Here is a 60,948-nt window from a genome sequence, read left to right on the forward strand (position 1 = left end):
AGGACAAAAATATTTTAAAATAAATATTCTGTGTATTGTTGGTCAATTACTCACTTAATATATGACACTATAGACTCTCACTGCTAAACACTACATAGACTCTCACTACTAAACACTACACAGACTCTCACTACTAAACACTACATAGACTCACTACTAAACACTACACAGACTCTCACTACTAAACACTACATAGACTCTCACTACTAAACACTACATAGACTCTCACTACTAAACACTATGTTAATTTGAAATATAACTATATTAAAGAAGATAATAAGCTATACTGAAGTACTTTAGAGAGGCAGCTGAAGACTTGGTGAAACTTCCTGAAGGTGAAGAGTAATATTCTAATATAACTATATTAAAGAAGATAATAAGCTATACCGAAGTACTTTAGTAGAGGCAACTGAAGACTTGGTAAAACTTCGTGAGGTTGTAGAAGCCAACTTCGAGGGACAGTACCGCATTTTCACATCTTTAAAATGGATGGGAAAAAGGTTACCTTCGTCTCCTTTGAGGAGCTGACAGACTTAGTGATGATGAGCCCAGAGTGTACATTCCTTGGCAGCGGAGTCAGCGGATCAGTCTATCTCTTCACTGTACTCGGTGAAAAACTGTGCGTCAAAAAATCCCATGAGAAAAACTACATGAGGATATTTGGCCATGAAATGAATTTGCTTCATGAAGTTGATGGTGCTGGAGGTGCCCCTCTGGTGAGATACATGGCCTATGATTACCCAGCCATGGTTATGGAATACCGTGGACACACAGATTTCAACGAATTTTTCTACACCTGTAAGTCTTCCTCAAAGCGCATCCTGGCTTTGATTAAGTTAGCTGAGAGCCTCCAGGAGGTTCATGATAAAGGATTCGTACACATGGACCTTAAAGCTGACAATGTATTGGTTCAACATGTGGAGGAGGACTCTAACTTCCATGTCAACATAATAGATTTCGGCCTGGCCCGGAAGGCAGGTGAGGATCATCGGGGCTTCAATTCTCAAAGTGAACACTATGCTCCAGAGACACGCATTAAAGGCAAGGTATCTCCAACCATGGATGTGTATTCCTTTGGAGATCTCATTAGTTTTGTTTCTGATTACTTAAAAAATAAGAAACAGTCTAAGAAGCTGAACGTCCTGGCACGAGAAATGATGGATCCTGAAGCAGGGAAGCGACCAAACTTGACCATTGTTCAGGAACGCTTGCACGAAATCATGAACATCACAACGAAATGTAAACGACTCAAAAAGAGAGTTGTCGAAGCAGTGGCAGCAGCGACCGTTATGGTGCAAAAAATATTTGTTCATCACCAATGCTGAGGCGACATCAACCAATGATGTGAGAGATGGTCAGGAGTACTTTTATAACCACAACTGTAAAAAAAAAAAAAAAAAAAAAAAAAAAAAAAATAAAAAAAAAAAAAAAGAAGAAAAAAAAAGGTGATAGTATGTGTAATGTGTAAAGGTCATAGTTTGTCTAGTGTGTAGTGGTGTTGGTTTGTCTAGTGTGTAGTGGTGTTGGTTTGTTTAGTGTGTAGTGGTGTTAGCTTGTTTACCGAGTAGTGGTGTTGGTTTGTCTAAACTATTTATTCAAATATTACTGAAGGAATATTTTGTTAATGGTGACTTTTAAGTTTGCTTATGTGACTTTATCAAATTAATTTTGAGTTTCTGACAATTCACTACTACCACCATCACCACTACTACAACTACCACCACCATCACCACTACTACAACTACTACCACCACAACAACTACTACCACCATTACTACTGCCATCACCACCACAACCACCACTACTGCTACCACGACCACTCTTCAAGTGGGGGCTCTTTGGCACAGTGATGAGGCTCTTGATCTGAGGTACTAGACATTTTAGTCTGCTTCCTCAGTTTATTTGGCATTTTGTTTATAGAAAGTATATTATAATACAATAGAAATACAGGAGGGTCTCACTTTCTGGTATTTTCCAATACAGTTGTTTTCAATTATGGACATTCTTCATTTATTCACACTTCTTACAATAAAAAATATTCACGACTCACTATAAGCTAAGGACAAAAATATTTTAAAATAAATATTCTGGGTATTGTTGGTCAATTACTCACTTAATATATGACACTACATAGACTCTCACTACTAAACACTACATAGACTCACTACTAAACACTACATAGACTCTCACTACTAAGCACTACACACACACTCACTACTAAACACTACACACACTCTCATTACTAAACACTACACACACTGCTAAACACTACACACACTCTCGCTACTAAACACTACACACACTCTCACTACTAAACACTACATAGACTCTCATTACTAAACACTACATAGACTCTCATTACTAAACACTATGTTAAATTGAAATATAACTATATTAAAAAAGACAATAATCTATACTGAAGTACTTTAGAGAGGCAGCTGAAGACTTGGTAAAACTTCCTACAGGTGAAGAGTAATATTCTAATATAACTATATTAAAGAAGATAATAAGCTATACTGAAGTACTTTAGAGAGGCAGCTGAAGACTTGGTGAAACTTCCTGAAGGTGAAGAGTAATATTCTAATATAACTATATTAAAGAAGATAATAAGCTATACTGAAGTACTTTAGAGAGGCAGCTGAAGACTTGGTAAAACTTCCTGAAGGTGAAGAGTAATATTCTAATATAACTATATTAAAGAAGATAATAAGCTATACTGAAGTACTTTAGAGAGGCAGCTGAAGACTTGGTGAAACTTCCTGAAGGTGAAGAGTAATATTCTAATATAACTATATTAAAGAAGATAATAAGCTATACTGAAGTACTTTAGTAGAGGCAACTGAAGACTTGGTAAAACTTCGTGAGGTTGTAGAAGCCAACTTCGAGGGACAGTACCGCATCTTTACATCTTCAAAATGGATGGTGAAAAGGTTACCTTCGTCTCCTTTGAGGAGCTGACAGACTTAGTGATGATGAGCCCAGAGTGTACATTCCTTGGCAGCGGAGTCAGCGGATCAGTCTATCTCTTCACTGTACTCGGTGAAAAACTGTGCGTCAAAAAATCCCATGAAAAAAACTACATGAGGATATTTGGCCATGAAATGAATTTGCTTCATGAAGTTGATGGTGCTGGAGGTGCCCCTCTGGTGAGATACATGGCCTATGATTACCCAGCCATGGTTATGGAATACCGTGGACACACAGATTTCAACGAATTTTTCTACACCTGTAAGTCTTCCTCAAAGCGCATCCTGGCTTTGATTAAGTTAGCTGAGAGCCTCCAGGAGGTTCATGATAAAGGATTCGTACACATGGACCTTAAAGCTGACAATGTATTGGTTCAACATGTGGAGGAGGACTCTAACTTCCATGTCAACATAATAGATTTCGGCCTGGCCCGGAAGGCAGGCGAGGATCATCGGGGCTTCAATTCTCAAAGTGAACACTATGCTCCAGAGACACGCATTAAAGGCAAGGTATCTCCAACCATGGATGTGTATTCCTTTGGAGATCTCATTAGTTTTGTTTCTGATTACTTAAAAAATAAGAAACAGTCTAAGAAGCTGAACGTCCTGGCACGAGAAATGATGGATCCTGAAGCAGGGAAGCGACCAAACTTGACCATTGTTCAGGAACGCTTGCACGAAATCATGAACATCACAACGAAATGTAAACGACTCAAAAAGAGAGTTGTCGAAGCAGTGGCAGCAGCGACCGTTATGGTGCAAAAAATATTTGTTCATCGCCAATGCTGAGGCGACATCAACCAATGATGTGAGAGATGGTCAGGAGTACTTTTATAACCACAACTGTAAAAAAAAAAAAAAAAAAAAAAAAAAAAAAAAAAAAAAAAAAAAAAAAAAAAAAAAAAAAAAAATTAAAGGTGATAGTATGTGTAATGTGTAAAGGTCATAGTTTGTCTAGTGTGTAGTGGTGTTGGTTTGTCTAGTGTGTAGTGGTGTTGGTTTGTCTAGTGTGTAGTGGTGTTGGTTTGTCTAGTGTGTAATGGTGTTGGTTTGTCTAGTGTGTAGTGGTGTTGGTTTGTCTAGTGTGTAGTGGTGTTGGTTTGTCTAGTGTGTAGTGGTGTTGGTTTGTCTAGTGTGTAGTGGTGTTGGTTTGTCTAGTGTGTAGTGGTGTTGGTTTGTCTAGTGTGTAGTGGTGTTGGTTTGTCTAGTGTGTAGTGGTGTCAGCTTGTTTACCGAGTAGTGGTGTTGGTTTGTCTAAACTATTTATTCAAATATTACTGAAGGAATATTTTGTTAATGGTGACTTTTAAGTTTGCATATGTGACTTTATCAAATTAATTTTGAGTTTCTGACAATTCACTACTACCACCATCACCACTACTACAACAACCACCACCATCACCACTACTACAACTACTACCACCACAACAACTACTACCACCATTACTACTGCCATCACCACCACAACCACCACTACTGCTACCACCACCACTCTTCAAGTGGGGGCTCTTTGACACAGTGATGAGGCTCTTGATCTGAGGTACTAGACATTTTAGTCTGCTTCCTCAGTTTATTTGGCATTTTGTTTATAGAAAGTATATTATAATACAATAGAAATACAGGAGGGTCTCACTTTCTGGTATTTTCCAATACAGTTGTTTTCAATTATGGACATTCTTCATTTATTCACACTTCTTACAATAAAAAATATTCACGACTCACTATAAGCTAAGGACAAAAATATTTTAAAATAAATATTCTGTGTATTATTGGTCAATTACTCACTTAATATATGACACTATAGACTCTCACTACTAAACACTACATAGACTCTCACTACTAAACACTACATAGACTCTCACTACTAAACACTACATAGACTCACTACTAAGCACTACACACACACTCACTACTAAACACTACACACACTCTCATTACTAAACACTACACACACTCACTGCTAAACACTACACACACTCTCACTATTAAACACTACATAGACTCTCATTACTAAACACTACATAGACTCTCATTACTAAACACTATGTTAAATTGAAATATAACTATATTAAAAAAGACAATAATCTATACTGAAGTACTTTAGTAGAGGCAGCTGAAGACTTGGTAAAACTTCCTACAGGTGAAGAGTAATATTCTAATATAACTATATTAAAGAAGATAATAAGCTATACTGAAGTACTTTAGAGAGGCAGCTGAAGACTTGGTGAAACTTCCTGAAGGTGAAGAGTAATATTCTAATATAACTATATTAAAGAAGATAATAAGCTATACTGAAGTACTTTAGTAGAGGCAACTGAAGACTTGGTAAAACTTCGTGAGGTTGTAGAAGCCAACTTCGAGGGACAGTACCGCATCTTCACATCTTCAAAATGGATGGTAAAAAGGTTACCTTTGTCTCCTTTGAGGAGCTGACAGACTTAGTGATGATGAGCCCAGAGTGTACATTCCTTGGCAGCGGAGTCAGCGGATCAGTCTATCTCTTCACTGTACTCGGTGAAAAACTGTGCGTCAAAAAATCCCATGAAAAAAACTACATGAGGATATTTGGCCATGAAATGAAATTGCTTCATGAAGTTGATGGTGCTGGAGGTGCCCCTCTGGTGAGATACATGGCCTATGATTACCCAGCCATGGTTATGGAATACCGTGGACACACAGATTTCAACGAATTTTTCTACACCTGTAAGTCTTCCTCAAAGCGCATCCTGGCTTTGATTAAGTTAGCTGAGAGCCTCCAGGAGGTTCATGATAAAGGATTCGTACACATGGACCTTAAAGCTGACAATGTATTGGTTCAACATGTGGAGGAGGACTCTAACTTCCATGTCAACATAATAGATTTCGGCCTGGCCCGGAAGGCAGGTGAGGATCATCGGGGCTTCAATTCTCAAAGTGAACACTATGCTCCAGAGACACGCATTAAAGGCAAGGTATCTCCAACCATGGATGTGTATTCCTTTGGAGATCTCATTAGTTTTGTTTCTGATTACTTAAAAAATAAGAAACAGTCTAAGAAGCTGAACGTCCTGGCACGAGAAATGATGGATCCTGAAGCAGGGAAGCGACCAAACTTGACCATTGTTCAGGAACGCTTGCACGAAATCATGAACATCACAACGAAATGTAAACGACTCAAAAAGAGAGTTGTCGAAGCAGTGGCAGCAGCGACCGTTATGGTGCAAAAAATATTTGTTCATCGCCAATGCTGAGGCGACATCAACCAATGATGTGAGAGATGGTCAGGAGTACTTTTATAACCACAACTGTAAAAAAAAAAAAAAAAAAAAAAAAAAAAAAAAAAAAAAAAAAAAAAAAAAAGGTGATAGTATGTGTAATGTGTAAAGGTCATAGTTTGTCTAGTGTGTAGTGGTGTTAGTTTGTCTAGTGTGTAGTGGTGTTGGTTTGTCTAGTGTGTAGTGGTGTTAGTTTGTCTAGTGTGTAGTGGTGTTAGTTTGTCTAGTGTGTAGTGGTGTTAGTTTGTCTAGTGTGTAGTGGTGTTAGTTTGTCTAGTGTGTAGTGGTGTTGGTTTGTCTAGTGTGTAGTGGTGTCAGCTTGTTTACCGAGTAGTGGTGTTGGTTTGTCTAAACTATTTATTCAAATATTACTGAAGGAATATTTTGTTAATGGTGACTTTTAAGTTTGCATATGTGACTTTATCAAATTAATTTTGAGTTTCTGACAATTCACTACTACCACCATCACCACTACTACAACTACCACCACCATCACCACTACTACAACTACTACCACCACAACAACTACTACCACCATTACTACTGCCATCACCACCACAACCACCACTACTGCTACCACGACCACTCTTCAAGTAGGGGCTCTTTGGCACAGTGATGAGGCTCTTGATCTGAGGTATTAGACATTTTAGTCTGCTTCCTCAGTTTATTTGGCATTTTGTTTATAGAAAGTATATTATAATACAATAGAAATACAGGAGGGTCTCACTTTCTGGTATTTTCCAATACAGTTGTTTTCAATTATGGACATTCTTCATTTATTCACACTTCTTACAATAAAAAATATTCACGACTCACTATAAGCTAAGGACAAAAATATTTTAAAATAAATATTCTGTGTATTGTTGGTCAATTACTCACTTAATATATGACACTATAGACTCTCACTACTAAGCACTACACACACACTCACTACTAAACACTACACACACTCTCATTACTAAACACTACACACACTCACTGCTAAACACTACACACACTCTCACTACTAAACACTACATAGACTCTCATTACTAAACACTATGTTAAATTGAAATATAACTATATTAAAAAAGACAATAATCTATACTGAAGTACTTTAGTAGAGGCAACTGAAGACTTGGTTAAACATCCTACAGGTGAAGAGTAATATTCTAATATAACTATATTAAAGAAGATAATAAGCTATACTGAAGTACTTTAGAGAGGCAGCTGAAGACTTGGTTAAACATCCTACAGGTGAAGAGTAATATTCTAATATAACTATATTAAAGAAGATAATAAGCTATACTGAAGTACTTTAGTAGAGGCAACTGAAGACTTGGTAAAACTTCGTGAGGTTGTAGAAGCCAACTTCGAGGGACAGTACCGCATCTTCACATCTTCAAAATGGATGGTAAAAAGGTTACCTTTGTCTCCTTTGAGGAGCTGACAGACTTAGTGATGATGAGCCCAGAGTGTACATTCCTTGGCAGCGGAGTCAGCGGATCAGTCTATCTCTTCACTGTACTCGGTGAAAAACTGTGCGTCAAAAAATCCCATGAGAAAAACTACATGAGGATATTTGGCCATGAAATGAATTTGCTTCATGAAGTTGATGGTGCTGGAGGTGCCCCTCTGGTGAGATACATGGCCTATGATTACCCAGCCATGGTTATGGAATACCGTGGACACACAGATTTCAACGAATTTTTCTACACCTGTAAGTCTTCCTCAAAGCGCATCCTGGCTTTGATTAAGTTAGCTGAGAGCCTCCAGGAGGTTCATGATAAAGGATTCGTACACATGGACCTTAAAGCTGACAATGTATTGGTTCAACATGTGGAGGAGGACTCTAACTTCCATGTCAACATAATAGATTTCGGCCTGGCCCGGAAGGCAGGTGAGGATCATCGGGGCTTCAATTCTCAAAGTGAACACTATGCTCCAGAGACACGCATTAAAGGCAAGGTATCTCCAACCATGGATGTGTATTCCTTTGGAGATCTCATTAGTTTTGTTTCTGATTACTTAAAAAATAAGAAACAGTCTAAGAAGCTGAACGTCCTGGCACGAGAAATGATGGATCCTGAAGCAGGGAAGCGACCAAACTTGACCATTGTTCAGGAACGCTTGCACGAAATCATGAACATCACAACGAAATGTAAACGACTCAAAAAGAGAGTTGTCGAAGCAGTGGCAGCAGCGACCGTTATGGTGCAAAAAATATTTGTTCATCGCCAATGCTGAGGCGACATCAACCAATGATGTGAGAGATGGTCAGGAGTACTTTTATAACCACAACTGTAAAAAAAAAAAAAAAAAAAAAAAAAAAAAAAAAAAAAAACAAAAACAAAAAAAAAAAAAAGGTGATAGTATGTGTAATGTGTAAAGGTCATAGTTTGTCTAGTGTGTAGTGGTGTTGGTTTGTCTAGTGTGTAGTGGTGTTGGTTTGTCTAGTGTGTAGTGGTGTTGGTTTGTCTAGTGTGTAGTGGTGTCAGCTTGTTTACCGAGTAGTGGTGTTGGTTTGTCTAGTGTGTAGTGGTGTTAGCTTGTTTACCGAGTAGTGGTGTTGGTTTGTCTAAACTATTTATTCAAATATTACTGAAGGAATATTTTGTTAATGGTGACTTTTAAGTTTGCTTATGTGACTTTATGTGACTTTACAGTTAGGCCTGAGTGGTTGAGGGGAGAGGACGTGTGTGTTGAGTGAAGTCCTAGGCCTTCTATATCAGAACTGCTTATCTCACCCGAATGATAACTCGTCATGCAACAAATATCGTTGGAGCGCAGCTGAATTGCTGCTGGAACTCTTATGTGTGAACTGTGACTAGTGACATACCTAGTGAAACACAAACATGTTGATTTGAAGTGGCTGTAGGAGGCTACACCTTCACTCCACCTCGCCTCTCTCCCCTCCTTCCTCGATTTGTCACTCAGGCATTCGCCTCTATTTACTTATGGTCCAGAGGAGGTTTTTGCCAGACCACATAAATGCTTGAGTGCCCGTGTCAGTCCTCCGTGCCGCACTCCATCTTACGAATATGTCTCCTGTGTGCCTACCTGCCTGCTACAAGCAAATATGCAAGTGGTTGACACGGGCTTAGCAAGCACATTCAAGCAGGCTTGAAAGCAGCATTCCAAGGCCCAGCATGTCTACGTATACGTTCTACAGTGCTGCTGGCATACCAGTGTTTCCTGCAGTGGCTTAGTTAAGAACAATTTAACGAGCATTGCAGTACTAACTTTTTAAGTGGGACATGCCAGAGGTTCACCTATAAAAATAGTAAGTTTGTGCTAGTAGTGTTAACTCAGTAAACTGATGTTCTAGTGCAGTTATCCTCTTCAAAACACCGTTTTCTCTTACTCAGAGACCAAAAAATGGGACATGGAGTGGAGTAACTCAATATTTATCGAAATATTCCCGATAATCTTTCGTCATATTATGGCCTATTTTATTCAGTCTAGAGTATATAACATGTTTGTATGTTATTTATAGTGTTTATTATATCATATTAGATCAATTCTGATAGACAAATAATCCGTAGAGTTGATATATAAGCGTAATAATGGGCGATTCCTGCTGGTACCTCGGGAGCAGGAACACTGCCGAGTGTTCCCATCTGGTTCCCGGTTGTCGCTAAGTCTATGTATAAGCTCCGCCTACTGTTTTATGATGCCAAATAGTCAGTTATTATATTAGAAAGAATAATGCAAGAAAAGGCGATAAAAAACAAGAAAACAACTCCAAAAAATATATGGGCCGTGAGCAGACTCGGTACCAACATCGCCGTCACCATACCTGATATAAATGACTATAATTTCTTGTAGAAACGTCGTAGAACATTCATTCTGGTACCATTGTGTTGCCAAAGAGTTGAGCTATTTTTCAGTATGTATAACTCAATTTCCATATTTTTCCGATTTTTGGGTGAGCGCGCGCGGAAAATTGCCCTACAGCCCCCTTAAGTAGTGAAAATTTGTCTGTCATTCCAAGACACGTGTGCTAAATGTGTTAAGTGCTGCGGGTTTGGAGTATTTAACAAGTAGTACAGTGTTGGTAACTCTCGAGACGACTGTGGGCCCAGTGAATGACCTTGAAAATCGCACTGCGACCCGCAGGCCACTACACCCGGTGGCCTGGTGGCTAAAGTTCCCGCTTCACACACGGAGGGCCCGGGTTCGATTCCCGGCGGGTGGAAACATTTCGACACGTTTCCTTACACCTGTTGTCCTGTTCACCTAGCAGCAAATAGGTACCTGGGTTAGTCGACTGGTGTGGGTCGCATCCTGGGGGACAAGATTAAGGACCCCAATGGAAATAAGTTAGACAGTCCTCGATGACGCACTGACTTTCTTGGGTTATCCTGGGTGGCTAACCCTCCGGGGTTAAAAATCCGAACGAAATCTTATCTTATCTTATCTTAGCCTGTGTCTAGCGAGGTGAATATTCCTTCCTTGTCCCTTCTCTCTTATGGAATAAAGGCGGTTTCGCTGACCCAAAAGTAACAGACTAACTCTTCCATCTCAAGCAGCTGAACTAAAAGTGACCTATGGATGTGAACGAAGTAAATGATGGTGAAGGCGAATTCGTACGTTTTAGAAGTAAGGGAGCTTTGAAAAAAGAAAGAGGATTTCAAAGGAGACTTGCTGCAAGAAACAACGAGAGCAACAACAACCATTGCAGAACGGTTAGGCTTGATTTCCCTGCTAACACTGAGTTTGAGGTCAAGTTTAGATGGTTTTATGAAGCTTCATTAGACAACCCAGGAAAAAACCTTCGGATTCGCTTTCGTCATGACGAGGATAATTACGTTTTTGTTACTAACGACCCAACATTCATAGAAAAACTTCTTACTCATAAATATGCTAACATCCAACTCCAAGCTGCCCCACCAATATCACCTAAAGTGCTTATTGTTATCCACAATCTCAATAAGTACATGGATCCTAAATTCCTGTTGTCAGATCAAGTTGCAAACCCTCGTCGACTTCCAAATGATCTGATATTGGCTGAGTGGATTGGCCAAGGGACTCCACCATCATATATCTACTCTCGTGCAGCGCTTAACAGGAGTTACAAAATAGCTTTGTACAAACCACCTCACCGTAGATGCTACAAGTGTCAGCGCTGGGGTCACGTTGCTTTTAAATGCTTTAGTAAGTCACACTGGTGTGTAGTGTGTGCCAAGGCCCATCCTTCTCACCAGTGCTATGATATGATCAAGAAACACCAGACCGTTGCATTAGAATGTATCAATTGCAAGACTCCAGGAGTCACAGCTGCTCATGCTGACTGCAGAGCGAAAGCTGCCCACATCGCCAGCCGCAGAGCTCCCGCCTCACCCATCACCCCCCATGATGAGGCAATAGGCCTACCAGATACTTCATGTCTGAATACTGACCCATGCCTGAACTCAGACAATATGGTTGAGCGAGTCACTCTGGGAGTACATCAACAGAGCACGATCACGTCTGCTATTAACACTAGTAATGCTGCTGGTGTTGACACCATCTGTCTGGCTGAGTCAGCTGTCAGTCAGCCACCTGACTCAGCTGACCGGGACTTCATACTTCCTGATGAAGCTAGTCTTGCTGGGGTGGTACACAACATGCAGCTGCGCATAACAGTACTGGAGAAGCAACAATGGTGTTTGAAACAACTTAAGTATCACGATGAAAAACTTACAGAGGTTGCAAATGAGTACATCAACCCACAGATTGTCAGCCATTATGAAAATGAGTGTGGTGATGATGAACAAACTGATGATTGCAGTGGTGTTAATAATTACAAAAAAAACGATGAATCTGATAGTGGTGTTTACAATCACAGTGAAGATGATAAGGGCAGTGAAGACCATGATGAGAGTAAGACACATGTGCAACATCTGGGTATCTTTATTGTAGACGTTTCGCCATCCAGTGGCTTTATCAATACAAATTCCAGGACATAACTTGAAGACAGTAGAACTATGTACAGAAGATGAGGTAATCAGTCCCTCAACCTAGGAGTAGGTGCGAACAGCACCATAGTCGTGGAGATTCTGAAGCAGAAGAAAGAATCCTGGCGCTTATATAGTAACGTCAGGTGTAGCAGACGAGGACATATTCACTGGTAGGCGGGATTCCCCAGTGGAAGTAGGTCCTTCCCAAAGAGATGGGTAGTTGTAGTAGTTGTGAAGGTTATGTACATGTCCTCAGAATTAAGATTCCATGATGTTGCAGTGTCTGACAAGTTGTGTACGAATGGTATTATATACCATTCGTGCGCAGTGAAGACCATCATGATAGTCAACCTGATGAGTGTAATGTATTGATAGATACTGAGTGTGGAGATGACCCGGTTGTTGATAATGGTGTATGTATCACTGGTCATAATGATGAGGGAAGTGATACATGTGATGATAGTGATGAGTGTAATAAAAGCGGAGAGTTGAGTGCGAGGGATAGTGTCACCTTCCATACGTTCACAGACGAAGAGCGCAGTGACCTCTGTGTACAAAGACTCCCAAGAGGTCTCACTAATGGAAGTGCACTTAGGAGACTCATGGATAAGGATAATACTGATGATATTGATATTGATTATGTCTGTTTGTTATTTAGTAAGTTTTTTTCATTTTGCTGAGAAATTGAATACTATCCCTGGACTTTTATAATGGAACCAAACTCGTATAAACTATCCATTTTAAGTTGGAATATTGCGTCACTTAGAAAAAGATTTTCTGACCTGCATCATAAAGTAACCACTGAATCCATTGATATTGTGTGTCTACAAGAGTGCAGAGTCCCTGAAAAATCCCAACCCCCTAAATTGCCATCGTTTGTTGCATATAACCTCAAATCTACTAATTCTTGTGTTCTATATATTAAAAAAATCACTTCCCCATCAACTTCTTGCACATAAGAAAACAGAGGGGCTACAGTATCACGGTGTTAGGATTTATATTGGGAACTCTGCTCTCAACATATTTAACTTGTACGCTCCTGCTGATAAGTTTAATTACTTGGAGCTCCCAACTTGTGCTCAGTCTGAACCTTCTCTCATTATTGGTGATTATAATGCAAGACACAAAAGCATTGGAAACTCTCAGTTTGGTAATCGTAATGACAATCAACTGTTGTCACTCTTAAACAGTCATGATAATATCCAAATTGTAGGTGACCTTGAACCCACACATATCTATGGAGGTGTCCTTGATCTGTGCCTGGGCTTCAACATTACTTCTGCCAGTTGTGAGTCTTCCATTGTAACAGATATAGCGTCTTTTTTTTTTTTTTATATTTTATTTAGAACAATACAATACAAGAAATAGATAAAGACAAAAACAGGTCTTACACAGAATAATCATGAACAACCACACAAACATGAACTTGAGATAACACAAATATCCCTCCTCACCCATACATGAAAACCCCTACACCTATGATAACCAATAACCGACTAATTCCAATTGCATTGTTATATGATTAACAAAACACACCATAATATGCATATATTGTCACTTTGTAAATTATAAAGTAGGACACCGTATACGTTAAATACAATTAACGTAATGTATTGAGAATAAGGTAAAAACAATATGTTCATCAAACACAGAATATATTAATAAACAAGGATCCAACACACTGACACCTCTACAAGCATCTAAAACATGCATATGAATAACATACATAGAACAATGTCCTACTGCAAAATCAAACACATATATTGAGTATACTCGTCACAAACCATGAATACACATCATACGCCCAAGTTCATACACATTCACCCGCTACATACCAGGAGGCGACCCCGTTTCCACCCCTGACAGCCCATTAACATAACACATTATACCATCCCTACCCTGCCCCACCCACCTAATTTACAAATTTAATAAAACCTCTAATGTAAGGTCTCTATATCCCTCAGAGAAATCCCGCTCCCACCTCCTCCCATAAAGTTCTCTATTACGGCACAACGTTTTATAAAACGTAACAGCCAATACCCTCCTCTTCACCTCACTTACCCCTTTCCCCCTCATTCCCCACATAATGTAGACATAATCTACCATAATGTACCCCACAGCCCTAATAATACTTTCATCCATACCCCCCACATCAAGACTCAATGCCCGCAGAACAGAGAAGTATTGACCACTTATCTTATGCAACACCCTGCTCAACCAACCCCTGACGCTCCCCAACCCCTCACAAAAATACACTACATGGAATGCAGAATCCTACCCGCCACATATTCCACATACCCCCCCCCCCCCTCAACCACCCGTCAACCACCCGTCTAGCTCGTAAGACCACTCCCGATGGTAAAATCCCATGCAAAAACCGATACATCACCTCACGTCCACGGGGTTGTAACCTTAACCTACCAAACCTTCTCCATATACATCCCCAGTCATACATGGGGAAAATCCCCTCCACCGGAGCCACAACCCTTTCCGCCGACATCCTACACAGCCTACTTATTTTTACCTTACCCAGATCCCTAACCATCACCACTGCCCTCAAAATAGTTTCACACTCCCTCAACTCCGTCCCAGAAAACATGCGTTTCAATTTATTGTGTACCTTAACCAACCCCCCCCCCCCCCCACTCACACCCTCCCTCATCACCTCCCTTTTAATAAAGATACATTTGACCCTCCTCTTTAAGTTCATTAAACCCAACCCCCCCTGACGCACAGGTAACATTACTACATCCCTTCTAAGCCAATCACAACCTGAACCCCACAAAAATTTAAAAACCCCTCTAAGTATAGTTGCAATTGCCGTCCCCGTTAAAGGGAACACGGCAGCCACATGCCAAACCTTGCTATACAATAAAACGTTAATTACAATGGCACGCTGCACAAGGGTCAAATGATAAGGCCGCAATGCTCCCAATCGACCCAGTATCCTTTCTACCAACCTGACCGAATTATTAACACGTGCAACCTCAAGATCATCTGCATAGATTAGACCACAAATTTTTAATGACATCACCCGCTTCTTTACGACTGCACTACCCCACTCGACCCGCTCCCCCCAAGTTCCTAACCCCATAACCATGGACTTCTCCGAATTTACCCTCATACCAGTTGCACATGCAAACGTGTCGACCACTCCATCTAAGGCTTTTATGGACATCCCCTCTCTAACCAATACAGTGGTATCATCTACATACCCTATGAGAACAGGCCAAACGCCCCCAGTACCCCCCCAACCCCTTCACTAACGCCCATATGGCGCTCCACCATTCTATAAAAGGGGTCCTGTATGCATGCAAATAAAAGCTGTGACATAGGACACCCCTGTCTAAGACCTCTGCCCATTACAATCCTCCCCCCTAATCTTCCATTAATCTGTACTCTCACCATTGCCCCTCTATATAACGCCTCTACCCATCCCACTATTTCTTCCCCATAGCCCTGTTTCCTAAGGATAGCTCTCAACGCCTCCCGCTCCACCCTATCATAAGCTCCTTGCCAGTCTAGTGCAACCAAACCCCCCCCCCTTCCCCCCCTTTTTCTTCCACGAAATCCCTTAAAAGACCATGTCCCACCCCCATAGACCTACCTGGCAACCCAAACTGGGTTTCCGATACAACCCTCCCTACAACACACTTGAGCCTATTTCCTAAAATTTTTGCAAATAACTTATAATCCGCGCATAACAACGATATTGTTCTATAGTCCCTGAGCGAACGCTGTTCCTTACCCTTCGGTACCAAAACAACTACAGCTGTTGCCTGTCTTCCACCCAACCTTCCCCTTACCTTCATCAAGTTCAGTAACCTCACCAAAAAACCTTTTATTAACTCCCAATGCTGTTGATAAAACTCCGCCGGCAGTCCATCGATTCCCGGTGCTTTGCCCTTTCGCATGGCACTCAAAGCTCTCCATATTTCCCCCTCAGTTATGTCCCCCCCCAAAGCTTCCCTATCACTGTGTCCTAACCTACATGGCACACTTCCACACACCCTCTCTAAATCCCCTAATCCTACCCCTTCCTCCCGCCAATACTTTTCGTACCACGTATCCGCAAACAACCCCATCCCATCCGTAGTGTGGATTACCTGACCCGCCCTATACCCTCCCACCGACTCAAGAACCTCCAAACATGGAATAGCTGTTGCCTGCTGACGTTGTTTTTGTCTGCGCAACACACACGAAGACGGCCTATCTCCCCATAACACCTCCTCCACCCCCGCCATTACTCTCACCGCTTGGAACCGCTCGTCCTGAATTTCCCGCAACCGCTCTTTAAGTATCATAATGTTGTCCATCGGATAGACACCCTCTACTGTCCCTTTTACATAACAACCTCGTAACCTGTCCTCCAAATAATTAATCAACCCAAATTTTAAAGAATTAATCCTTTTCCCCTCCCGCACATAATAATGCCGAATCCGGTCCTTAGCCACACCATCCCACCACGTCACCACGTCCTCCACACCTTGTACCTCCTCAGTTAATCTCTCCCACAGCTCCCGAAAACCCCCCAACCCCTCCTCATCTTCCAACAGACTCGTATTTAATTTCCAATATCCCCTAGAGATACAAGCTAGAGAATCCCACTCTACTTCTGCGACAACCGCCCTATGATCTGAAAAAGCTAGGTCAATAGTACGGACAGACTTTGACAATACCTTATGAGATATATACAACCTGTCTAACCTAGCCGCGTAACCTCGCCTCACGAAAGTATGCTCCACCTCCCACGCTCCCCCACCTACCACATCCCTCAACTGAACGTCCACCAATAGATTGCGTAATGCTGTCAACATATGCCCCGCCCCTCGTGGTTCCACATCCGCTCTCCTGATCACACAATTCCAGTCCCCACCTACGATGGCCACTTCAGGTAAACCACGGAAAGCAAAAACTAGATCATCACACACAAAATCCCTCTTTACTTTCATATCATTTTCAGCTGGTGCATACACACTTACAAAGGTTACCCTCTGCCCCATCCACCACCCATCCACACGCAACACCCACGGCCCCCCCCCACCCCCTTCACGTCTTTGCAACACAAACGGGCTCGCCTCCTTTATCAATAAACCCACACCACCTTTCAAACGTGCCGATGGCAGAGTCAACACCGTATACCCTTCCACCTCGAGCACTTTACCCTCCCTGAAATTATGCTCCTGTAGAAAGACTACGTCCACTCTGTATCGACGTAAGAGCATACGAAAGCATTCCCTCTTCATACCAGTACACAGTCCATTCACATTCACAGTCATGCATTTAAGGCCTTTCTAAAGCTTCCAATCCTTTCTCCTCTCACCCTTCCCAGGGCCTCTTGCCCCAGGGTCAACATGTGGTTTGTCACCATCCACCCCCCCCCCTTTTCGATGCCTCTTATCCTGGCTGTCACGAAAATATACATCCTTCCTCCCAGACCTCTGCGCGGGTGTCAGGACATCATCTGAGTCTGACGCAGCCGCCCTCTTCCTCGTGACACTCTCTACCGCCATACTGTCTTCCGAAGATTCCTCACAGTGAACATCAACCTCTACTGTGACCTGTCGCACAGAGCTCGGTGACTCCTCTCTGTGCCTGCAGTTGTCCTCCTTCCTTCTCGTGCCTGTCCCGCCACACTCTCCTTTCAACTCAGGCACCATTTCACGGACCAAGCCATTATCCTCGCCCGAAGAAGGTAAATTTTTCAATACCTCGTCGAGCTCCTCCTCCAGCTCTTGCACCTCCTGCTGAATTAGCACTTCCTCCCCCGTCACCGGCAAAGTGGCCATTTTTGGCTCCACACAACTCGTGCCTCGCCCATCATGCACCACAAGAGACTCTTCCACAATTTCACTCCACAGACGGCCATCTCCTCGGTTTCCTTTGGAATTCTCCTCCACGACATCCACACCTGTAACTGGTGCTCCACCTGTTTGCGCCGGCGCCCTCCACTGCCTCCCACACGTCGCTGCCATATGGTCATACTCCCCACACAACCTGCATGTCCGTCGCTGCCCAGCATACGCCACTAGAATCTGGGTCCTAAACTCCGGCATCACGACGTATGACGGGATCGGGTGCCTCAGTGTCATTTTGAGGGAGAATGTACCCTCCGGACGTCCCATGTACGCACCTGCCGCCCACTTGCCTTGGGTTGCCAGATGCACGGTACCATAAGCTGCAAACACCTTCCGTAAGTCCTCCTCGTCAGCCTCGAAGGGGACATTTCGCAACTTCACCCACGTATAGTGGCGAGAGACGTCTATGAGTCGCACTTTGACAGCTGGAGTTACATCAATACTCACATGCTCAAATTTCGTCACCAACGACTCGTACACAGCCGTCGAATTTAACTTGACGAATAGACGATAGGCCCCATTCAGGGCCACACCATAAACCTCATCATCCTGCACTCCGTACGTTTCCCGGATGATTGCCGGAAGTAACACCTGCGCCGTAGAGGGGGAAATCGCCCCACGAAGCAGCTCAACGCCGACAGTGTTCACCCTACGTCGGATACTCAGCGCCATATTGTTGCTATGAGAGCTCTCCTGACAAACAGCAGAGGGGTGCTGTGCACAACCGCACTCCACCGCAGTCAGGCAGCTAATATGTGACAAAGGAGTGTGTTTGTAGTAGTGTGGAGGACGTGTCAAATGTCAAGGTTGAAGCCACGTTAACACACAGTAACAAGACTGTATTAGTCCCTTAGTAATTACCAAGTGACAACCATCCCCCATCACCCTCCCACCAGTAACAACTAACTACTCACCCCCCAAACCCCTCCACCAGCAACCAACCCACAACCCTTCCCCTAACGACCTTCCCCCTCCCCACAAACAACCACTGACGTCATCCCCCCTCCTCCAGGTCAATGGCGCCATTTAGCCATGGAGGTCAACAATAGTGGCGCCACTAGTCACTTCTCTGCCATCCACCACACCATCAACACCTCCAACTCCTCCAGTTCCATCAACCTCTGGTAATTTAAACTTCAATTATTCTAATTCCATGGTAATTTTTGACAAATCAACTTTGAAATTTTTTCTTTTTTCTTTCTATAGAATGTTGAAGGAAACATTGTAAATACAGTTAAGACTCTAACTATTACTTACTGTAGTTCATGAATAATCTAGTAATGTCCGTACTTTTATCTTTGCAGACATTGTTTTGGTGTGTTGCTGCTGGTGATGACATTTCTGAAGACTTGCAGCTGCCCACAGCACGGCCTTCACCACACAGCAGCTGCCCACAGCACGGCCTTCACCACACAGCAGCTGCCCACAGCACGGCCTTCACCACACAGCAGCTGCCCACAGCACGGCCTTCACCACACAGCAGCTGCCCACAGCACGGCCTTCACCACACAGCAGCTGCCCACAGCACGGCCTTCACCACACAGCAGCTGCCCACAGCACGGTCTTCACCACACAGCAGCTGCCCACAGCACGGTCTTCACCACACAGCAGCTGCCCACAGCACGGTCTTCACCACACAGCAGCTGCCCACAGCACGGTCTTCACCACACAGCAGCTGCCCACAGCACGGTCTTCACCACACAGCAGCTGCCCACAGCACGGTCTTCACCACACAGCAGCTGCCCACAGCACGGTCTTCACCACACAGCAGCTGCCCACAGCACGGTCTTCACCACACAGCAGCTGCCCACAGCACGGTCTTCACCACACAGCAGCTGCCCACAGCACGGTCTTGACCACACAGCAGCTGCCCACAGCACGGTCTTGACCACACAGCAGCTGCCCACAGCACGGTCTTGACCACACAGCAGCTGCCCACAGCACGGTCTTGACCACACAGCAGCTGCCCACAGCACGGTCTTGACCACACAGCAGCTGCCCACAGCACGGCCTTCACCACACAGCGAATGTCTTCAACCTACAAGATTCAATAAACTTGTTAATTAAACTGTAATAAATTCCTTCTTTATCACAGTAATGTTCAATGAACACACAAAAGGTGTTCAATGAACACAAAAGAAATGTCTCAACTGCTGTATTTGTCAGCAGGAGACAACATTCACACAACTCGGGAGCTTTAAGCTCGGGGAAAAAAAAAAATATACCTACCCCAACCCTACTAACAACAGTAGTAATGAGACGAACAGCCTCAACACTGCTATTGTTGGTAGTTTGAGGTATGATACATTATTAAAGTTTCATGACCTGGTGTTCGTATAGTCAGGAAGGTAAGTGTTGCGGCACTGGGAAGTGGGCAGTCATGTACAACACGTGCACCAGGAAGTGTTTGCAGTGAAGGCAGTCTTCTAACACGGGCTATTATGATCACCTCGTCTCCAGTGTTCCGTCTTGTCAGGAGGATTCTGTGCCAATTAAACAAAAGGGTAAACTGTTACATACACATTAAAAACTAGCCAAACCTACTCCAAATATCCCTTATAGGCCTATAACTGGAAATAATCTTGACTAAAGCGTCTACTTGCACTACTCTCAATCGTGATTGACTTTCATCGACCTGTCCCCTGAGAGTTTACCCCCCCTCCATTCAATTCTATTCTCTATAAGGGTTACAATGTGGGGTTTACAAAATATTTTACGTACGTGCACGTATCCAAATAATTCTCCCATGGAAAACTAGATATAAATCAACTCCTATGCATATAAGATAAGAGATAAGATAAGATTTCGTTCGGATTTTTAACCCCGGAGGGTTAGCCACCCAGGATAACCCAAGAAAGTCAGTGCGTCATCGAGGACTGTAACTTATTTCCATTGGGGTCCTTAATCTTGTCCCCCAGGATGCGACCCACACCAGTCGACTAACACTTGGGTACCTATTTGCTGCTAGGTGAACAGGACAACAGGTGTAAGGAAACGTGTCGAATGTTTCCACCCGCCGGGAATCGAAATATTAGTTAATTTGGTTTGATCAAAGGGAGGGTACTTGCAAATGTTTGTATTAAGATGCCCTTCAAGGGGTGTGTCTGTACTAGTGAAGGTATCCAGATTTAACGTAAGGTAGTTATTGTTGTGTTAATGATCCTGTTATTTCCCCTACACTTCCACGTCCCTCATAGCACACTAGACTAACAACCAACACTATGGGTTATCTAACCAGTTGAAGCTCTGCCGTATACCAGTCACCTAACACACTACTGTGCTGGCCTGAATTCATAACCTACCTTACCTGCCAGTTATGGATGGCATCCCAGGCACAACCTGAGGACCACTACATTCAGGAACCCACAATCTTTAGGTTTCTAACCCAGCAGGGTTAATAATCCAAATTCCCACTAACTATATTCATTAGATGTTAGTGAATCCTTTCTGCCGACTAACACTTCAGATTACAGTTTTCATTCTCATCATTAACCTCTGCTACCAGAAGTGTTAGACTTTACTACTAACAAACTATCGAACCAACTGCAATTCTGGACGCTAATACTTATATTCATAGGAACCTGAACGTCGCTTAAATTTTCCATAATAATGAAATTGTGTAAAGTCAATATTTGATTCATTAAGTTTGCAGTTTGACCAAAGGCATAAAAAACGTAGAACACCCACCACAACCACTACCCAAAGCCTGGAACCCACCAAAATCCCCACGGAAACCATGTACAATAACAGACTGCATACAGCTACTGAAGGTCGTTGGTGGGTTCCCAGGCCTACAGTTCTACGTAATCTATGCCTTCAGGGGAGATTACTCTCCCCTGCTATATGCATTCATTATGCATATAGCAGATTCTCCAATTCTATTCTTAACCTACTTAAATATATAAAACTACTTACAATACACTTATGGAAACCAACAATGGAGAAGCAATTCGAGACGATCTTATGGTTTCTCTTGGACGAGTATCAAGTCAGACCAAAAGTTAAACAGTATAATAGACCACAAGACAGGTAGCAAAAACCATGGAGGGGGGGGGGGTGAAATTACAAATGACGTATGGTGCCCAAGTTCCAAAATACAGCAGTAGTGGTATAGACAGTAGCAGTACAAGCAGTAGCAATAATAACAGTACTGTAGGTAGTACTGGTAAGATTTGCGGTAATACCAGTGGTGGTAGTAATAATGTTAATGGTGGTAGTATTATTACTGGCAATAATAGAAGTGCTGGTAGTCAGTCTACTACTGCTAGTGGTGGTGGTAGTAGTAACATTAATAGTACTAACAGTAGCAATATTCGTAGCTGAAAGTGTCAGTACAAAAAACAGTGGGGAAATTGCGACAAGTTAACCTTCAATAATAAAGTTCAACAGGAGCTTACAATAGACATAAGAAGAAACTCCAATATTCCTGTTGGCCAATATTTGGTAAGAAATTAGAAGTAAATAAAGTCTGGATAAGAGACTGACCATCTTTTATCAAGGTTGGAGACTAGAGCTCAAAATTAACTCGACAATTTAGTCTCCAAGACTGTTGTCACCTCTGTAGTCGACAGATGAAGTCGACTCCCCAAGCGAAACATTTCATGAATAATGATACCAGTCACAATGTCTCTTACCAACCTGGTATTGTATAACATTTATAATGTGAAAACAAAAGTTAGAGAAATCTGGTCTAGGAAAAAAGGTATGAAAATTAAAGTCAGGTGCAGTCGAAAGTGGTGTCAAAACAACCCAGGATACATTCGCTGCCTGACCACGGTCGAGTGAGGTTGTGCGCTGCACCCCTCTGCTGTTCAGGCGAGCTACCTTGTATCAACATGGCGCTGAGTGTGAGGAGGCGCGTAAATACCATTGGTATTGAGCTGCTTCGTGGGGCGATTTCACCCTCTTCAGTGCAAGTCTTACTCCCGACAATCATTAGGGAGACCTATGGAATCCAGGACGATGAGGTGTATGGTGTAGCCCTGAATGGGGCTTATAGAATCTTCGTCAAACTGAATTCCACGTCCGTGTATGAGTCTTTGGTGACGAGGTTCCAAGACGTGAGTCTTGACGCTACTCCAGCTGTGAAGGTGCGTTTGATCGACGTATCTCGCCACTTTACGTGGGTTAAGATACGTAATGTCCCATTTGAGGCAGATGAGGCTGACATAAGGAGTGTTTTTGAGACATATGGAACCGTACATCTGGCACAAAAGGGCAAGTGGACGGCAGGTGCTTACATGGGACGTCCGGAGGGTACCTTTTCCCTGAAGATGACTCTGAGACATCCCATACCGTCTTACGTCGTGTTGGAGGACTTCAGGACGCAAGTTATGGTATCGTATGCCGGACAGAGACGTACGTGCAGAATATGTGGGGCGTACGACCATATGGCGGCAGAGTGCGTGAAGCTGAGGAGGGCGCCAGCGCAAACTGGTGAAGCACCAGTTACCAGCGTGATAGCTGTTGAGAGCCCAGTGCGCAAGCAAGGGCCTGGGCGCTTGTGGAGTGAAGAGGTGGAGGATTCCAAAGAGGAGAATGGCATGTGTGAGGTAAGCTGTGATGTAAAAGGATCTGTTACTACACAAAGGACAAGTACAGAAGTGCAAGTGCAGGAGGAGGTGCAGGCTCTAGAGGAAGAGCTTCAGGAGGTGTTAAGGACATTGACACCGCCTGCAGAGGATGTTGTTCCTGAGCTGGTGAGAGACACGGCGGTGCCTGTAGAGGAATGTAAGGATAAAAAACATAGCAGGGTTGACGGGCCAACTAGTAAGAGAGAGTTGTCGCCGTGTGCTGTGGAACGGGGCGTGGTGGAGGTTGAGGTTCATCGTGAGGGAACCTCAGAAGATAACATGGATGTAGAGGGCATCACGAGGAAGAGAGCGGCGGCGTCAGACTCAGATGATGTCCTGACGCCGGCGCAGAGGTCTGGGAGGAAGGAAGAGCAACGTCGAAGCAGTCACGATAAGAGGCATCGCAAAAAAGGGGGAGGGGTTGATGGTGTGAAGCCTTGTGCTGGCTCTGGGGCAGGAGGCCCTGGGATGAATGAAGAGAGGAGGAAGGGTTGGAAACTATAAAGAGGCCTTAGGTGTATGACTGTGAACGTAAATGGACTGTGTAATAGTGTGAAGAAGGAATGGTTTCGAATGTTTCTGTATAAATACAGGGTGGATGTAGTGTTCCTGCAAGAACACAATTTCAAGGAGGGAAGAGTGCTCGAGGTGGAGGGGTTTCAGGTCATGACTCTGCCATCTGCACGTCTGAAAGGTGGTGTGGGTATATTGATCAGGGAGGCAAGCCCGTTTGTGTTGCTAAGAAGTGAGGGGGGGGGAGGGGGAAGAGTATTGCGCGTGGATGGGTGGTGGATGGGACAGCGGGTATCTTTTGTATGTGTGTATGCACCAGCGGAAAATGATGTGAGGGTAAAAAGGGATTTTGTATGTGAAGAACTAGTTTTCTTCTTACGTGGTTTACCTGCAGTGGCCGTCGTTGGTGGCGACTGGAACTGCGTTATTAGGAGGGCTGACGTGGAACCAAAAGGGGCGGGGCACGTGTCGGCGGCCTTGCGCGATCTTTTGAGGGATATTCAGTTGCGGGATGCGGTTGGAGGAGGGGCGTGGGAGGTAGAGCACACTTTTGTAAGACGGGGTTACGCTGCTAGGTTGGATAGGCTGTATATATCTCAAGGGGTTGGGTTGACATTTTTCCGTACAATAGAAGTAGCTTATTCGGATCATCGGGCGGTAGTAGCAGAGGTGGCGTGGGAGTCACTAGCAGGTATATCTAGGGGATATTGGAAATTAAATACAAGTGTGTTAGGTGATGAGGAGGGGATAGAGGGATTTGCAACGCTGTGGGAGGGGTTACGTGCAGAGATAGAAGGGGTAGAGGATGTGGTGATGTGGTGGGATGGTGTGGCTAAAGAACGGATTAAGCACTATTACGTAAAGGAAGGGAAACGTATCAATTCTTTAAAATATGGGCTTGCTAACTATTTGGAGGATAGATTACGGGGTTGCTATGCGAGGGGGGCGGTGGCGGGCACTTATCCAATGGACGAAATTATGGCAATTAAAGGGAGGCTGCGTGAGGTACAGGATGAGAGGTTCCAAGCGGTGAGGGTACAGGCGGGGGTGGAAGAGGTGTTATGGGGCGATAGACCTTCATCGTGCGTATTGCGTAGGCAGAAACAAAGACAGCAGGCAATGACTATTCCATGGTTGGAGGTTCATGAATCGATAGGAGGGTACAGGGAGGGGCAGGTCATACAAGCTACGGAAGGAATGGGGGCGTTTGCTGACAAGTGGTATGAGAAGTACTGGCAACGAGAAGGGGTAGAGGATGGGGTTTTAGAACAGGTGTGTGGGAGTGTGGTATGTCAGTTGCGTAACAGTGATAGGGAAGCACTGGGTGGGGAAATAACTGAGGGGGAAATATGGAGGGCTTTAAGTGGAATGCGAAAGGGCAAAGCACCGGGAATTGATGGACTCCCGGCAGAGTTTTATCAGCAGCATTGGGAATTATTGAGGCATTTTCTGGTTAGGTTATTAAATTGCATGAAGGAGAGAGGTGAGCTGGGTGAGAAGCAGGCAACGGCTGTCGTTGTATTGGTACCGAAGGGTAAGGGGCAGCATACGCTTCGGGATTACCGGGCGATCTCGTTGTTATGCGCAGATTATAAATTGTTTGCAAAGATTTTGGGAAATCGGGTCAAGTGTGTGGTAGGGCGGGTAGTATCAAAAACTCAGTTTGGTTTGCCAGGGAGGTCTATGGTGGAGGGGCATGGGTTACTTAGGGATTTCGTGGAGGCAAAAGGGGGGGGGAGGGAGGGAGGTTTGGTGGCGCTCGATTGGCAAGGGGCATACGATAGAGTGGATCGGAAAGCATTGAAAGCCATCCTCAGGGGTCAGGGGTTTGGGGAAGAAATAGTGGGCTGGGTTGAGGCGTTGTATGGAGGTGCAATGGCGAGGGTACAGATTAATGGTCGATTGGGTGGGAAGATTGTAATGGGTAGGGGACTTAGGCAGGGGTGTCCTATGTCACAATTATTGTTTGCGTGCGTACAGGACCCCTTTTATAGATTGATGGAGCAGCGTATGTGTCACGTAGAGGGACCAGGGTGTGAGGTTGCGAGGGTTTGGCCAGTTTTAATTGGGTATGTGGATGATACAACTGTTCTGATCAGGGAGGGGATGTCAATGGACACATTAGACGGGGTAGTACAAATGTTCGCAGGGGCAACTGGTATGAGGGTAAATTCAGATAAATCCATGGTCATGGGGTTAGGAGCTTGGGCGGGTAGGGTTGATTGGGGTAGTGCAGTTGTGAGGAGGCAGGTGCATTCGTTAAAAATCTGCGGTCTTATTTATGCAGACGATCTACCTGTGGCACGCATGGAAAACTCGCTTAGGATGGTAGAAAGGATTCAGGGACGCTTGGGTGCATTGCGACCTTATCATTTAACCCTTGTGCAGCGTGCCATTGTTGTTAATATCTTACTGTATAGCAAAGTATGGCACGTGGCAGCCGTGTTCCCATTAACTGGGCCGGCAATAACGAACATACTTAGGAAGGTTTTTAAATTCTTGTGGGGTTCGAGCTGTGATTGGATTAAGAGGGATGTGGTAATGTTACCTGTAAGTAAGGGGGGGCTGGGATTGCTGGACTTAAAGCGGAGGGTCAAATGTGTCTTCATTAAAAGGGAGGTGATGAGGGAAAGTGTGGGTGGGGGGGGTTTGGCCAGGATCCATAACAGATTGCAACGGATGTATACAGGAGTTGAGTTGCATGAGTGTGAAACTGTGTTGAGGGCTCTGGCGTGGGATCGAGAGCCAGCAAAGGTTAAAATAGGTAGGTTGTGTAGATTGTTAGCCGGGAGGGTTGTAGCGCCTGTAGAGGGAATTTTCCCCATGTATGCATGGGGAAGTATATGGAATAGGTTGAGTAGGATGAGGTTGCAACCTCGTGTTCGGGATGTAATGTATCGTTTTCTGCATGGCATTTTACCGTCGGGTGTGGTTCTACGGGATAGACGAGTCGTTGACGGGGGGGGGAGTGTGGGATATGTGGTGGGGAGGAGTCGGCTTTTCATGTAGTATATTTTTGTGATGGACTGAGGAGTGTCAAGGGGTGGTTAAATAGGGTGATAAATAGGATAGGAGGTAAAGGAATTTCTGTATTGAGAGCATTAAGTCTCGACGTGGGGGGTTGGGAGGAAAGTGTAATCAGAGCTGTGGGGTACATTATGGCAGATTATATCTATATAGTGTGGGGATTGCGGGGCAAACAGGTTACTGAGGTGAAGAGGAGGGTGTTAGCGTTAACGTTCTATAAAACGGTATGTAGAAATAAGGAAATTTATGGGAGGAGGTGGGTGAAGGATTTTTCAGAGGGATATAGGCAACTTACGTTACAGGTTTTATTAGACTTGTAATATACGAGGGAGGGGAGGGTATGATTGGAAAGTGTTGCTGGGGTAGGGAAGTCAGGGGTGAAAACAGGGTTGCCTCCCTGGTAATGGATAACAAAAGTTTTGCGAGAGTGTTGGATGAGTGATGCATGAGTGAATAATATGTGGACCACGGGTGCTAGCACCTGTGGAGCTGGCCAGTTTTTGTGTAAATGGACTTTATACTTATTATACATATTGTGTGTGGTAATATTGATTTACGGTAATGACATTGTAATTTGGAGATTTGCTATAATAATTGCACGTATTTGCTCCAACTTGTTTTCTAGGTGCCTTGCACTGCATAGTGTTGATGCTGTGATCATGCACGGTGTCCAGAGATATGATGTGATATGTTTGTATTAATGTCTGTGCATAATTGTTCGTCACTGGTGTTCTGCAATTCAGTTTTGTTTTGAGAGTAAAGAGGTTAATGCACGTCAGATAGTGTAATAAAGTTGGGCAACAGTGGTGTTATAGGTTTTTGTGGTTAGGTGCGTGCTAGGCACAGTCTTTATGTGTTACTTATGTCATGGTTATATTTTATGTTGTATTGTACTATTGTCAATAGTACTATGTAATGTCCATATAAAGCTGTATAGAGCTTGAATGTCATAGTTGAAGCTGTGTTATTGTTTTAACACTGGAATTGCATGTTTAAATGTGTAAAGGCTTACATGTGTTGGATTTTGAGACTAAGTTTATTCTTATGGTTTTGTAGTAATTTTGTATGTCTTTGTGACTTTTCTATATCACCATTGTTATGTAATACATATTGTTATGTAACTGAACCATTAGGACAATTACATAAATTAACGTTGAATCATTGCTGTGTGACTTTCGATTAGGCAACGTCATTGTTTATAGTATGTTAGGTTGTAAATAGTGGGGTGGTTGGATAACCACGGAGGGGGGGGGGGGTAATATGTCTGTATAATATGTTCAGTGCAATGCATTGTATGGTCTGTAGTCGATTATTAAGTACCATTTCGAGGGATGTGTATATAAAAGTGTTGTTCATATCACGTAATTCTGTTGGGTAGCTCCAACAGGTTTGGGTTAAGTGATAGGATGAGGGAGCAGGGAGGGGGGGGGGTGTACCCACACGGAGTTGTAAGTGTGGTGTGTAATATTAGATGTAGGGAGGATTATGTTAATTATCGACTTAAATGAGTTTTACATATTATATTTTGTAATGTCATGTTTTAAATAAAATATAAAAAAAAAAAAAAAAAAAAAAAACTCCCATGTCCCTCATAGCACACTAGACTAACAACCAACACTATGGGTTATCTAACCAGTTGAAGCTCTGCCGTATACAAGTCAACTAACACACACTACTGGAACCCACCAAAATCCCCACGGAAACCATGTACAATAACAGACTGCATACAGCTACTGAAGGTCGTTGGTGGGTTCCCAGGCCTACAGTTCTACGTAATCTATGCCTCCAGGGGAGATTACTCTCCCCTGCTATATGCATTCATTATGCATATAGCAGATTCTCCAATTCTATACCTTACCTATCCTACTTAACACTACCTAATTCTATAAGTTATTTTGATAGAAGCTAAATAATTGTAGACCTAAAAAGTGTTATATACACATCACAATTATGCAGCATACTCCAGGTATAGGCCTTACTAATTTGCGGAGCAGTGGAGGTGCAAGGGAGGATGAAGGGAGATAAAGGTAAGATCAAGGGGGTCTGGGTAAGATCAAGGGGGTCTAGGTAAGATCAAGGGGGTCTAGGTAAGATCAAGGAGGTCTAGGTAAGATCAAATGGTCTAGGTGAGATCTAGGGGGTCTAGGTGAGATCAAGGGGGTCTAGGTAACCAAGGGGGTCTAGGTGAGATTAAGGGGGTCTAGGTAACATCAAGCGAGGTCTAGGTAAGATCAAGGGTGGTCTAGGTAAGATAAAGGGGGTCTGGGTAACATCAATGGGGTCTAGGTAAGATCAAAGGGTCTAGATCCCTTCACTAGTACAAAGACACCCCTTGAAGGGCATCCTGATTTAACATTAAGGTACATAGGATCATTAAGACAACATTGCATTTCCCCTACACTTCCACGTCCCTCACAGAACACTAGACTAACAACCAACACTACCACCATGTCCCTCATAGCACTAACAACCAACACTCTGGGTTATCTAACCAGTTGAAGCTCTGCCGTATACAAGTCTCCTAACACACTACTGTGCTGGCCTGAATTCATAACCTACCTTACCTGCCAGTTATGGCTGGCATCCCAGGCACAACCTGAGAACCACTACATTCAAGCCCCCACACACTATTTTTCTGGGTTTCTAACCCAGCAGGGTTAATAATCCAAATTCCCACTAATACCAATCTAAATCATCCCCCTAATTATACTCATCAGCATCAGATGTTTATCCTTTCTGCCAACTAACACTTCAGATTACAGAAGTTTTCATTATATTCATCATTAACGTCTGCTGCCAGAAGTGTTACACATCATTACTTACAAACTATCAAACCAACTGCAATTCTGGACACTAATACTTTTATATTCATAGGAACCTGAACGTCGCTTAAATTTTCCATAATAATGAAATTGTGTAAACTTAATGAGTCAATATTTAAGTTTGCAGTTTGACCAAAGGCATAAAAAACGTAGAACACCCACCACAACCACTACCCAAAGCCTGGAACCCACCAAAATCCCCACGGAAACCATGTACAATAACAGACTGCATACAGCTACTGAAGGTCGTTGGTGGGTTCCCAGGCCTACAGTTCTACGTAATCTATGCCTTCAGGGGAGATTACTCTCCCCTGCTATATGCATTCATTATGCATATAGCAGATTCTCCAGTTATGTACCTTACCTATCCTACTTAACACAAATTCTGTAAGTTATTTTGATAGAAACTAAATGATTGTAGACCTACAAAGTGTTATATACACACCACAATTATGCAGCATTCTCCAGGTATAGGCCTTACTAATTTGTAGAGAAGTGGTGGCACAAGGGAGGATGAAGGGAGGTAAAGGTAAGATCAAGGTGGTCTAGGTAAGATCAAGGGGGTCTGGGTAAGATCAAGGGGGTCTAGGTAAGATGAAGGGGGGTCTAGGTAAGATCAAAGGGGTCTAGGTAAGATCAAAGGGGTCTATGTAAGATCAAGGGGGTCTAGGCGAGATCAAGGGTTTCTAGGTGAGATCAAGGGGGGTCTAGGTGAGATCAAGGGGGGTCTAGGTAACATCAAAGAGTCTAGATACCTTCGCTAGTACAAAGATACCCCTTGAAGGGCATCCAGATTTAACATTAAGGTAGTTAGGATCATTAAGACAACATTGTATTTCCCCTACACTCCCATGTCCCTCATAGCACTAACAACCAACACTACCACCATGTCCCTCATAGCACTAACAACCAACACTATGGGTTATCTAACCAGTTGAAGCTCTGCCGTATACAAGTCTCCTAACACACTACTGTGCTGGCCTGAATTCATAACCTACCTTACCTGCCAGTTATGGCTGGCATCCCAGGCACAACCTGAGGACCACTACAGTTAAGACCCCACACACTATATTTTCTGGGGTTTCTAGCCCAGCAGGGTTAATAATCCAAATTCCCACTAATACCAATCTAAATCACCCACCCCCTTATATTCATCAGCATCAGATGTTAATCCTTTCTGCAGAGTAACACTTCAGATTACAGAGGTTTTCATTATATTCATCATTAACATCTGCTGCCACAAGTGTTAGAATTTACTACTTACAAACTATCAAACCAACTGCAATTCTGGACGCTAATACTTTTATATTCAAAGAACCTAGACGTCGCTTAAATTTTCCATAATAATGAAATTGTGTAAACTCAATGAATCAATATTTAAGTTTGCAGTTTGACCAAAGGCATAAAAAACGTAGAACACCCACCACAACCACTACCCAAAGCCTGGAACCCACCAAAATCCCCACGGAAACCATGTACAATAACAGACTGCATACAGCTACTGAAGGTCGTTGGTGGGTTCCCAGGCCTACAGTTCTACGTAATCTATGCCTTCAGGGGAGATTACTCTCCCCTGCTATATGCATTCATTATGCATATAGCAGATTCTCCAATTCTATACCTTACCTATCTTACTTAACACTACCTAATTCTATAAGTTATTTTGATAGAAATTAAATAATTGTAGACCTACAAAGTGTTATATACACACCACAATTATGCAGCATACTCCAGGTATAGGCCTTACTAATTTGTAGAGCAGTGGTGGTGCAAGGGAGGATGAAGGGAGGTAAAGGTAAGATCAAGAGAGGTCTAGGTGAGATCAACGGGGGTCTGGGTAAGATCAACGGGGGTCTAGGTAAGATCAAGGGAGATCTAGGTAAGATCAAGGGGGTCTAGATAAGATCAATGGGGGTCTATTTAAGATCAAGGGGGGTCTAGGTAAGATCAAAGGGGTCTATTTAAGATCAAGGGGGTCTAGGTATGATCAAGGGGTCTAGGTATTAAGGGATCTAGGTAAGATCAACGAGGGTCTATTTAAGATCAAGGGGGGCTATTTAAGATCAAGGGGTCTATTTAAGATCAAGGGGTCTATTTAAGATCAAGGGGTCTAGGTAAGATCAAGGGGGGGCTATTTAAGATCAAGGGGGTCTAGGTAAGATCAAGGGAGTCTAGATAAGATCAAAGGGGTCTATTTAAGAGGGGTCTAGGTAAGATCAAGGGGGTCTATTTAAGATCAAGAGGTCTATTTAAGTTCAAGGGGGTCTATTTAAGATCAAGGGGTTTATTTAAGATCAAGGGGGTCTAGGTAAGATCAAGGGGGTCTAGGTAAGATCAAGGGGTCTATTTAAGATCAAGGGGGTCTAGGTATGATCAAGGGGGTCTAGGTAAGATCAAGAGGGTCTATTTAAGATCAAGGGGGTGTAGGTAAGATCAAGGGGGTGTAGGTAAGATCAAGGGGGGTCTATGTAAGATCAAGGGAGTCTAGGTAAGATCAAGGGAGTCTAGGTTATAATATATTCTCAGGTATATTTATCCCGTCATGTGAAGGTATATTCTCAGGTATATTTATCCCGTCATGTGAAGGTATATTCTCAGGTATATTTATCCCGTCAAGTGAAGGTATATTCTCAGGTATATTTATCCCGTCATGTGAAGGTATATTCTCAGGTATATTTATCCCGTCATGTGAAGGTATATTCTCAGGTATATTTATCCCGTCATGTGAAGGTATATTCTCAGGTATATTTATCCCGTCATGTGAAGGTATATTCTCAGGTATATTTATCCCATCATGTGAAGGTATATTCTCAGGTATATTTATCCCGTCATGTGAAGGTATATTCTCAGGTATATTTATCCCATCATGTGAAGGTATATTCTCAGGTATATTTATCCCGTCATGTGAAGGTATAACTTTGGTTGTGTAGTTTAAAAATGGGTTAGACAAATGAGTGGTAGAGTTGGACCTGCCTAACATGGGCCAATAAGTCTGCTTCAGTGCTCCTTTATGTCTTAATAATGGATATGCCTGATTTAATAGGCTGTTCTTACACCCGGCATCAAGACCTCTACCATTACCATCACCACACCCAGCATCAAGACCTCTACCATTACCATCGTCACACCCAGCATCAAGACCTCTACCATTACCATCACCACACCCAGCATCAAGACCTCTACCATTACCATCACCACACCCAGCATCAAGACCTCTACCATTACCATCACCACACCCAGCATCAAGACCTCTACCATTACCATCGTCACACCATTACCATCACCACACCCAGCATCAAGACCTCTACCATTACCATCACCACACCCAGCATCAAGACCTCTACCATTACCATCACCACACCCAGCATCAAGACCTCTACCATTACCATCACCACACCCAGCATCAAGACCTCTACCATTACCATCACCACACCCAGCATCAAGACCTCTACCATTACCATCACCACACCCAGCATCAAGACCTCTACCATTACCATCACCACACCCAGCATCAAGACCTCTACCATTACCATCACCACACCCAGCATCAAGACCTCTACCATTACCATCACCACACCCAGCATCAAGACCTCTACCATTACCATCACCACACCCAGCATCAAGACCTCTACCATTACCATCACCACACCCAGCATCAAGACCTCTACCATTACCATCACCACACCCAGCATCAAGACCTCTACCATTACCATCACCACACCCAGCATCACACCATTACCATCACCACACCCAGCATCAAGACCTCTACCATTACCATCACCACACCCAGCATCAAGACCTCTACCATTACCATCACCACACCCAGCATCAAGACCTCTACCATTACCATCACCACACCCAGCATCAAGACCTCTACCATTACCATCACCACACCCAGCATCAAGACCTCTACCATTACCATCACCACACCCAGCATCAAGACCTCTACCATTACCATCACCACACCCAGCATCAAGACCTCTACCATTACCATCACCACACCCAGCATCAAGACCTCTACCATTACCATCACCACACCCAGCATCAAGACCTCTACCATTACCATCACCACACCCAGCATCAAGACCTCTACCATTACCATCACCACACCCAGCATCAAGACCTCTACCATTACCATCACCACACCCAGCATCAAGACCTCTACCATTACCATCACCACACCCAGCATCAAGACCTCTACCATTACCATCACCACACCCAGCATCAAGACCTCTACCATTACCATCACCACACCCAGCATCAAGACCTCTACCATTACCATCACCACACCCAGCATCAAGACCTCTACCATTACCATCACCACACCCAGCATCAAGACCTCTACCATTACCATCACCACACCCAGCATCAAGACCTCTACCATTACCATCACCACACCCAGCATCAAGACCTCTACCATTACCATCACCACACCCAGCATCAAGACCTCTACCATTACCATCACCACACCCAGCATCAAGACCTCTACCATTACCATCACCACACCCAGCATCAAGACCTCTACCATTACCATCACCACACCCAGCATCAAGACCTCTACCATTACCATCACCACACCCAGCATCAAGACCTCTACCATTACCATCGTCACACCCAGCATCAAGACCTCTACCATTACCATCACCACACCCAGCATCAAGACCTCTACCATTACCATCACCACACCCAGCATCAAGACCTCTACCATTACCATCGTCACACCCAGCATCAAGACCTCTACCATTACCATCACCACACCCAGCATCAAGACCTCTACCATTACCATCACCACACCCAGCATCAAGACCTCTACCATTACCATCACCACACCCAGCATCAAGACCTCTACCATTACCATCACCACACCCAGCATCAAGACCTCTACCATTACCATCACCACACCCAGCATCAAGACCTCTACCATTACCATCGTCACCTGGAGTTTACCTGGAGGGGGTTGCGGGTGTCAACGCCCCCGCGACCCGGTCTGTGACCAGGCTTCATGGTGGATCAGAGGTATACACTACATAATGAATATATCACACTAACTAAAGCTTCCTAAAATTTAATCAGTCTTCAATTTAAGCTTTACGACCATTTCTCTAATTTTTATTTCCACCACATTCAAGGTGACTTAAAGAATACATTCCTTATTATTTCCTGGCCAGAGATTTCATCTCTGGTCGGGAGATAAGTTAGCACTTCCCACTAAGTTACTTTTAATAACACTTACAATGTTTCCAATACTCTCCCCACCACCTTCCCACTTAATATAATTACTATCTCCTAAAATAACCAAACTTTAGTGGACTTATAACCTGGAAATACCTTACAAGTGGGCCCCGCCCACCTGTAATGACGTCTCCAACTGCTGCATCTCCACAACACTAAGTGTTAGGGGTTAAACCATTTACTAATGCGGTTGTCTCCACCCCTCAGACTGGTCAATGTTGCTGTGTTGATCAATGTTGCTGTGTTGATCAATGTTGCTGTGATGATCAATGTTGCTGTGATCAATGTTGCTGTGTTGATCAATGTTGCCGTGTTGATCAATGTTGCAGTGTTGATCAATGCGGCTGTGATGATCAATGTTGCAGTGTTGATCAATGCGGCTGTGATGATCAATGTTGCCGTGTTGATCAATGCGGCTGTGATGATCAATGTTGCAGCAGACACAGCCTGGCACAACAATCCTCACTTATCACACCTGCAACATACACATTATAAACATTATATAAACATTACCATATAATATAAACTAGTAACATTACAGCCTGACTCATATACACATTAATATTTAACATATTAAAGTTAACTTTTGCTTTAATATCTTTCAAATAAACTTGATAACTAACAATTTATTAACGAAGTTATCTGGATCACAAGGCGCAAGTTCCTTGGATCAAGAGACCTTCACTAAGTAATTTTTCAATAATGGAAAAAATAGCCCAGAACTACATACACAATTATTGTTTGATCCGAGGAAGAGGAGTAGCTCCAGTTCCTCGCATCAAACACCCCATTTAAGACATTAGACCCCAAAGAAAATTAAGATTCTTATTAATAATTTGGTGACCAAACTGGTGGAGGGGACCAGGAGTTGCAGCTCAACTCTGCTGCTGTACTGATAAATAAGTCACCAAACAATACTTACGTTATTTAGGTGTATTAACAGGCTGAGGAAGCGGTAAAGCCGGCGGGGCGACAAGAGGAGGAGCAACACGTCTCTTCTGAACGACCACTGAAGTTCAAGTGACCTTTAGTGACCTTGAGGTTGGTCACTGTCCTGACCTTCACTATAACACCATCACTGATAACTTGACTAACTCTGACTACCACCACTAGATGGCACTACTACACCCTCACTATCAGTACTACTCATGGTGGAGCGCTCAACCCACGGGGGTCATGGACCACCTGGGAGGATAAGTTCACTCCTAGATGACATAGATCACATTCCTTGGATCAAGAGACCCTCACCATCACCTTCAAGGAACCTCTCTGAAGGTCGTCACTCTCACCACCAGAGGCGCTCAACTCCACTACTATTGTACCACTAGTACTCTACATGAGAGTATACGTAGAGAGGGTTTCGGGGGTCAACGCCCCTCACGCGGGCCTGATCAACCAGGCTGCTATTGTGACACGCAGAGCCACTAGTACTCTACGGAGTGGACCAGGCGCCCGGTGATCAACAGGACAGGCTGCTCTTGTAGGCAGCACGCAGAGGGAGATTATTGTACCACTAGTACTCTACATGAGAGTATACGTAGAGAGAGTTTCGGGGGTCAACGCCCCCGCGGCCCGGTCTGTGACCAGGCCTCACGGTGGATCAGGACCTGATCAACCAGGCTGCTATTGTTGGCAGCACGCAGAGGGAGATTATTGTACCACTAGTACTCTACATGAGGGGAGATTATTGTACCACTAGTACTCTACATGAGGGGTGATTATTGTACCACTAGTACTCTACATGAGGGGAGATTATTGTACCACTAGTACTCTACATGAGGGGAGATTATTATACCAAAGTTGTGTTCTCTCCCCCTAGTACTATGATTGTTTTGGTTCTCGGTCTTGACAAAATTAGCAGCAAGATATTATGGACACTTTGTGGCCAATTTTATAAACATGATTTACATTGATGTCCTTTTATAACATTATTATACTATAAAGGAATGAGTTATTTATATTTACATGTGTGTTAACTACAAATATAAAAAATCATTCTCCTCCCTTTCTGTCGCTACAATCATTAGGTACCTTTTGGCACTCTTCTTGAACTGGGACTGGCTTTGACATGTGCGGGCAGTCTGTTTCATTCCTTTATTACTGTACAATAAAAGGTGTTTGAAGCCTGGCCACTGACTGTGGCTACTACAAAGTTGTGCTCTCTCCCCCTAGTACTATGATTGTTCTCTCCCCCTAGTACTATGATTGTTCTCTCCCCCTAGTACTATGATTGTTCTCTCCCCCTAGTACTATGATTGTTCTCTCCCCCTAGTACTATGATTGTTCTCTCCCCCTAGTACTATGATTGTTCTCTCCCCCTAGTACTATGATTGTTCTCTCCCCCTAGTACTATGATTGTTCTCTCCCCCTAGTACTATGATTGTTCTCTCCCCCTAGTACTATGATTGTTCTCTCCCCCTAGTACTATGATTGCTTTGGTTCCCAACCTTGACAAAATTAGTAGCAAGATATTCTGGACACTGTTTGTGAGCAATTTTATAAACTTGATTTAACTTCTGTTTTACTCTGTCTTCAACATTCAACATATCCAATTGTTGTAATTCATCCTGGCCTTCATGTTCTTCTGGATCCAGGTCCAGGATGGATCTTACCATCCTGGCCTACATGCTCTCCTGGATCCAGGTCCAGGATGAATCTTACCATCCTGGCCTACATGTTCTCTTGGATCCAGGTCTAGGATGAATCTTACCATCCTGGCCTACATGGTCTCCTGGATCCAGGTCCAGGATGAATCTTACCATCCTGGCCTACATGTTCTTCTGGATCCAGGTCCAGGATGAATCTTACCATCCTGGCCTACATGGTCTCCTGGATCCAGGTCCAGGATGAATCTTACCATCCTGGCCTACATGTTCTCCTGGATCCAGGTCTAGGATGAATCTTACCATCCTGGCCTACATGTTCTCTTGGATCCAGGTCCAGGATGAATCTTACCATCCTGGCCTACATGTTCTCCTGGCCTACATGTTCTCTTGGATCCAGGTCCAGGATGAATCTTACCATCCTGGCCTACATGTTCTCTTGGATCCAGGTCCAGGATGAATCTTACCATCCTGGCCTACATGTTCACTTGGATCCAGGTCCAGGATGAATCTTACCATCCTGGCCTACATGTTCTCTTGAATCCAGGTCCAGGATGAATCTTACCATCCTTGCCTACATGTTCTCCTGGATCCAGGTCCAGGATGAATCTTACCATCCTGCCCTACATGTACATCTCTGGATCCAGGAGGATGAATCTTACATCCTGGCCCATGCTCTCCTGGATCCAGGTTCAGGATGAATCTTACCATCCTGGATGAATCTTACCATCCTGGCCTACATGTTCTCCTGGATCCAGGTCCAGGATGAATCTTACCATCCTGGCCTACATGTTCTCCTGGATCCAGGTCCAGGATGAATCTTACCATCCTGGCCTACATCCTCTCCTGGATCCAGGTCCAGGATGAATCTTACGATTTTGTTCTGGGTGATTTGTAGTCATTCTTTCAGTTTTCTGTCAAGGCAGAGTACCATGAAGAGCAAACATAGTCCATATGACACTGTATAAGAGCTAGACATTGGGTCTTCAGAGGTTTCTACAGTCTCCACGTTACGTCCTTGAATTTGCATAATAAAGACACTGGTTAGAGAAACGTTTCCTGAATAAAGATACTTACTAATAGATGCATGAATGTAAGCTATACAAGAATCATTCTCTTCCCTTTCTGTAGCTTCATTTATCAGGAACATTTTAGCTCTCTTCTTGAAGTGAATCATACTATGACAGGCTTTGATACTGCTGTATAATAAAAGGTGTTAGAAGCCTGACGACTCACTGTGGGCACTACAAAACTGTAGCTTGTAGTGCGTGATGTAAGTTTATTTAAGCACAAGTACACATAATACAATTATCGTACATAGTGTAAATTACCCTCCAGAATAAACCAAAACAATCATTGTGACTTATTTCCATTGGGTTTTTTGACATATTTCCATTGGGGTCCTTGACATATTTCCATTGGGATCCTTGACATATTTCCATTGGGATCCTTGACATATTTCCATTGGGATCCTTGACATATTTCCATTGGGATTCTTGACATATTTCCATTGGGATCCTTGACATATTTCCATTGGGGTCCTTGACATATTTCCATTGGCGTCCTTGACATATTTCCATTGGGGTCCTTGACATATTTCCATTGGCGTCCTTGACATATTTCCATTGGCGTCCTTGACATATTTCCATTGGGATCCTTGACATATTTCCATTGGGATTCTTGACATATTTCCATTGGGATCCTTGACATATTTCCATTGGGATCCTTGACATATTTCCATTGGGGTCCTTGACATATTTCCATTGGCGTCCTTGACATATTTCCATTGGGGTCCTTGACATATTTCCATTGGCGTCCTTGACATATTTCCATTGGGATTCTTGACATATTTCCATTGGGATTCTTGACATATTTCCATTGGGATCCTTGACATATTTCCATTGGGATCCTTGACATATTTCCATTGGCGTCCTTGACATATTTCCATTGGGGTCCTTGACATATTTCCATTGGGGTCCTTGACATATTTCCATTGGGGTCCTTGACATATTTCCATTGGGGTCCTTGACATATTTCCATTAGGGTCCTTGACATATTTCCATTGACATATTTCCATTGGGGTCCTTGACATATTTCCATTGGGTCCTTGACATATTTCCATTGGCGTCCTTGACATCCTTGACACATATTTCCATTGGGGTCCTTGACATATTTCCATTGACATATTTCCATTGGGGTCCTTGACATATTTCCATTGGGGGGGTCCTTGACATATTTCCATTGGCGTCCTTGACATATTTCCATTGGCGTCCTTGACATATTTCCATTGGGATCCTTGACATATTTCCATTGGGATCCTTGACATATTTCCATTGGGATCCTTGACATATTTCCATTGGGGTCCTTGACATATTTCCATTGAGGTCCTTGACATATTTCCATTGGGACATATTTCCATTGGCGTCCTTGACATATTTCCATTGGCGTCCTTGACATATTTCCATTGGGATTCTTGACATATTTCCATTGGGTCCTTGACATCCATTGACATATTTCCATTGGGGTCCTTGACATATTTCCATTGGGATCCTTGACATATTTCTTGACATATTTCCATTGGCGTCCTTGACATCCTTGACATATTTCCATTGGGGACATATTTCCATTGGCGTCCTTGACATATTTCCATTGGGGTCCTTGACATATTTCCATTGGGGTCCTTGACATATTTCCATTGGGGTCCTTGACATATTTCCAGTGGCGTCCTTGACCTATTTCCATTGGGATCCTTGGCGTCCTTGACATATTTCCATTGGGGTCCTTGACATATTTCCATTGGGATCCTTGACATATTTCCATTGGCGTCCTTGACATATTTCCATTGGCGTCCTTGACATATTTCCATTGGGGTCCTTGACATATTTCCATTGGGGTCCTTGACATATTTCCATTGGGGTCCTTGACATATTTCCATTGGGGTCCTTGACATATTTCCATTGGGGTCCTTGACATATTTCCATTGGGGTCCTTGACATATTTCCATTGGGATCCTTGACATATTTCCATTGGCGTCCTTGACATATTTCCATTGGCGTCCTTGACATATTTCCATTAGGGTCCTTGACATATTTCCATTAGGGTCGTAGTGTCTGAGAGGTTGAGCTGTGCGGTGCTTTACATTCCAACAACAACAACAATGAAGCTTCTTGTGTTAGTTGTTGTCTTGTGTGTTGCTCCCATTTACGCCAATAATGTGAGTCCATACGGGTTTAGCGCTTCCCGTTTTTTTATTCCAGCGTAAGAACGACGACGTGTGTGTGTGTGTGTGTGTGTGTGTGTGTGTGTGTGTGTGTGTGTGTGTGTGTGTGTGTGTGTGTGTGTGTGTGTGTGTGTGTGTGTGTGTGTGTGTGTGTGTGTGTGTGTGTGTATGTATGTATGTATGTATGTATGTATGTATGTATGTATGTATGTATGTATGTATGTATGTATGTATATATGTATATATGTATATATGTATATATGTATATATGTATATATGTATATATGTATATATGTATATATGTATATATGTATATATGTATATATGTATATATATATATATATATATATATATATATATATATATATAATATATATATGTAAGTATTTAATGTCTTATTGCTCCCTCAGCTGAGGGACTGATTACCTCAAATACATCGTCTTGACTTCACCACTACTCCATATGACTCTGTATTTGACTGAAGAAGGCTACTGTGCAGGCGAAACGTTGCATCAATAAAGATGCCCAACTGCTGCACGTGTGTTTTAATCATCAAAATCGTCATCATCTACCTTAGACGAGCTGCTGAAGAGGTTCCTTGATGCTGGTGAGGGGCTCTTGATCCAGGGAATTGGATCTGTGCTTCAGTTCCTCTGAATTAAGCCTGAATACCTTCCATCCCTCCCAACAGGCGCTGTATAATCCCCACGGGTTTAGCGCTCCCCATAATACCATACCTGGAGAGAGAGTTTACCTGGAGAGAGTTCCGGGGGTCAATGCCCCCGCGGCCCGGTCTGTGACCAGGCCTCCTGGTGGATCAGAGCCTGATCAACCAGGCTGTTGCTGCTGGCTGCACGCAAACCAACGTACGAGCCACAGCCCGGCTGATCAGGAACTGACTTTAGGTGCTTGTCCAGTGCCAGCTTGAAGACTGCCAGGGGTCTGTTGGTAATCCCCCTTATGTGTGCTGGGAGGCAGTTGAACAGTCTCGGGCCCCTGACACTTATTGTATGGTCTCTTAACGTGCTAGTGACACCCCTGCTTTTCATTGGGGGGATGGTGCATCGTCTGCCAAGTCTTTTGCTTTCGTAGTGAGTGATTTTCGTGTGCAAGTTCGGTACTAGTCCCTCTAGGATTTTCCAGGTGTATATAATCATGTATCTCTCCCTCCTGCGTTCCAGGGAATACAGGTTTAGGAACCTCAAGCGCTCCCAATAATTGAGGTGTTTTATCTCCGTTATGCGTGCCGTGAAAGTTCTCTGTACATTTTCTAGGTCGGCAATTTCACCTGCCTTGAAAGGTGCTGTTAGAGTGCAGCAATATTCCAGCCTAGATAGAACAAGTGACCTGAAGAGTGTCATCATGGGCTTGGCCTCCCTAGTTTTGAAGGTTCTCATTATCCATCCTGTCATTTTTCTAGCAGATGCGATTGATACAATGTTATGGTCCTTGAAGGTGAGATCCTCCGACATGATCACTCCCAGGTCTTTGACGTTGGTGTTTCGCTCTATTTTGTGGCCAGAATTTGTTTTGTACTCTGATGAAGATTTAATTTCCTCATGTTTACCATATCTGAGTAATTGAAATTTCTCATCGTTGAACTTCATATTGTTTTCTGCAGCCCACTGAAAGATTTGGTTGATGTCTGCCTGGAGCTTTGCAGTGTCTGCAATGGAAGACACTGTCATGCAGATTCGGGTGTCATCTGCAAAGGAAGACACGGTGCTGTGGCTGACATCCTTGTCTATGTCGGATATAAGGATGAGGAACAAGATGGGAGCGAGTACTGTGCCTTGTGGAACAGAGCTTTTCACCGTAGCTGCCTCGGACTTTACTCTGTTGACGACTACTCTCTGTGTTCTGTTAGTGAGGAAATTATAGATCCATCGACCGACTTTTCCTGTTATTCCTTTAGCACGCATTTTGTGCGCTATTACGCCATGGTCACACTTGTCGAAGGCTTTTGCAAAGTCTGTATATATTACATCTGCATTCTTTTTGTCTTCTAGTGCATTTAGGACCTTGTCGTAGTGGTCCAATAGTTGAGACAGACAGGAGCGACCATAGACGAATGTAATTCTACGACCTCGACAAGATTAACTCGGCAGTGTTGAAAATGTTATAAAATACCCACAATACGCATGCGACAGTTGGGTATTACCTGGGGTATACCTGGGGGTGTTTCGGGGATCACCGAGTCATACTGGCGCTACAGTATTTCACTCATTCCCTTGCCGTCACCCGTGTAAGTCCCATTTCGTGTAAGCACAGGTCCAACATACCTGGAGAGGTATATTGCTCACGGCCCCGCGGGCCTGGTCTGTGACCAGGCCTCGTGGTGGATCAGGGCCTGATCAACCAGGCTGTTACTGCTGGATGCACGTTTTGCCTTAGATTTGGCATGAGGAATATTTTGAGTTTCTTTCAATTTCATTTATAGCTTTTAGTTCTTTCCGAGTTTCTCGTCTCCTGTATGATTGCTCAAGCTTAAGTTCGATATTTGCCGTTTCTGTTCCCAGTGCCTTCTATTGTATTTCAGATATACCGGAATTTTTAGTAAATCTCCCTTTATTTTATAAATAATTAAATATTACAAGGACCTAAATTGAAATTTGTCACTTTGACTTTTTTGAGTTATAAGATAAGATAAGATAAGATTTCGTTCGGATTTTTAACCCCGGAGGGTTAGCCACCCAGGATAACCCAAGAAAGTCAGTGCGTCATCGAGGACTGTCTAACTTATTTCCATTGGGGTCCTTAATCTTGTCCCCCAGGATGCGACCCACACCAGTCGACTGACACCCAGGTACCTATTTGCTGCTAGGTGAACAGGACAACAGGTGTAAGGAAACGTGTCGAAATGTTTCCACCCACCGGGAATCGAACCCGGGCCCTCCGTGTGTGAAGCGGAAGCTTTAGCCACCAGGCCACTATGTTGCTATGTATGATTATTCATGTAACTGTAGCTGTGTGTATCTGTCAGCAAATGTATAGTGAACTAAAGGTGATGTAATCAATCCATATCATCTTTATTTCACTTCTCTCTTATTTTTAATTATCTGTAATCCACAAACCTCATAAACATGAATTAACCCAAATGAGAGAGAATTCACTACTGTACAGGACGGCCCCATATATACAACACCTCTTTTTGGTGCTCCCCACTTTCATTGGCTTTCAATTAAGCCATTGTTCCACCTGACTGACCCCTCAAGGGAGGTTCCTTGATCTAGGGAATTGGATCTGTGCTCCAGTTCCCTGAATTGAGCCTGTATGGGTTCCATCATCCCCCCTCATGCACTGTATAATCCTCTGGGTTTGGCGCTCCCCCATGTTTTCACTCGACTGAAAGCCAGTGAAAATGTGGAATGCCGAAAAGGTGCTGTATATACCAAGCCCTGGTATATGTATGTATTATAGGAAGTCCTCAACGTACAAACACATTGGGGACCTCCTGAATTGTGTATAATACAGCCTCCCCTCACTTAATGACAAAATTCTCTTCCTAAGACCCCGTCGGTAAACGAATTTGTTGTTAAGCGAAGAGCATACTGTAATGGTAGTGGGTTTGTGTCAACCATCTTTGATATTGTTTTAATATCATCTTTGCACCATTTATAACATTTCTGGTATATTTTTAAACATTTGTACAGTAGTGTATATTGTAATAAAAAGAATAGAGGAAATCAGCTCTAGTGTACATTATACAGTGGACCCCCGGTTAACGAACTTTTTTCATTCCAGTAGTATGTTCAGGTGCCAGTACTGACCGAATTTTTTCCCATAACGAATATTGTGAAGTAGATTAGTCCATTTCAGACCCCCAAACATACACGTACAAACACACTTACATAAATACACTTACATAATTGGTCGCATTTGGAGGTGATCGTTAAGCGGGGGTCCACTGTATAGGTATAAATACTGGTCAGAGAGCCCCTCGTAAGTTCAAGGCGTCGGTAAATGAGTACGTCACTAAGTGAGGAGAGGCTGTATTCATAATACTGTATTAGAAATTTTATTTATAGTTGTGATTCAATTTATTTCCAGGTTGGCTCTTTTTCACAACTTTTGAAGAAGAAAACGCACACTAACAACTGGGCAGTCTTGGTTGACACTTCTCGCTTCTGGTTCAACTATCGCCATGTTGCTAATGTGCTCTCTATGTATCGCTCCGTCAAAAGGCTTGGCATTCCTGATAGGTAATCAGAATATTTTTTTAGTAGTTCATAGTTTGTTTTCATGTTTTGCTACAATACATCTCTGAGTTGTTGCCTTGAGATATACAGGTGCTCCTTGACTTACGGTGGGTTACTTTTCGATGAATCCGTTGTAAGTCAAAAATATATTAAGTCGAATATGATATACTAAATAAGTAAATAAATAATTACCATATTTTGCAGCTTACTAGATGCATTTTTTTTCCATAAAATGTCTCCAAAAACCACCCTGCATCCTATAAACTGAAGGTCAGTGGCAGGAGCTATGTTTGGGGTGTGGGGTGGGCAGTAGCTCTCCCAGTTACATCTGGTGCCAAGCCATTGAAACTAAAACGAGTCATATAAGCCGCAAAATACGGTACTGTCATTGAATAAGTAAATAAACAAAAATCTGCACATAGAAAGAAAAGCTTATGATGATGTTTTTGTCCGACTTGAACCATTTACGAGTCACACTGACAGAAGAGAATGAATGAACCAGTGTATTGGTGAGAGCTCACTCATTCTCTTCTGTTAGTGTGACTTGTAAATGGTCCAAATCACAAGCTTTTTTCTCTCTTCCCAGCAAGTAATAATATGGGTATTTGGTTCTGTTAGTCAGATCATCTTGATGGTAGCTGATGATATGGCATGTAATCCACGTAACCCTCGTCCTGCAACTGTTTTCAACAATGCTCATCAACACATAAATGTGTACGGAGAAGATGTGGAAGTAGATTATAGGGGATATGAGGTAAGGTTTATCATTGTCATCATTATTTATTATTAGATACTACCTATTGAGAGATGCCATCTACTTTCTCTTTATTTATCTGTGTCTTGTGTTGAATAACCCATATGGGTTTAGCTCTAAACATGAATTAAACAATACTGAATGAGAATCCTATTTTTGAATGATTTCCCAAGAATGTCCTCCCGATTGCACTTGAAGCACTGCAGTTGACCTACTGGCACATGCTATGCACATCCCACACCTAACGTTTACCTTTAATATACAGTATTGTTTTTCACACATTGGCGGTCTCCTGCCAAGGCAGGATGACCCAAAAAAGAAGAAACGAAAGTTGTCTTCTATTTACATTTAGTAATTTATACAGGGAAAATTGTATTGAAGGTTGAATGTAGTTGAGTTTGTTTTGGAGAGGATATGACACATCTCAATGTTTAAGTATGAGTGAGAGAAGAAGAACTTTCAACTTCAAGTTGTTCCATATAAAGGCTTGCTAAGACTGCCTGGAGTGGAACCATCGGCAAACTAAAGGTCTGATAGAAGATGGACAGTTGAGGGAGAAACAATTAAAATTGATTTATGGTTCATTGAGGTCTACAATGTCATTGGCAAGAATAGGAAAATCAGGGGAGTCGTAAATTTTTCAGTGTTGGTCATTGGCTTGTGGGTGCCTCAATAAAGAAGGAGGTCACATCCAAGCTGGAGAGTTTCTTGTTCCTTATGTTGAGATTGTGAAACAGTCGGTCAGTCTAGAATCAGATTGAGTGATTGTTTTAATAGAAGATATGCTATTGTAGATCCCCGTCCACATGTACTGTAGATGAGGTAAAGATAGACGAAAGAATAGCAAAGAATAAGCAGTGTTGGCTGTTGCACAGTACATAGCATCATGTTCGAGAAGGAATGCCCACTGTTTTGGAAGCATTCTTGGATATATTTCTCTTAAATTAAAGTTTGCCATCAAGGTTAATACCCGAGACTTTTCCATCAACTTGTCTTTCAATGCATGTACAGTGGAACCTCAAAAATCGAACTGCTCCCAACTCAACCAATTATGTAAGTGTATTTTTGTAAGTGCTTTTATAAGTGTATTTTTGAGGGTCTTAAATGGTCTAATCTAATTTACATTATTCCTGATGGGAATAAATTCGTTCGGTAGTGGCACTCGAACAGCCTTCTGGACCGAAGAAAGTTCAATATTTGAGGTTCCACTGTATTATTAAGCTTTATGATTGGTTGAAATTCTTTATGGTATTTCTCTGTTTATTTTTGTTACCTGCCAAAATTTATCGATTTACATTTATTGCTGATTCTTTCTCTTACGTTTTCAATGTTTTATCACATTATTAATATATTATAAAAGGTCTTGTCATTAAAGGGAGGGTACCCTCATGCTGGTAAAGGGCTTTTGATTCAGGGAATTTGGGCTAACATCCCATTTTTCAGATCAGACCTGATTACCTGTTCTCCGAACCTTATGGGTCAGAGAACAGGTAGTGCAATTCTGATAAAATTTTTAGAAAATGCACAAGAATTGTGTATTTTTATTGTTGAAAATGCAAGAGAAATGATAATTGTACAGTGGACCCCGCATAACGATCAGCTCCCAACTCGACCAATTATGTAAGTGTATTTTTGTAAGTGCTTTTGTAGGTGTATTTTTGGGGGTCTGAAACGGACTAATCTAATTCACAATATTTCTTATGGGAACAAGTTCGGTCTATAACGGCACCCAAACAAACTTCTGGATTGAAATAACATCGTTATGCGGGGGTCCACTGTATTATATTCCTTTACTGTAATAAATTTATTAATATGCACTAAAACGTTTATATTTGCAAAAGTATTCTAGAAGTTACCACACTATAAACTATGTCTAGTTTTAAGTAGTGTGTAAGCATTAGGTTTAGTCTGTCCAAAATGTCCCGGCATGTTAATGGCATTCTTTGTACTTAACAACACTTTAAAATGTAAATCACACATTGTAACCTTTGCAAAGAAATCAAATTTGTTTATTTTATTATTAATTTATTATCACACTGGCCGATTCCCACCAAGGCAGGGTGGCCCGAAAAAAGAAAAACTTTCACCATCATTCACTCCATCACTGTCTTGCCAGAAGGGTGCTTTACACTACAGTTTTTAAACTGCAACATTAACACCCCTCCTTCAGAGTGCAGGCACTGTACTTCCCATCTCCAGGACTCAAGTCCGGCCTGCCGGTTACTTTGCTCACACTCCAACAGCACATCAAGTATTAAAAGCCACTTGTCTCCATTCACTCCTATCAAACACGCTCACACATGCCTGCTGGAAGTCCAAGCCCCTCGCACACAAAACCTCCTTTACCCCCTCCCTCCAACCTTATTTATTTAATTTCACAGCAGTGAGAAGGACTATACTTCTTGAATTTTTCAGGTTACTGTAGAGAACTTTGTAAGATTACTAACTGGTCGGCTGACTCCAAGCACTCCTAGATCTAAGCGATTATTAACTGACGACGGCTCCAATATACTGATATACATGACGGGCCATGGTGGAGACGGCTTCCTCAAGTTTCAAGATTCAGAAGAAATCACCAATGTTGAGCTTGCTGATGCATTTGAACAAATGTGGCAGAAAAAGAGGTATGTGATTTGTGTTGATGCAGTAGATCTCTGATTATGGGGGAAGATTGTGCTGGATTTTTTAAAATTAAAATTGTAACCTTTTTTTTTTTGTGATCCCCAGTTTTTTTCCACATTCCTTTTTTATCTGTTAACCCGTAAACGGTCCAAGCAGATCTACGTTCACATGTGTAGTGCTACAAAAGTAGATTACATTTTTTTTACATATTTTCAAATGTAACAAAAAAAAATGTAGATCTAAGTTTTTTACACATTTTCAAATGTAAAAAAACAAAAAGAAGATCTACTTTTTTTACATACTTTGAAATGTTGAAAAAACATATACAGTGGACCCCCGGATAACGATATTATTTCAATCCAGAAGTCTGTTTGGGTGCCGTTATAGACCGAATTTGTTCCCATAAGAGATATTGTGAATTAGATTAATCCGTTTCAGACCCCCAAAAATACACCTACAAAAGCACTTACAAAAATACACTTACATAATTGGTCGAGTTGGGAGCTGATCGTTATGCGGGGGTCCACTGTATATACATTTGGACCATTTACGGGTTGAGGTTCTCTGTATGAAATAGCTTTATACTAAATACTGAAGAAGACAGTTTTGGATAATCAGCGCAGAGCAGTAGTAGGATTAGATATAGATATCCATATAGAATTAAACTTGGTACACAGTATCCATGTAATGGAAAAAGACACCAATAACTAAGAAAGGTGTTTTATTTAGTACAGTGTTTCATCTTCAAGCTGAAATCTCTTAATGATATGTGTATATATATATATACATGTATATATATTTAACATAATGGTCATCTCCCACTGAGTAGGGTGACCCAAAAAAAGAAGCACTTTCACCATCATTCACCATCATGGGATGATAGGGGAAGTGAAATATTCAAATGGCTTCAGGGAGAAATACAACTATCTTTCCTCGAAGCCTTTTTATGTACTCCAAGGCTTTGGGTCCCCACAATTTGCACTGGAGATTGACAATACACTTAATATTACAGGTATAACGAGATCCTCTTTATCATCGACACGTGTCAAGCAGCGTCTATGTACGAGCATTTCTACTCTCCTAACATCCTGGCCATCGCTTCTAGTTTAGTTGGAGAAGACTCACTTTCTGTAAGTTCGTGTTGTTTATCCCTTTCATGTATCTGCTTGATGCTGGTCAAGAACTCTTGATAACAGAAGTTAGAGCTACCCCTCTCCTTCCTTGGATCAAACATTGCTTTCCTCAGACACTGTATAATAATATTGTCTATCATAAGCTGTCAGTAAAGCTGTAGACAAATAAAAGTTACAATATCATAGCTGGAATAATTCACTATTATCTTCTCTACTATTAAATCTACCACTACTATTATCACTGTTACTAAAACTGAAACTACTGTTATTACTGCTACTGCTGGTTCTTCTGTTACTACTACTACTACCACCACCACCCTCTCTTCTTCCTCCTCCCTTATTCCAACCTTTCTTCTAGTCTTCTCTTCTCTTTCTCTTTTAATTGTAACATGAGAGTAATTCAGGATGAACTAAAATATTTTCACAAACTTCTTTTCCTAACATGACACGAAATCGTAATGACACAATTGCAAACAAAACATACCACGGGCAGGGATAGAACCTGCGGGTTCTATCCCCGCCCGTGGTATGTTTTTTTTTTTCCTTTCCTAACTGCAGGATATTTGTAAATTGGTTTAGGTTAGTCTTCTGTTCATTCTAAACCAGATATTCATTTTTTTAATTGATCGTTTCCTATCAAGGCAGAGTGTGGGTTAGTTTTTAATTATTAGATTATGATAACATTTAGGCTTTTACAAGTACTTTACCAATGGAATGAAATGCAACCTTCAGAACTCTAGTCTGGCTAACCGGTTTTCCTAAATTCTTTTTTTTTTTTTAATGTTATCTTGCTCACAGTTTTAACAGCACATCATATTCTCAACACACTCACTCACACCTGTTGGGCAACCATGTTCCTACCTCTCAGTCTGAACTCATTCTGATCTAATATTTACCTGCTAGATGTTCAAGTTCCTGCTTCATCCTGCACTCTACTCTAACATTTGCCTGCTGGATATTCTTTCATGCCCCACCTTACCTTAAGATGTCCTATACATAAAATAAATAATATTGGGTAAATGGACACAGATGCACTAATGTTTCCACAATAAAATGTCACATTAGTTGCATGTGTCCATTTACTTAACATTCTGTCGGTTAATTCTTCCATTATTATCCAAATATATAATGTAATAGTTTATAATCCACTGAATTGCTCTGGGATGTGCATTTGAGCTAATAGGATAATCAAAGCTTATTCCTTGGGTAACATTGATAATGAGTTGAGCAAATATTTTTTAGTGGGTTTGGGTTTGACAAGGACCTGCCAAGAATGGGCCAGTAGGCCTGCTGCAGTGTTCCTTCTTTTTTATGTTCTTATGAATTATGAAGCAATGCTTGGGAGCATTGGACTTGTAATAAAAGTTTTAATTTTTAATTCAGAGTTGGTGGAGGACACTTCTTTTGATCCTTTAAATGTGATTGATTCCATTGTTTTTTTCAGCATCACGTGGATCCAGCAATTGGAGTTTATATAATTGATCGCTTCACCTACTATGCTCTGGAGTTTCTGGAGAGGGTCACACCCAATAGTGACAGGACTCTTGCACAATTTGTATGTATTATTATTATTTTTACCATTTAAAATACCCGAGGTCCATCAGTTATAAGCCAGTTAAAGCTTTGTTCTTAATTTTTTAGTGTGTTACACAGTACTGTCAGTGTGGTAGTTTTGGCTTAATTAGTAGGAAAATTTTTCCCCCTGACTGTCAGAATGTGGAATGATACATCGCAGAAAGTATATAATAAAAGCTTCTGGGCAAGAAGTCAAAACTGAGATGGTATGCAAATAATGTGTGAGAAAATGTGTTACGCATATGAGAAGTACATTACATATGAAAAGTACATTACACATGAAAGGTACCTTTCTTTTCTTTCGACAAACCGGCCGTATCCCACCGAGGCAGGGTGGCCCAAAAAGAAAAACAAAAGTTTCTCTTTTTAAATTTACTAATTTATACATGAGAAGGGGTTACTAGCCCCTTGCTCCTGGCATTTTAGTCACCTCTTACAACATGCATGGCTTATGGTATATTACTATTAAAATCACAACTAAGTGCTAAACCCACAAGGGGTCACACTATGACAAGTACAAGTGACTAGGAATTCACAGAAGGAAGGAAGGAATGATTAATAGTTTAACACTTTCAATGGAGTATTTTGTTGTGTAAAACATCTAACACACGTGGCAGTGTTAATTTTGTGATGTTCCTTAGTGTGGAAAGTGATGTAAAAGATTAGGAATCGTCATCTTCTTCTTTCAACATATCAAAACTAAATGGTTATAACTGACCATAATTTTTAAAGGGGTGGACCGGTAAGCCAGTGGAAGGCCTTCGTCAGATGACCAAAAGCTCCAACGGCGGGTCATCATCTGACTAAGACCCGCGTCAGGAAACGCTTGTCCTGTTTCCTGATGAACCTTACCTAACCTAACCTTCTTTCAACAAACCAGCTGTATCCCACCAAGACAGGGTGGCCCAAAAGGAAAAACAAAAGGTTCTCCTTTTAAATTTAGTAATATACACAAAAGAAGTGTTACTAGCCCCTTGTTCCTGGCATTTTAGTCACCTCTTACAACACGCATGACTCACAAAGGAAGAATTCCCCCGTGGAGTTATTCTGAATAAATGCGTCTTTTTTTTTTTTTTTTCCCCCCTACAATATTTCTTCAACTTTTTTTGGGATGAGGAAGTGATGAGGATATTTAATTTTAATTATCATGTTCTTTGAATAATTTTAAATAATAATAAGTAATAATAAACAATATTTTTTTCTTTAGCTTCAGGTGTGTCCTAAGCGTGTTTGTATATCTACTGTGGGTGTCCGACAGGATCTCTACAAGCGAGACCCTAATAACGTCTTGGTCACCGAGTTCTTTGGCTCTGTCCGAAACGTAGAACTTACAGACCACATCCTTGATCTTCCCAAGTGTGGTGGGCGGGGTAAAGTTGGATTAAATAATTCAAGGTAAGATTGTAAAGTGTTTGCATAATGCAAAATGACGATTACATTTTATAGCCTTTACAACCATGTAGATATCTGGGAAAGGTGTACAGTGAAACCTTGATTTAAAGGAAGTGGGGGTAATGGGGTGTATGTTAATGCCATTTGTCTTTTAACCTGTAAACGGTCCAAGCAGATCTACATTTTTTTTTTCATATTTTCAAATGTAAAAAAAAAAAAAAAGAAGATCTACTTTTTTTACATACTTTCAAATGTTGAAAAAACGTATACAGTGGACCCTTAACCAGCGATGGCATCGATTAACGATAAATCTGACTAGCGATACATTTTAACGCAAAAATTTTACCTCAACTAGCGCTTAACCCTTTGACTGTTGCAACCCCCAATCCTGAGGTGTCTCCTGGTGTTGCAAAATTTAAAAAAAAAAAACAAATTATTTTATCTTATGAAATGATAGAGAATCTTTTCCCGATTGTAATGACACCAAAAAAACGAAATTTGATGGAAAACTGATGGAATTATGCTCTCGCGAAGTTAGCGACCTCTGTGCTGTTTACAAATCGGCGATTTCACCCACTTTGAGCCCTATTTTAGGCTAATTCCATTATTCCAGTCACCCAAACTCATAGCTATTTCTGTAGAACTCCATTTGTTCTATCGATTGAGTACAAGAAACTGCCCATTTACCGATTTCAACTACCTAATAATGTGGTCAGAAATTTGCAATTTGGCCAATTTCACGAAAACTAAAAAATAAGACAATTTCAAAATAAGGTCCAGAATGAACAATGCAGACATTCCTGGCTCTAAAATAACATTTTCTTTGTTCATCAGTCATGTCTCCAGGCCCCTCTGATATTACTCTTGCTTTCTATTTTGAATTTTTATTCAAACAAAAAGTACAAGATTTACTGTTATGCAGACTACTGCAATACTGTAATAATTGTATAAATAACATCAACCCATTCATGACTGCATATTAGAATGGCTAGTTGGACATTTATTGGACAATGGCATCATTTGTTTACTTTTGAACATTGGCAAAAATCAAACATTTCCCCTACTTTGAGCTCCATGTCTAGGTTCTTTTTATAGTAAAATCAATCAAAATCACCTCGATTTCTATAATATGTTTTCCATTCTATCAAATGAGACCAAGAAAACGAGAATACAACCATAAATACTATACGAAAATAGACCACAAAGTCGGCATTTTAATTAAAAAAAACGGTCGGAGTTTTTTTTCTCATTATGCACTGCGTGCTCCAGGATTTTTTTATATGGTGCACACTGACCACACAGACCCATTCTCTCACATGTGGGCCTACCAGCTTTCTCCTGCTTGATTTGAAGCCGCTAGAATTTATGAGTATATATACGTCAAACACGGTACCTCGTAAGACATGTATATACGGCCGCGACAGTCAAAGGGTTAAAAACCCGACCAGCGCTTTTCGTTCCGTACCATACGCGTCCACTTTGGCCTGAGCGCGCCTCGCTTGTCCCTTGGGTGCCAGTGTTTACAAGGCAGCCAGCCACCGCGGTCGCTTCCAAACATACAACAACTGGAACATTTCATATTATCACAGCCTTTGTAGTGATTGCACCTGCAAAATAAGTCACCATGGGCCCCAAGAAAGCTTCTTGTGCCAACCCTACAGCAAAAAGGGTGAGAATTACTATGGAGATGACGAAAGAGATCATTGCTAAGTATGAAAGTGGAGTGCGTGTCTCTGAGTTGGTCAGGTTGTATAATAAACCCCAATCAACCATCGCTACTATTGTGGGTAAGAAAACGGCAATCAAGGAAGCTGTTCTTGCCAAAGGTGCAGCTGCTGCTGCACCACAGTCAGCTGTTGTTGTTGCTGCACCACCATCAGCTGTATTACTCGAAGATGTGGAGAGAGTGTTGTTGGTGTGGCTTAACGTGAAACAATTACTGAGAAATGATTAACCCCGGAGGGTTAGCCACCCAGGATAACCCAAGAAAGTCAGTGCATCATCGAGGACTGTCTAACTTATTTCCATTGGGGGTCCTTAATCTTGTCCCCCAGGATGCGACCCACAACAGTTGACTAACACCCAGGTGAACAGGAAAAAATGCCTGGAACTAGTGCTCATGTTGGTGAGGTTAGTGGGGAGGATGTGGAAGAGTTGGTGGAGGAGGACAATGAAGAACAAACCACTGATAAGCTGCTAGATCATCTTCAACAGTAAGAGACCACACCTGAGGAAACTGCTTCAGAGGAGGGGAGAGAGAAATTGAAGAAGTTGCCTACTTCAAAGATTAAGGAAATGTGTGCAATGTGGCTTAAAATGCAAACCTTTTTTTGATGAAAATCACCCTCACACAGCTATTGCAAGCCGTGCTGGTGACTATTACACTGACAATGTTGTGAAACACTTTAGGATAAAGGAACGAGAGGTACAGGTATCTATGGACAGATATGTTGTGCGACAGAAGTCCAGTGACTGAAGCTGGTCCTAGTGGCATTAAAAGAACAAGAGAAGTAACCCCAGAAAAAGACTTGCTACCTCAAGTGCTAATGGAAGGGGATTCCCCTTCTAAACACTAACAAGATCAAAGGTCTCCCCTCCTCCCATCCCATCAATCATCACCAGATCTTCAATAAACGTAAGTGTCATGTAACTGTGGATGTCTTCTTCAGTTTGTGTGTATTAAAATTAATATTTCATGTGGTAAAATTTTTTTTTTCAATACTTTGGGGTGTCTTGCACGGATTAATTTGATTTCCATTATTTCTTATGGGGAAAATTAACTTGACTAACGATTATTTTGATTAACGATGAGCTCTCAGGAACGGATTAATATCGCTGGACTGTTTACGGGTTAAATCAGAATGAGGAAATTGTTTCTTCATGATATTAACAACAATAATAATAATAATGAACAATGATTTTCCTTGATAATAATAATGAACAAAATAATGAAGTGTTTTTCCTTGATAATAATAATGAACAAAATAATGAAGTGTTTTTCCTTAATAATAATGAACAATTCTAGATTTAAAATACTTTATTATTTTCCAATGTCTGACCACAGATTTTGTCTGTTAAGAAGTCAATTTAATCAGGGTCTGTTCAATGTTTAAGTTTTATTTTGACATTTTGGGTACTTTCTCTACTTCAACGTTCTATATTGATATGGTATTGCCTCATACTAGTAGACTATATAAAATACTTTTCTTCAGCTAATTTGTCAGTCTTTTTAATGTAGGAAGAAATGAGTATAAGATGTCAACCAAGGGGAAGTGGCGCAGAGTTCTTCCTCTGTAAGTCAAGCGTGTCGTAAGAGGTGACTAAAATGACAGTAGCGAGGGGCTAGTAACCCCTTCTCCTGTATAGATTACTAAATTTATAAAGAGAAACTTTCATTTTTCTTTTTGGGCCACCCTGCTTCGGTGGGATACGGCCGGTGCATTGAAAGAAGAAATGTCATCCATTGTAACTGTACCCTAAACCCTTTTTCTCTTTCAGTGTAGTGTACATGTACCACTGGCAAGACATAATGGAGTAAATGATGAGAGTAATATAAATTAATCCTTTATATTTTCAGCAGTGGGACCATTTTAAAGAAGATCTCCAGCCCTGAAAAGTATATGTATGCTGACCAGCTTCCCATTCACCGAGCATCATGAAGATAGTGAATGTGGCATCAGTGTAATAAACTTAGGTAATGTAATACAGGCAGATCCATGCTTAATGAAGGAAATGAATTACCTCCAAAAATTATTTTTCAAAAAGCAAGATATATTGCACCTTAAGTTTTATTTTAAAAAGTGAGATGGACTCAATTAAAATTTTGATATGAAACCCAAGAAAATAATATAACTGAGAAAAATAATGTTGCATCTCATTTACTGCCTGGCTCAGGCGATGTGGTCCTGACAGACACTGAAAACCTGTATGGCGGGACTAACAGTATATGGGGAAAAACAGGTACAGTGATACCTCAAGAACGAACTTAATTTGTTCCAGAAGGCTGTTCGAGTGCAGATACCGAACGAATTTGTTCCCATAAGGAATAATGTAAATTAGATTAGTCTATTTCAGACCCCCAAAAATACACTTACATAATTGTTCGGTTGGGAGCTGTTCGAAACTCAACGTACCGCTGTACATATACTTTCTCAGTCTTTTTACACCACTATGAAAGAAAAAGGTAATATTCTGTAAATTAAAAAGTCTTGTGTTTTACATTAGTGATTTTTTTTAATTATAAGCTGCTGCAATGCAGCTTTCCCCTCACTAGTACAGTGGACCCCCGCATAACGATCACCTCCGAATGCGACCAATTATGTAAGTGTATTTATGTAAGTGCGTTTGTACGTGTATGTTTGGGGGTCTAAAATGGACTAATCTACTTCACAATATTCCTTATGGGAACAAATTCGGTCAGTACTGGCACCTGAACATACTTCTGGAGTGAAAAAATATCGTTAACTGGGGGTCCACTGTACAGTATGTTAATTTACATTTGTAATAATGTTGGTAGAATTATGACAATGTGTTGGGTAAAACGACACAAGTGCAACTTATGTGACATTTTACTGTGGCAACGTTTCACTCTCCAAGAACTTTGTTAAGCTTGGAGAGCAAAACGTTGCCACAATAAAATGTCATGTTACTTGTACGCGTGTTCTTTTACATAACAATTTATAGTTGTGTCATGTCCCAGTTCTGTCAGTAATTCTATATATGCAATATACATTCACCATGTCTTGATCTGTGACATTTACAAAATATATTAGATTCTTATTATGCAGAATTAAATATTGATGGTCTGATTGAGAATAATACAGCTGCCATGATTCCGGAATATATCCACCGTATAATCAGGGATACTTGTATGTGTGTATTCTGAGCTATAAGAAAATAACCAATACATGTATACAGTAGAACCCCTGTATCTGTGGATTCCATAGTTTCAGTTATCCATGGTTTACCATGGCCTGAAAATAACTCTTAATTTTGCTAAAAATGGCCCCAAAGCACAAAAATAGTGATGCTGGCAGTTCTTCAAAGTCTAAGAGAAGCTATGAAGTGCTTCTCATCAACATAACTTATCAGTTAAACTATCATTGGTATGTATGTAAACAAAAAACAACATATACGTACATAGGTTTCATTACCATCCTTGGTAGGTCTTGGAGTGTATCCCTGCAGATACAGGGGGGACTACTGTAGATATTTGTTATGGCCATGGGCAGTGTAGTCATTTATCCTTAACTCTATTTCCTGTGTAGGGTAGAGAAAAACTTTTTTTTTGCTCTTTTAATAAAAATATTCAGAATTTGTATGGTTAACAAATAAAAAAATCTTAGGCACCCATCTACCATTAAAACAGTAACTTCATAAAATGGAAGCACCATTTTTGGAATCTGTCAGCATTATTAAATGCTTATGAATTCAAGATTTGGTTTTCTAAAATTATTTTTCTTATAAAATCTTAAGTCACTTTGCTTCAATAAGTGAACTGCGGCACTTGGACCCATACAAGCTTAACATTTTTAAAATAACTGGCCACAATAATATAACCAAGGCACAGAATTTGTGTATGTATAATCTGAGAACCAAATCTTGGATTTTTAAAAAAATATTCAAGCCTATTAAAACATTTAAATTATCATAAGTTACCTAAATAGTTGGATATTTCTCGTAAGATTGAGCTAAGCCCTGGATCACACTAATCTTATTTACTTGGGGAAATACATACTTATAGTACAGTGGACCCCCGCATAACGATCACCTCCGAATGCGACCAATTATATAAGTGTATTTATGTAAGTGCGTTTGTACGTGTATGTTTGGGGGTCTGAAATGGACTAATCTACTTCACAATATTCCTTATGGGAACAAATTCGGTCAGTACTGGCACCTGAACATACTTCTGGAATGAAAAAATATCGTTAACCGGGGCTCCACTGTATTGTCATTTACAGTACTCATTAGTTCCTTAAATATCATGTAATAAATTCCTATTTTGTGCTGGTTTGCTGTGTGTTTTTGAAAGTTATAATTAAAATTTGAAGAAACAAAATATATTCAAAGATTACTCTCAGCATGAGATGGAATCCTTTTAAAATACAGTATTGATCTGCCATGAATAATATTTTGTATCTTAGGTGCTAAACCCATAGGGTTTAAACAAGTGCCTGAGGCACTGGGAAGTAATCAGGTTTGATCCAAGGAAGGGAAGGTTAGGTCTAATTCCTGGGATCAAGGAACCTCCCTTGAGGGAAATGTGGTTTATCTAGTGTTCCATGTTTAAAAAGATGAAAGATATTCTGACTAAATAACTCAGGCCTTTGCTATTTTTGATTTATTAATACACAAAATGGCCACACTTAATGCACCTAAAATTTACAAATGCAAAATTTGCAGATGATGCACAGTAAACTCTCAATTTCCTGGACTTTGGAAATACGAGACAAAATCCACTGGTGTGATGAATGGTTTGAAAAACCAACAAGTTGAAGATTGAGACACTTATGCAGCATATGGGAATCTTTATTCAGGAAACGTTTCGCCACACAGTGGCTTCATCAGTCCAATACAAAGAGGAAGGTGTAAGGAGAGGAGGAGAATGAGGTAATCAGTCCCTCAACCTGGAGTCGATGTGTTCATTCTCCTCCTCTCCTTACACCTTCCTCTTTGTATTGGACTGATGAAGCCACTGTGTGGCGAAATGTTTCCTGAATAAAGATTCCCATATGCTGCATAAGTGTCTCAATCTTCAAAATCCACTGGGTTGACTGATTAGCTAACAACAGACAAAGTCTCCTATTTCCTAATCAGTTGTCCATTTCTACAATCACGGCAAAATAATCTAATTATCCCCAATAATCACCATGACCAGCCACCTGCTCATCTCTATTACTGTTAAATCGAGGGTTTACTGGTATAATTGTTACATTAAGAAGAAACGTCAAACGTGTGCGAGCAATGTACAGTATAGTTAATGCAGTAAGATATGCCAATAATATTGCATGTAGTTTAATACTTCATAAAGAGAGACTTCAACATGTAAAACTGTAAATTTTGAAGTTACAATGCAATCTCCATAAAATTTTGATATTAAACATTCCATATACAACTACAAAAAAAACTGTCTTTGGTGTATATACCTACCTGTTATTATTATAATTACTAAGCGTTAAATACCTACCTGTTGCTTCTGGGGAACTCATCACCCATGCTGTATATCTTGTGAAGGTACATAAGCCTTATTGTTATGATATTTGAGAAAAACTTATACCATAGGGATCATACAGCACCTGGGGAATGAGAGGTAATCAGTTTCATGTGGTTCAATACTTAAAATATTACCAATTCCATGGATCAAGAGCCCTTCAACATCAAGGAACTCCCTTTAATGGGTAAAGCATTTAATCCTTAAACTGTCCAAACATAGATCTACGTTTATGTGCGTAGCGCTCCAACCTTGATTTTCTCCATTTGAAAGCATGTAAAAAAAAAAAAGTAGATCTACGTTCGGAGCGCTACGCAAGCGAACGTAGATCTACATTTGGACAGCTTACACTCCTATATTTCCTCACTGAATTTTGCAACTCATCCTATGCATGTCAATTGGCAACTACCTGGAGGGTGTTCCGGGGCTCAATGCCCCCGTGGCCCAGTCCTTGACCGGGCTGTTACTGCTGGCCGCATGTAGTCTAACATAGGAACCACAGCCCGGCTGGTCAGGTGCTAACTAGGTGGCTATCCAGCTCCCTCTTGAAGGCAGCCAGGGGTCTATTGGCAATTTCCCCGGTTACAATATTAAAATGCAAAATATGTACTTAATGATGCTATGGTAATGCTGTCCCAGTCACATTCAATAACCAGACAAAGTTAATGTAATATACTTTACAAAACATTTTATAAAAGATTACAAGATACATACGAGAGAATTCTAAGTGAAACTACCGTACTTTCTCATACTGACTCACACGCATTTACTACATTTTTGTAATTATTCGATGTTACAGTTTTGTAAAAGTACAATCTACCTCAATAGTGATTCTTACAACTATTGGTAGAAGCTTCTCACTGCAAAAATGTCATTTTAAAGGAGGGGTTTGGGATATTGGCAGTTTGGAGGGATATGTTGTGTATCTTTATATGTGTATGCTTCTAAACTGTTGTGTTCTGAGCACCTCTGCAAAAGCAGTGATAATGTGTGAGTGTGGTGAAAGTGTTGAATGATGATGAAAGTATTTTCTTTTTGGGGATTTTCTTTCTTTTTTTTGGGTCACCCTGC

At 41.7% G+C, this 60,948-nt stretch overlaps 1 protein-coding gene and 1 long non-coding RNA gene across 3 annotated transcripts; one reads left to right on the forward strand and one right to left on the reverse strand.

Annotated features, from left to right (window-relative positions):
* Positions 1-19,462: 19,462 nt before the first annotated feature.
* LOC138855474 (uncharacterized) lies at positions 19,463-36,181 on the reverse strand. Its single transcript, XR_011394722.1, has 4 exons — positions 36,089-36,181; positions 35,253-35,641; positions 20,325-20,482; positions 19,463-20,037 (listed from the first exon to the last, which is right to left on the reverse strand). It is a non-coding gene; the product is annotated as an uncharacterized lncRNA (long non-coding RNA).
* Positions 36,182-40,879: 4,698 nt separating this feature from the next.
* Positions 40,880-59,793, forward strand: LOC128701746 (putative GPI-anchor transamidase). Of its 2 annotated transcripts, none has more exons than XM_053795648.2 (8): positions 40,880-40,983; positions 45,040-45,191; positions 45,807-45,942; positions 48,358-48,566; positions 49,577-49,694; positions 51,142-51,252; positions 52,480-52,667; positions 56,242-59,793. In XM_053795648.2, the coding sequence occupies exons 1-8, from the start codon at positions 40,927-40,929 to the stop codon at positions 56,321-56,323; spliced, it is 1,053 nt and encodes a 350-aa protein (XP_053651623.1). In that variant the 5' UTR covers positions 40,880-40,926; the 3' UTR covers positions 56,324-59,793. The 2 variants fall into 2 exon arrangements, with proteins under 2 accessions (XP_053651623.1, XP_053651625.1); XM_053795650.2 differs by having other exon boundaries at positions 56,245-59,793.
* Positions 59,794-60,948: the final 1,155 nt, after the last annotated feature.

The sequence above is a fragment of the Cherax quadricarinatus genome, chromosome 96, assembly GCF_038502225.1.
Source record: "Cherax quadricarinatus isolate ZL_2023a chromosome 96, ASM3850222v1, whole genome shotgun sequence".
Lineage (NCBI taxonomy): Eukaryota > Metazoa > Arthropoda > Malacostraca > Decapoda > Parastacidae > Cherax > Cherax quadricarinatus.

Bases quoted from the DNA above. Each gene is read 5' to 3' on its own strand.
- LOC128701746 (XM_053795648.2), top strand. From the start codon at position 40,927: ATGAAGCTTCTTGTGTTAGTTGTTGTCTTGTGTGTTGCTCCCATTTAC. The intron at 45,192-45,806 runs GTAATCAGAATA...TGGTTCTGTTAG, and splicing joins AGGCTTGGCATTCCTGATAG to TCAGATCATCTTGATGGTAG. The intron at 45,943-48,357 runs GTAAGGTTTATC...TGAATTTTTCAG, and splicing joins TAGATTATAGGGGATATGAG to GTTACTGTAGAGAACTTTGT.